We start from the raw sequence: 65,745 nt of genomic DNA, 5'->3' as shown, positions 1-65,745 counted from the left end.
GGGAGAATCCCGCTCTGGGGAGCCCCGGCAACGCCAGCAGCCCCACGTGCCCCCCCCCAGCAGTGCCAGCCAGGCCCTGCCTCCCCCGGCCCCAGCGGAGGTAGAAAATGTCACCCCAAATGTCACCCCGAACGTCACCCCTCGGGTGAACGCAGCCCCCGTGAGCTGAAGCGGTTCCGGTGGGGCCGGGGGGGCCGGGGGGGTGCAGCCATCCCCCGCTGCCCCCGCTGGAGCCGGGTCCCAGCTCGGTGCCGGGGGGAGCAGGGTCAGCGCCTGCGTGCGAGGGGTCCCCGGGGCAGGGTCTGCACCCCACAGGGCAGCGGGGACCCCCTCGGGTGGGGGCACGGCGTGACCCTGAGCCGGGGGCACCAAGGACGGAGATGAAGGGGCTCCCCCATGGCTGGCACCGCAGGGTGGGGGGGAGGCAGGAGACGTGGGGGGGCTGCCCGGACCCCGGCTGTCCCCTGCCGGGGTCCCTGGGGGTGACAAGACCCCCACGCACACCCCGGGGCAGCTGCCCTCCAGCCCCATGGTCCGGTATGGGGTAGCCCCAGCACCCACGTCCCCACTCGCTGCCCACCCAGGTCAGACCGTGCCCCACCGTGCCCCCAGCCCCCCGCAGCCGCCAGCCCCCAGCCCGGGGGTGCCCCCGGTCCCCGTCCTGCCCCACCGACCCGGGTGAGCGCTGCGGGGCCGCGGCACCCACCGCCTCGGGCTCAGGCACCGGTGAGGTGTTTTGGCAAGGACGAGCCCCAGGGGAAGCCGGGGTGGCTGCCGGGGGTGGGACGGGGGTCTCGGCTGCGGGAGGGCGGCGCGGGGAGGGGGGATAGCACCAAGAGACCTCCCCGGCCCCCATCTGTGGGGCGCTCGGCGTGGCGGGGCGGCAGCGCCGGCAAACCCAACCGAAAGGCAAACGGCTGCGGAGACGCAGGGCGGCCGGGATGGCACCGGGAGAGCCTCGCCGCGGCCCCCCGCCCGCCGCCCTACACGGTGGTCTCGTACTCCAGCACCTCCTGGGGGGCCCCAGGCGTGCGGTACTGCAGGCGCGGGGTGGTGGGCGACGCGTACTCCAGCGCCAGGATGGTTTTCCGCAGGCGCCGGTCGATGAAGTGGGCGTCCCAGGCCGGGTACTTCTTCCTGGGCAGGTCAATGCGGATGACGGGACCCTCTGTCCGCGGGGCGCGGGCGGCCGGCGCCGGCGGGGCGCGGGGTCTCACCTGGAAGACGGGCACGCAGCTGTCCCGCTCCCCCGGCGCCCCGTCCCGCTCCCCCCCTGTAGTCCGCGGCAGCGAGCGGGGGGGGCTGGTGACGGCGTCCGTGGGGGACCCCGGCACTGGGGCCGGCCGCTGTCGGAAAATGCAGCCCCCAGCGTGGGGGCCGAACATGGGGCCGTTGGGGTGCAAGAGGCAGTAGTAGATGAACATGAAGAAGATGCCGAGGGCGAAGCTGGAGCTGACCACGCAGACGAGGATTAAGGCGTCGAAGTCGGAGGTGGTCTTGCGGTCGTAGTAGAGGAACCAGAGGACGGTGAGGGCGGCGTTCTCCGACAGCGTGATGACGTAGTAGATGCACATGCGGTAGCGGCTCCGTCCCTCCTTGACGTTGAACCAGCAGAAGATGTAGATGATGCCCACCACCATGTTGTAGATGATCTCCTCCCACTTGGACATGCAGAAATCCGTCTCGCCCTGGATGATCCAGAAGGTCATGATGCACCAGTGGGTGACGATGAAGATGCCGAAGTACAGCTGGAACACGGAGGCGAAGAGGGCGAAGGCGATGGCACGGGCGGCGATGGTGAAGAGGTGCCACAGGATCTGCACCACGGCCCCCTTGTAGGACATGGGCATCTTGTCCTCCCGCGAGTCCCGCAGCACCTTCTGGTAGGAGGCGATCATCCACGCCAGGGAGACCAGCGAGGCCGAAGCCGAGAGCCCTGCGGGGCGCAAAGCGGGGCGCGGCGGTGAGAGCCCGCGGCAGCCCAGCGTGCCCCCCCCCCAGCCCTGCCCGACGCCCCGCTCACCCTGCAGCGGCTCGATGCTGCTCTGCTGCACCATGATGCTGAGCTGCAGCACCAGCTGCGGCGCGCTCTTCAGGAAGGTCTCCAGCAGCCGCAGCATGCTGATGTCCGCGCTCTCGAACATCATCCGCCAGTAGAAGTGGCGGCGGCGGTGCTCGGCCTGCCACCGGCTCTGCAGCCCCAGGTACAGCGTCCGCAGGTACCTGCAGGAGGGGGGGTGGGAGGGTGAGACCAGCCCCCCCCGCCCGGACCCCCAGCCCAGCTGTCCCCACCACGCCGGGCAAACCCCACGACCGCCGCCGACCCCCGCCAGTGAGCGCTTCCCCCCGATCTGTGGCCATGGGAAGCCCCCCCACGCCGGGGGTGAGGGGTCCGCAGGGCAGCGGAGGTGCTGAGCATGGCCCTGTCCCCCCCCCCGGGGCCCCGAGGTGCTGGGGAGGGGCAGCTTGTGCCAAGGCAGCTCAGCACCCTGCTGATCCGTCCCTGGGGTCCCCTGGCCATCAGCCCGCTGCCCACCTGGCCATCGTGGTGCCCACCTGGCCGTCACCCTGCTGCCCACCCAGCTGTCACCCTGCTGCCTGCCCAGCCATTGCGGTGCCCACCCAGACATCTTCCTGCTGCCCACCCAGCCGTCACCCCACTGCCCACTCGGCCATCACAGTGCCCACCCAGCCATCACCCCGCTGCCCACCCAGCTGTCACCCTGCTGTTCCCACCTGGCCATCACGGTGCCCACCCAGACATCACCCTGATGCCCACCCAGCCATCATGGTGCCCACCCAGACATCACCCTGATGCCCACCCAGCCATCACCCCGCTGCCCACCCAGCTGTCAACCCGATGCCCACCCAGCTGTCACCCTGCTGCCTGCCCAGCCATTGCGGTGCCCACCCAGCCATCTTCCTGATGCCCACCCAGCCGTCACCCCACTGCCCACCCAGCCATCACGGTGCCCACCCAGCCATCACCCCGCTGCCCACCCAGCCATCACCCCACTGCCCACCCAGCCGTCACCCCACTGCCCACCCAGCCATCACGGTGCCCACCCAGCCATCATCACAGTGCCCACCCAGCTGTCACCCCACTGCCCACCCAGCTGTCACCCCGCTGCCCACCCGGCCTTCACAGTGCCCACCCAGCCATCATCCCGCTGCCCACCCAGATATCACCCCACCGCCCACCCGGCCATCACGGTGCCCACCCAGCCATTGCCCCCCTCCTCCACGCCCCGGTGCTGCCCCTGCGCAGGGTCTGGCTCCCGCCCTGCCAGGGGTCCCACCCGCAGCCCCGCTCTCCGGCCACCCGTGGGTTTGGGGTGCCCTGGGGCCGAGCCCACCCCGGCTGCCCCTGCCCCGGCCAGGTCACGGGCACCGGCCGGTCGTGCCGTGGTGCCCGTGGGAGGCTCCGGGCGCTCGCACCGGCTCTTGGCAGGGCTGCGGGCGCGGGCACACGCCGGCCCCGGCCATCTGCTCGCAGCCGGGGTCAGCGGAGGTGTGCGTGGCACGGACGCAGGCACCGGCTGAGTCACCGCCAGCGGGGACCCTTCCCCATGGCACGGGGCCCGATCCCGTGGGGGAGGAGGGGAGCAGAAAGATGCAGTGGGAGGACGCGGGGCCGTAAAGCTCCCTCGCAGCCTGGTCAAACCGCAGAGCCACGGCCTCGCCAGCAGCTCCAGAGACCGCTGCCAGCCGGCTCCGTCAGCCCGGAGCGTGGGAGAAACCCCGATCTCAGCACTTCCAGCTCCTCCATCAGCTCCCACGGCAGGGACAACCGAGTGCTCCCACCCCAGGGCTGCACAACCCCGAGACCACGGTGGGGGCCATCAGCTGGGGCCATCGAGCCCCCCATGCCACCGCGCTGCTGTCCATGCCCACCCCGGGCAGCCCTGCCAGCTCCTTCGGCGTGCGGGAGGGCAGCACGGGCACGGTGGTCCCACGGGGCTCCCGGGGTCCCCCTGGCACCACCTGCCCCATCCCCTCCCGCCCTGCCAGCAGCCCCCACAAGCCCCCCCCGGAGCTGGCAGCCGGGCAAGACGCTGCCGTCAGCAAATAACGCAATTTCAGGAGTTCCGCCCCGGTTTTGGCGGGTGCCGGTGGCTGCGGGGACCCCCACGGCCCCACCGCCAGCCCGGATCCCGGCCCCCGCCGGCACCTTGGCGCGGGTGTCAAAGCGATGCCTCAGCGTCCGCCTCGGGGGGAGCGGCTGATCTCAGCCCCTGCTGCAGCCCGTCCCTCGCCGGGCACACGGCTGCCGCTCGCCCGCGGCCAAACACGGGGGACAACGACGCTGGGGGTCCCAGCCCCGTGCTGGGGCTCCCGGCACAGGTTTGGGCTGCGCCCCAGCCCCTCACCCTGCTGGGAGCTGCCCCCCAGCCCCTCTCCCCACAGAAGGGCCCGGGGAGGGACCCCCCTCACTGCAGGGTGCGAGCCAGGGGCCAGCCTGGGGACAGAGGGGACAGCGAGGGGACGGAGGGGACAGCGTGGGGGAAGCTATGGGAGCAGCAGCGCAGAGCCCGGGATGCCGCAGGGCATCGCTGCTGGTCCCAGGGCACCCACGCGCGAGCGAGACCCGGACCCCGGCGACCTCATCCTCTCCCTGTAAGCAGCCTCGCTAATTGGGCTCGTCAGCGCCGTGATCCCGCCGCCCGCAGCAGCCCCCCCCACGCACGGAGCCCGGAGCCGCGCCGGCCCCGGCCCCTCGGCCGCTCAACGAGTGACCCGGGGGCTCCCCAGCTCTCGGCGGGGGCACGATCCTCTCCCGTCTTCCCGTCAGCCCCACAGAGCTCATTAAAACGCGATTCCTTCCCCGCACGGAACGTTGGTTCTGATTTGTCGTGCATTTGATCACCCCGTGGCGTTTCAGCCCAGAGAAACGTCCCCATGCGCCGACAGCACCCGGCGAGCGTTTACCAACCCAGCGCCGCGGCAGCTGCGTGGGAAATACAGAACCAATCACTTGATAAAAAAAAAAAAATCATTTAATTTTCAAAAATTCCAGTTCTGGGCTCCCCAGTTCAAGAAAGATGAGGAGCTACTGGAGAGAGTCCAGCGGAGGGCTACGAGGATGAGGAGGGGACGGGAGCATCTCTGCTACGAGGAGAGGCTGAGGGAGCTGGGCTTGTTCAGCCTGGAGAAGAGAAGGCTGCGAGGGGACCTTAGAAATGCTTATAAATATCTGCAGGGTGGGGGTCAGGAGGACGGGGCCAGACTCTGTTCAGTGGTGCCCAGCGACAGGACAAGGGGCAACGGGCACAAACTGAAGCAGAGGAAGCTCCAGCTGAACCCGAGGAAGAACTTCTTCCCTCTGGGGGTGCCGGAGCCCTGGCCCAGGCTGCCCAGGGAGGCTGTGGAGTCTCCTTCTCTGGAGATATTCCAGACCCGCCTGGACAAGATCCTGTGCCCCCTGCTCTGGGTGACCCTGCTTCGGCAGGGGGGTTGGACCAGATGACCCACAGAGGTCCCTTCAAACCCCCACTATTCTGTGATTCTGTGATTCTGTGAAAAAACTGATGATGTGGCAGAAACCGACCGCGAGAGCGCTCCGGGCGAGTTGCTGCCTCCTTTGCGTCCCAAAGCGGAACCCCGCGGAACCCCGCAGCAGGAAGGTGGTGGGCTCGGGCGGGCGCCGGGTTGGCCGGAGCCCACCGTGGCCAGTTGGCCGCCAGCGTCACCCTTTGGCCCCCCAGCTCCCGGTTACCGACCCTGGTTTTGAAGCGTTGGAAAAAAAGCGAGGGGGGAAAAGCCCGATCCTGGTTCTGACCAAAGCCGATAACCGCCGCCCTCCAACGGAAAAGGACGAGGGGCTCCCTGGTCTGAGAGGGAGCGACGCGGAGTGCGGCTTCCCTAGAAGGTAATTTGGGATCTCATCCCTTAATCTTTCACTTAAACAAGGAGAAAATTGCTTCCCTCTTGCAGCCATTTTAATCCCTCGCCAAGTCAGGTCATCGGGGAGAACTGCACGTGTGACACCGCGCCGATGACAGCCCCCGCGCCCTGCTGTCCCCACGCCCCAGCGTGCCCCGTGTCCCCGGTCCCCGGGGCGGGCGGGAGCAGCCGAGGCCGCTTGTGCTCGGGGAAAGGCTCGATCCAGCCCTAAAAAGCCCCTTGTCCTGCCCACAGGAGCCGGGTGGGGACCCCCAGCAAGAGGCAGACCCCAGCGCTGGGTCCTGCAGCGGGACGAGCTGACGCCCCAAAGCTCCAGGGCTGAGAGGGGTCCTGAGCGGGGAGAGCAGAGCCCCGGGAAGCAGAGGGGCTGGGGGGGAGCAGAGGGGCTGGGGGGGGGAACCTGCGTGTCCCAGCTCTGCCCCTCGCCTTGTGAGCCCACCCAGGGCACTGCTGAGAGCGCCCGTGGTCCTGGGGCTGCCACCAGGCTGGAGTCAGCACCGAGGAGTGGCACCGGGACCCCAGGCCAGCAGAGGATGGGGGGACAGCGGCTGATGGGGGGCTTTCGGGGAGGAGAGGGCACCCCGGGTCTGGCTCCGGTGACCCCCAGGCAGCCAAACAAGGCGTGAGCCTGGGCGAAAGCAGAGCCGGGGGCACGGCGGGCGGGGGCAGGGCTGTCCCCAGCGCAGCGGGACCCGCCGGGACACACCAGTCCGCTCACGGAGGCGGCAGGGACCCCTGCCCCGCTGCCGGGCGGGGGGCACGCACAGCACCCCATCCCCGCGGGGTTTCCTCGGTGAAAAACCCGGGGACTTTTTGCCAGGAGGGTGGATAACGATATCCAAGCTGCAAAACCAGCCTAGAAGGAGCCCCGGAGCGCGGCGGCTGGGCCCACGCGCGCACGCGGTCACGCCACCGCCGCTGTCTCCGTGGTGGAGAACTTGCGTGTGCGTCACGAACGCGCCGAGGACAACGAACTTGGGCAGCTTCCATGTGGGGTAATCCCGGAGCGAGGGCTCGGAGCTGCCCTCACCGCCGCGACGCGGCTGTGTGCGACTCGGGGGTCCTCGTCGCAGCGGGGGCTCGGGGCTGCGCGGCGGTGGGCTTGGTAGGGGTGAGACCTGCTGAGGAGACCCCAAGGTGGGGAGAAGGTGGGTAAATCGGGGAAGGGGGAGATGTTTGGCAAGGGGCACGGTGCCCTGGCCAGGGGAAAGCCTTCCCTTCCCACGCAGCGTGTATCCCACACCTCGTTAGCCGCCACGTCCGCCTGCGCCGGCTCCGAGCCCGCTAACGGGTTTAGCAAACCGCGTTTAACCGGGCACCCGAGCTGATCCCCAATCCCCAGCTCAGAATCAGCCTCAGCGGCGGCTCCCGCCCGGCTTGGCCCGCGGGGTCAGAGCTGAGAGGAGCCGCTTTAATTGGCTTCTGAGCCTCCGCCGAGCAGCGGAGCAGGACACCGGGGCTGACACCAGCGGGAGCGAAGCCCCCAGCCGCTGCCCAGCCCCCGCTCAGGCCAGGGTCGGGCGATTGCCCAGGGCTGGCAGCGGGCAGGCTCAGCGGCCGCGGTGCCAGGGAGCTCCATCCTCTCCCTCCCCAGCTCCTCGGGCACACGAAGGCAGGGCTGGCACCCCTCCCGCAGCCAGCGGACCCCGAGAGCTGCCACGGGGACGCGGGGTGGGATCGGGGAGGGGCAGGGGGTGGCTGCAGAGGGGGTGGGAAGGGGCAGGAGCCCCTCCAGCACCGCGCACGCTGCACCGCGGAGCAAAGCTCAGCATCCTGGGAGCATCACTGGGAGAGCAGCGGAGGAAGGAGCGCAGGCAGAGAGCAACAGGGAGCGGAGCAGCCTCTGCGACGGGAACAGCATCGGCACCCGAGCCGGGAGCGCTGCTCGCTCGCTGCAGGGTCCGGGAATTCGCCATTGTCTCCACTCCCCCCCCCAGAACCAGCCCCCCACCCCGACAAGCAGCCTGGCGCCGGTGCCCTGGCCATTCCCCGCTCCCCGGGGACGGAGCTCAGCAGAGCTGGGGGCAGCGGTGCCGGCCCCACGGCACAGGGGAGGAAGGTGCCGACAGACCCTCGGCTCGGTTTCAGGGAGTCTGCAGAGGCGCAGGCGGGGGGCCCTGAGCCCGCCCAGCACAGCCTGCCTTCCCCAGTCCCAGGAAGGGGAGCCCGGCCAGGCTGGGGACAGATGGCACCTCCCCACCTGTGACCCCCCAGACTGCAGCGAGCTCCAAGTGGGAGCACAGGGGGACACCCCGGGACGATGTGAACCCGAGGTGGTCGGTGCCCAGGACCCCCGGCACCCTGCTGCTCCCCAGCAGGCCCAGTGCCACCCAGCCACAGGGACAGCAGGCCTGTGCCACCCCTCTGGGCTGCGGGACCCTCACACCAGCTCCTGCCCGCACCCCTCACACCCACAGCTGGGCTCTGCTGGGGGGGGGGGTCTCCCCCGCCACCCATCCTGCTGTGGCTGCAGAGGGATTGATCCCCGTGCCCCCCCGCTGCCGGGGCCCCTGCTGCACCTCACCACCCCCACCCACTTCCCCCCATGCCCTGCAGTCCCCACCCATGTCCTCCGTGCTGCACCCTGCTACCCCCACCCATGTCCCTGCTGCACCCTGCCACTGCCTCCAGCCCCAGCCCAGCATTGTGACCCCCGTACCTCCAGACCTGCCCCAGCTGCAGCAGGGGGTGAGGCCCCAAAATAGCCCCAGCCCGGTCCTCTGGCCCCACTGTACCCCTGTACCCCCGTGTCTCCAGAGAGTGGATGAGGCCCACAGCAGCCCCAACCTGGACCCCCAGAAACCCAAGGAACCCCAAGCCGGCCCCCCCCTCCCCCCTCATATGCTTTGTACCCCCCTGTAACCCCCTGTACCCCCCGTACCTCCAGACCTGCCCCAGCTGCAGCAGGTGGATCAGGTCCTGCACCAGCCCCATCCCAGACCTCCGTACCCCCCCTGTACCCCCCCGTACCTCCAGACCTGGCCCAGCTGCAGCAGGTGGATCAGGCCCTGCAGCAGCCCCATCCCGGACCCCCAATCCCCCCTGTACCCCCCCGTACCTCCAGACCTGGCCCAGCTGCAGCAGGTGGATCAGGCCCTGTAGCAGCCCCATTCCAGACCCCTTACCCACCCTGTACCCCCCAATCCCCCCGTACCCCCCCGTACCTCCAGACCTGGCCCAGCTGCAGCAGGTGGATCAGGCCCTGCAGCAGGCCCATTCCAGACCCCTTACCCACCCTGTACCCCCCAATCCCCCTGTACCCCCCCGTACCTCCAGACCTGCCCCAGCTGCAGCAGGTGGATCAGGCCCTGCAGCAGGCCCATTCCAGACCCCTTACCCACCCTGTACCCCCCAATCCCCCTGTACCCCCCTGTACCTCCAGACCTGCCCCAGCTGCAGCAGGTGGATCAGGCCCTGCAGCAGCCCCATCCCAGACCCCATACCCCCCTGTACCCCCCCGTACCTCCAGACCTGCCCCAGCTGCAGCAGGTGGATCAGGCCCTGCAGCAGCCCCATCCCGGACCCCCAATCCCCCCTGTATCCTCCATACCTCCAGACCTGGCCCAGCTGCAGCAGGTGGATCAGGTCCTGCACTAGCCCCATCCCAGACCTCCGTACCCCCCCTGTACCCCCCCATACCTCCAGACCTGGCCCAGCTGCAGCAGGTGGATCAGGCCCTGCAGCAGCACCATCCCAGACCCCCGTACCCCCCTGTACCCCCCCGTACCTCCAGACCTGGCCCAGCTGCAGCAGGTGGATCAGGCCCTGCAGCAGCCCCATTCCAGACCCCTTACCCACCCTGTACCCCCCAATCCCCCCCGTACCTCCAGACCTGGCCCAGCTGCAGCAGGTGGATCAGGCCCTGCAGCAGCCAGACGCAGAGGCGGCAGCAGCCGCGGGGGCCGCGGGCGCTGTCCCTGGTGCTGCCGGCGCTGTCCCTGGTGCCGCCGGCGCTGTCCTTGGTGCTGACGGCGCTGTCCTTGGTGCTGGCGGCGCCGAAGTCGTACACGAACCACCTGAAGCTGAGCAGCTGCACCACCAGCGAGGGCAGCAGCACGAAGAGCAGCGTCAGCCCAAACCACCACCGCTGCCCCCGCACGTAGTAGTGGGCCGCCAGCCACAGGTCCGAGGCCCCGTCCGCGAAGCAGACCAGCAGGGCGCAGAGCACCCAGCAGCCGTCCCGCAGCCGGTACCGCCGGGCCGGGGGGGCCGAGCCGCCCCCCCGCCTCCCGCCGATCCCCTCCGGGCTCTCCAACCGCACCGCCGGGCCCCCGCCGCCGCCGCCGCCGCCGTCCGACTTCGCGGCCATGTTGTCGGGGGAGAGGAGGAGAAAGGAGGGAGCGGGAGAGACTTCCGGAGGGAGGACGGAGCCGCCGAGCCCGCCCCGGCAGCGCCCGCCCCCGCCGGCCTCGCCCCGCGCCCGCCGCCCGGCCCGGCCCCGCCGAGACCCCCCCCCGCCGGCCCCGGGACCCCCCGTCCCGCCCCCGCCCCTCCGGAAAGGGCGGCCCCTTCCCCCCCCTCCCCAGCCGCCGCCGTGGGGTCCCGGGGGAGTGCGCGGTGCCGGTGGGCTCCTCCCCGAGCCGCTGCCGGGGAAGGCAACCGGCCCCCCCCCCCCCCCGCCACCCGGTCGGCCCCGGCCCCCCGGGCTCCCCGCCGGCAAGGGCCGCCCGGCCCCCCCCGAGCCCCCGCCCGGTGCCAGCGGGTGACTCCCCGCACCCGCCCCGGTGCCGGCGGACCCCCCCCCGGGGCAGCGGCCGTGCTGTCCGGCACCCCCCACTCAGCTCGCCAAGGACCGGAGCTCCCGGGGCAGCTGCTGGGGGGCCCTGGGCTCCCCCGGCCCCGAGGGTCAGCCCCCAGCCCGGGCGAGACCCCGCGCGGAGGTCCGGGGGGCCCTGGGGGGACGTGGATGCTGCGGGTGCCCGGGGACGGGGCAGCAACCCAGGCTGGGCCGGGGGAGTCCCGGCAGCGACCCGCCGGGCTGGGCCTGAGCCCCGCTTTGAGGGAGGGTCCCAGCCCTGGGGCAGTCCCCGAGGAGCCACGCAACCGGGCGACAGCTCAAGGTCTCCGGGTGGACCCAGGGCACTGGGGTTTGGTGGACGTGTGCCCAGACGCTGCCCCGCTCCCGGGCGCTGCCCCACCATCTCGCCGCCAGTCGGTGCCCATCAGCGTTCGGGTGCAGCGTGACTGGGCGAGGCGGGCTGCACCGGGCTGGCTGGGAGGGCGAGGGGCCCGTGCCGCCGCGGGACACGTCCTCGCACGAGGAGCAGCACTGTGTTGGCATCCCCAGCGCTGCTGGGAGGGCAAGGGCTCCTTCACGGCGTGTCTCCAGAATGGGTGGTCGCATGTAGGCAGGGTCGGACTCCAGCTCGCTCGCCGCAGCTCAGACCCCAAGGCTCAGCCCCGCGTGTCTTGGCCAGACTCTTTCCAGTGGTGCCCAGCGACAGGACAAGGGGCAACGGGCACAAACTGGAGCAGAGGAAGCTCCAACTGAACCCGAGGAAGAACTTCTTCCCTCTGAGGGTGCCGGAGCCCTGGCCCAGGCTGCCCAGAGGGGCTGTGGAGTCTCCTTCTCTGGAGATATTCCAGCCCCGCCTGGCCGCGGTGCTGTGCAGCCTGCTCTGGGTGACCCTGCTTGGGCAGGGGGTTGGGCTGGGTGACCCACAGAGGGCCCTTCCAGCCCCGACCACTCTGTGATTCTGTGTCTGCCCGCCGAGGAGCCACACGTGTGGCTGGATCCAGGCCCGCAGCGGTCACACCGCAGCACGCAGCGACGGGGAGCACGCCTTATCCCCAGAAACACGGCCAACTTCCCAACTCCACCTCGCCTCGCAAACCCGGGGTGAGTCCGGGCTCCCAGGATGCAAAACTGAGGGGAGCGAGCGGGGGAGGAAGGCGTTTGTCAGCGCGAGGGAGCAGGGTCGGGCCCTGGGCGAGGCTCTCCCAGCGCTGCATGTATTAGCATGGGTAATGAGACTTAATTACCTAACCTTGAGATGCTCCTGACAGATCCCCTCTGCAGATGCCTGCCAGGGGGAGGGGACACTCCCAGCAGCCCAGAGCCCGAGGAGAGGAGCCTTTCAGCTGCCCCTGAGGGCAGAGAAGGAGACTCCACAACCTCCCTGGGCAGCGCCCAGGTAGGTTGTGGAGTCTCCTTCTCTGGAGATATTCAGGACCCACCTGGACAAGGTGTTCTGTGATTCTGTGATTCAGCTGCCCCTGAGGGCAGGGTCCGCTGGCCAGAGGCCCCCCCTCTGACGCCTGGCCAGCCCTGCTTGGGCTCGGTCCCTGGGGACTCTCTGTCCTGGCTGGGCAATGGAGCAGAGCTGGCCACGGCACCAGGGAGAGGGGACCGAAACAGCAGTTAAACATCCACAGCAGGGACCGCGGTCTGCAGGCTGATTTATCTCAACAACAGGCCCAGCAGCCACTGGAGAAAATGAGAGAGAAAAAAACCCCATAAACATCCCCGAAGCCTTCCTGCGCAGCTGCCAGCAGGCAGGCGGGGAGGGTTTCTAGCTGCATACATAAAAGTGCTGCGAGGAAGAAAAAGGAACATGCTGAAACCAAATCCTGCTCTTTCCGCAACAAAACGCACAGCAAAGCCAAGCAGCTCAGCGGGCGGGCGGCCGGTCCCCCTGACCCCCCAGTTCCCAGCGGGGCACATTAACCTGTAACTGGTCCGAACGCGGCCTCCGGTCCCCGGGCCGACCCCAGCGTCCAAGCACACAGCCCGGCCCCGGTGCCGGCTCCAGGAGGAGAAATCCCTGACGATTTGTGGCTGGCTCAGGGCTCGGCTGGGGAGAGGCCACAGCACCAGCTGCCGCCCGCTGCCCTGCCCGTGGCTTCACAATCCCTCCGGCTGCAGCAGGCTCAGCTGCAGCTTCCCCCACGCCTGTGCCGAGCTGAGCCCCCCCTTCCCTGGGAGAGCGGCTCCTGCCCCTCCACGCAGCCCAATGTCGCTGGTGAAGCCCTGCCTCCGGTGCACTGTGTGTCACCGGCAACTCCGGACAGTCACCGCGCTTCCCTCTGCTGCTGCCGGGACACAGGCAGCCTGGCACCATCCCCGTGCTCATCCTGTCCCCATTCCCATCCCTGTCCTCATCCCATCCCCATCTCCATCCCCATCCCATCCCCATCTCCATCCCATCCCTGTCCCCACCACCATCCCCATCCCTGTCCCATCCCCTCCCTATCCTCATCCCATCCCATCCCCATCCCTGTCCCATTCCCCATCCTTGTCCTCATCCCCATCCTCGTCCCATCCAATCCTCATCCCATCCCCATCTCCACCCCTGTCCCCATCCCTGTCCCTGTCCCCATGCCTGTCCTCATCCCATCCCCATCTCCATCCCATCCCCATCCCTGTCATCCCATCCCCATCTCTGTCCCCATCCCTGTCCCTGTCCCCATGTCTGTCCTCATCCCATCCCCATCTCCATCCCATCCCCATCCCTGTCCCCGTCCCCACCCCTCCTGCACAGGCCTGGAAAGCTCTCCCCCTCCCGCCCCCACCTCGCTGGGCCACGTGAGGCTGCTGGGGGAGGCGGTGGGAGCAGGTTTCCCTGCCGAAGGTCCCCACCCAGCCCGGCCAGTGCTGCCAAGCACCACCTCCAGCTCCCAGCTCCGCAGCCGAACCCCAGTCTGGAGCGGCCGCGTCCGTGTGCGTGCGGCAGGACAAACAGACGGGGCTCTCACTGCCCACAGAGCTTTCTGTCACCTCTCTGGAAAATGTGACCCCCGGGAGGCAAACACAGCACCGTGGGGTCCCAGCACTCCTCTCCTGATCCCACCAAAGCAATGAGGACCAAACCCTGGCTCCGTGCCCGGCAGCAAGCAGAAGCCAATCTCCCCGCGGTGGATGCTGCGGGGTGAGGCTGCGGGGAACAGCGGACCCCCGCCCCGCACCCTGCGTCCCACCTCCCATCCCACGCCCTGCTCTCCCCACTCTGCAGCCGACCCCGCGCTCGCGTCCTGCCGGGACTCCGCAGGAGCCGACCCCGAGCCGGCGGACCCCATCGAGACGACCCCCCACCGAAAAAGCAGCATTTTGAGCGTTGGCAGCCCCGATCCTGCTGCCTCTTTTGGGTGATGTCAGGAAAAAATCCAGCCGGCGTGTGACCCCCCTGCCAGCCTGGCCAGGACGCTGTGCACAGCGCTGGCTGCCACCGCTCCGCTGGCTTCGCGCCAGCTGCCGCGGGTGGAGGAGCCGTCCCTGCCCATCGGTGACAAACGACCTCACGGGATTCGGGCCGGAAATCTGCCAGTCCGGGCAATCTCCCTTCAGGGATTATTTGCCCACGGAAGCGTGGTGACCACCGGCCAGCTGCCACCTCGCTCCCTCAGCCCCGTCCCTTGTGGTCCCCAGGCGGCCACCCCTGCCTCCAGCAGCCCCACGGTGCTGGGGGTCACCGCGTGCCCCTCGGGGAGCTCCTCCAAGGCTGAACGGCGAAGGGCAAGAGCCAATGGGCAGGGACCCCCCACCATGGGGGCTTCTCCTCCCGCAGCCCACGCTGGGAGCCTTGGGGACACCCCCGGGGCTCCCTCCCATAAGAGCCCTGATCCAAGCAAACCAGAGGTCCCCCCGCCACCAGCGGGGAACCAACGGGGTCACCGTCATCACGCAACATCGAGCGGCATCGCTGGCGGGCAACAGCAGCATGGCCGGCTCTGCTGCGGGCAGGGCCCCGGCAGCACCCGCCGGAGGCTGCGGCCAGGGAGCACCCACGGCTGGGTGGCCTTACCGTCCTTCCCAGTAAGCCACGGGAGCCCAGGCCAGCGCGCAGCCCACCATCACCAGTAAGCCTCAGGAGCGGGACCAGTGCTGCCGTGGTGCCTGGGCTGGAGGGGCCGCAGGGCCGGTGGCTCGGAGCCCATACGGGGCCGTTTCAGCGGGGACGGTCCCCAGAGCAGGGACACGGGACATGAATGCCCACATCCCTGTCACCCACCAGCGCCGGATGGGCTCCCGGGGCCGCTCGCTGGGCGCGGCCAGGCTCTGCCAGCCCCCGCCACCCACATCAGTGCTCCCGGTATCACCGACATCCCGCTTCTCTGACACCTGGCTTCTCCAGCACCCTGCTTCTCACAGAATCACACAGAATCCCAGAATGGTCGGGGTTGGCAGGGACCTCTGGGGTCCCCCAGCCCAACCCCCTGCCCAAGCAGGGTCACCCAGAGCAGGCTGCACAGCACCGCGGCCAGGCGGGGCTGGAATATCTCCAGAGAAGGAGACTCCACAGCCTCCCTGGGCAGCCTGGGCCAGGGCTCCGTCACCCTCAGAGGGAAGAAGTTCTTCCTCCTATTCAGCTGGAGCTTCCTCTGCTCCAGTTTGTGCCCGTTGCCCCTTGTCCTGTCGCTGGGCACCACTGCAAAGAGTCTGGCCCCGTCCTCCTAACCCCCACCCTGCAGATATTTATAAGCATTTATTAGGTCCCCTAATCGCCCCGCTTCTCCGTCTCCCCACTTCTCCGTTGCCCCTCATACACGGGCCGGGTGGGCTGGCGAGCGGGGCACAAACACCGCCCCGAGGTGCGACGCCTCCCGCTCCCCGTGGGCAGGGTCCCTGGGGGCCGGGACCCCACGCCGCGGGGGTGGACTTGCCGGGGCCCGGGGGCCGCTCGGCGAGTCCTGTGGGGCTGGGGCCGTCCCGTGGGCGCGGAGCCGGTCGCGGCGTCCCCGCTCACCGCCGGTCCGCCCCCCCCCCACCCCCCGGGCTCCGTCCCCGCGGCCCCGTGGCTCCCCAAAACGCGTGGGGCCGCGGACGGCCGCCAGGGGGCGCGGTCTCCCCGGCCCCTCCCGCCGCGGAACCCTTCTGCGAGGCCGCTGCTGCCGCCCGGCGCCGAGCGGGGCCGGACCCGACCCGCGGCGGACCCGGAGCGGAGCCGGACCCGGACCCGACGCGAGGACCCGGGAGCGGAGCGGAGCCGGCAGCGCCATGGCGCGGGACCCGGCCTTCGTGCTGCGCTACCTGGCCGAGGTGGAGGAGCTGGCCGAGGACGTGCTGGCGGCGCGGCAGCAGGTACGGCCCGGCCCCGGCCCCCGGCAGCCCCCGCCGGCCTCCCCCCCCGCCGGTACCGCCGAGCCCCGGCCGCAGCGGCCTCTCTCCCGCCGCAGATCGTGGACCTGGACGTGAAGCGGAACCGGAACCGCGAGGCGCTGCGGGCGCTGCAGAAGGACCCGGAGCCCGACGGTGAGGCCCGGGCGGCCATGGGCCCGCGGCCCGGGGAGCGAACCTGGGCTGGCAGAGCCTTGGCCTTGTCCCTGTCCCTGCCCTTGTCCTCATCCTTGTCCTTGTCCTCGTCCTTGTCCTTGTCCTCGTCCTCGTCCTTGTCCTCGTCCTCCTCCCCCCAGGCAAGGCCATGGTCTGCTTCGGGAACATGTTCATCGAGCTGCCGAAGGCGCAGACCAGGGAGATGCTGCGGAAGGGTAAGGCGGGCTGGGCCGGAGCACGGTTTCGGAGAAGTTAACGGGGTTCTGTCCAGCGCGGGGCTTCGAAGGGGCCAGAACCCCCCGCCGGCAGTCATAGGCGGGTTCTGGCTGTCGCCGTCGCTCGGCAGCGCGTTTGGGCGTGAAGCAACCCGGGGCTCAGCCCCGCGGGCAGCGCAGGGCAGGGTGGGACGGGACCCCGAGGCAGCCGGGGAAGGGCTTCTGCCCTCCTCACTCCTGTCGCGCCTGTCTCAGACCAGGAGAGTCTGGATGAGGAGATAAACAACCTCCGGAAGGAGCTGCGCGTGAAGGTCAACCGCCTCTTCGAAGCTCAAGGTAAACTCCTATTCCAGAACCTTCTCCTTTTCTGAGAGGGTCCAGAAACCCCTGAGCTCTGCGTGGTCTGGCAGCAGCTTTCCCACCAGCTTTGCAGTTCCTTCCCTGCACCAGCAGCACCGTCCGGCTCCTGGTGCGGAGCCGTCGCCCACCAGCACGCCAAACGGGGTGCACATCGCGCCGGGGTGACCCCACATCACGCTCCAGGGCTGCCCCCGCCCTCCCCGCAGCCCCGCTGGCGTTGAGCGTGGGCTGCTTCCCTCATTTCCTAGCAAAATCCTGATTTTTCTGTGTGTTCCGTCAGGTAAAGCGGAGCTGAAGGGATTTAACCTGAACCCCATGACCGCTGAGGAAATGAAGCTGATCAATCGCATCCTGGAGGGCTGAGGCGGCCATGCCATCGTCACCGCACGTCCTCGGGCTGTCACCCATGGAACTCGCACTGCAATAGCCGTAGCAGGACATCGACGAGCCCGCAGCCCGCCTCGGGTGAGCTCCCTGGCCGGCGCAGGGAAGCGCTCGGCTCCTCAGCTACGACGCTGCCGTTTCCTCAGCTCACAAACTCTCCCCTGCTCCTTGCCGCAGCCCGGGCGCTGGAGCTGCGGGGAGACATGGGCTGGGACACTGTGGTGCCTGTCGCTGGGGCGGGAGCGGGATTGTTAAAATCAGAGCAGCGGGGCATTCCTGACTCCCTGTGTGTGTGTGTTCCTTGTTGGGTTTTTGCGTGAGCGCTTCCGGAGTTTGGCTTCAGAGCTGGCTCATTGTGTCGGGAACAGGAGTGGGAGGAACTGGGAATCCACAGCAGAGGAGCTGTGCGCGCCTGTGGTGTTAAAACAAAGCGAAACTGCATCTGAGGCACGTCAGGCATCTCTAAAGATGCGTAGGGAGGGACAGGGGGAGGCAGCGTCCTTTTAGTCTCGCTGGGAAAGCATGTTCTGCTGCTAAGCTGGAAGGCAGAGACCACAGAAAGGAGGCTTTCAAAGCCAGATGCAGGGATGTAAAATGTACAGGTGTTTAAAAAAAGCAGCCTGAAGAGGGCTGAGCTGCCACTGAGCCTGTTGTGTAGTAACAGGACAACAGATCGAACCGGCAATGGTTTCTTCAAAGGTGTTTACACTTGCTGTCTGCTGCACTGCCCTCGGTCTGAGCCTGCTACCCCAGCACAACTTGGTTAAGACCATAAGACGATTTAAAAAAAATTAATCATAACTAGTAGCGGACTACAGGGAGTTGGATTTGATTCTGTATACAGGAAAGTGGGTCCTGCCAAGGCCTTTATTTTTTTAACTTCTTAAAGATGTCTCTGGACAGAATTTAGAAGCTTTCAACGCAGCGGCTGTCCTTCCTCCTCCGGCTCTGGAGGTAGCTCACTCGTCTGTCAAACCTCGCAGGCGTGACAGCGCTGGGCCTGATCCCCGGCGCTCTTCCCTCCCGCGCAGCCACGCAGGACCTCGGCCACAGCACCGCCCCTTCCCGGCTCCCTGACGGCCATCCAGCCCAGCAGGCCGGGGTGCCGCCTCCAGGCAGCCCGGCACTGCCTTGGCCGCTTCCACATGCGCTTCAAATCAGAGACAGTTCCAAAAATACCCTGTTTCAGCCATCTTAAAACTGAGCTGTGATTTCTTTAAATCTAAAAAGTCAACTACCATTGCTTGAGCTAAGTTTTAAAATTCGCCACGTACCCTAAACTGCCAGAAGCGAGGCTGTCCACGTGAGGCTTAGGGCTCAGATACACAGAGGATAAACAACTTCGACTTCTACCCGAGCTGTCCTGCCTGTAGCTTTTCCCGGAAGCTGCCTCCCTCCCGGAAGCGAGCGGCAGGACACGGCACCAAGTCCCTGCGCTAGAGCCACACTCTTACATAACCTGTGCGGCGCGGCTCCGTAACACGTGGTGGCGAGGTTATTTTTACGGTATCATGGCAACAGGTTTTTCTCCTCTGACATGTTTCCATAGTAGTAGCAGGAGGAGGATCAGGTGCCTGCCGCCCCTAAAAGCTTTGTTTTGCTGTGCAGGACGTGTTTAGCCCCTTGATTTTCTTCCACGGTCAGAACGAAGCCCTGCAAGCGCAGATGGACAGCCGAGAAGCCAGCATCCCTCGTGTCCCGTGTCAGCGTGATGAAATACTTCGAGCTCATTGCAGCTTCCAAGCTGGGAAACCTTCAGAAGCAAGGCGGCCAGCGTCTTGCGCAGAGCCAGCACTGTCCAGAGAAAAGTGGGAACAGCCACTGCGCGTTAGGGAGAAGAGAGAGTGAATGAGCTGCACCCGTGGCGATCCGTGGACAAGGGGCAACGGGCACAAACTGGAGCAGAGGAAGCTCCAGCTGAACCCGAGGAAGAACTTCTTCCCTCTGAGGGTGACGGAGCCCTGGCCCAGGCTGCCCAGGGAGGCTGTGGAGTCTCCTTCTCTGGAGATATTCCAGACCCACCTGGACGTGGTGCTGTGCAGCCTGCTCTGGGTGACCCTGCTTGGGCAGGGGGTTGGACTGGGTGACCACAGAGGTCCCCTCCAACCCCGACCAGTCTGTGATTCTGTGATTCTGATCTCTCCCGTCCCGAGCTCGGGACCAGCAGTACGCTTTCTGCTGTGCAGGAAGATTCCTGAAAAGCTGCTTCAGTCGTTTCTTCCTGTCACTGTAGCGGCCGGCAATGAAAACGTTAACGCAGGAGTTACACCTCACCTTACCCTTCCTTCCTGTAGAGGTGAGGCAGCGTCCCGCTTTCAGGGGAAGCTGTACTCATGTTTTGTAGGCAGAAACTACAGCCAGAGACGATTGTAGGCGCACTGGGTCAAGTATGTCAGCCTCTTGGAAGCCTGACTTCAGAATCCGAGTCCTGCTTCCCAATGGCAGAACACACACCTGGCTTCAGGAAAGCGCCCAGTAAACGGTCACCCCAGTGACTGCAGAGCGGTTTCTGCAGCAAAGCCAGGACATGGAGAACTCTGCTGTGACTCCACGCCATGAGAAGCAGGACTGTGCACAGAGCTGTTCCCACTATGTTTACATGCTTGTTTCCAACAGTGCTCGCGCCGCCTGGTCGCGTACCTCCACCTTTGGAAAGCATTTGCTCCGTTTGGTCTCTTAATCCCCTAAGGTCTCACGTGCCCCTTCTTGTTTTTATTCGCGGGTGAAAGGTGTGTGCTCTCCTCTTGCTGACGTGCAGATAGCTGAGGGACGCGAGCAGGGCACCCTGCCAGCGCTGGGTGAGTGCGCACCCAAACGTGTGTTTGCCAAGAGGTTCTCCTTCGCCGGAGCACCCACGTCTGCCCCGCTGCTGGCAGGCCCGTCGTTGCGTATCAGGGCAAAGCCACCAACACGCTTCTCCTTCCCCGTCAGCCTACAGCGCGAAATACACGTACTGAAGTACCTGAGCGATGACAATTATCTGCCTGCGCACAGGAATAAACTCCCAGACCATCAGAGACAAAGCTGGACAGCTGAAAGCAGTGGACATCTTTCTGCTATTAATATCTGAGGTTAGCACGGTGGTAAAGTCAATCCCCAAATGCTGCCAGAAAAGCTGCTGGGAACGGAGCGCTCCCGAAGCCTGAGTGTGGGAGGCACCATGCAGAAGGGCCTCTGCAGGAGAGCTCCTGTGCCAGTCCCAGCTCTGACACGGACTCCGTTCCCTCTGCAGCCCCGTGCTGCTTTGTTTTCCCGCTCTGAAGCGGCAGCATGCTTACTTACCTTGCTCTGTTTCTGGAAATTCATCATTTAATCGCTGTAGAGGCTAGAGTATTATGACCAGCTGCCAAGAAATAGAACCAGACCATCTATCCCAAACATTTTAATAAAAACCCTTAGGAAGTAATAAGCATCTCTGCCCACCTGCTCTCCCTGGCCACAATATGCAGTGTGTCTTTGAGTAGATGACACTGGAGTTCACAGTCTTCCTGGCTACTGGCAGTGGGGGAAGGTGATGCATTTACCGCCAGAGGCCAGCTGAGGATACACGACAACGGTAAGTCGGGGAGAAGCAGGCGGTTTTCCCAATGGTTCATGCGAGAGAAACGCCTGTCCACAAGATCATTACCCTGCTAGTGGGCAGGAGTAAGTGTGAAGCAATAGGAAATCCAACCCCAAATCTCTTTCCCAAGCGCTGAGCCAAGGAACATTCTGAGCTTATTGCAAAGTTTCTATTCCTGTTCTTGATGGTACTAAAGAAAAAAAACCCCTCTGGCTTCCAGAAAGACATGCAAGTGAAAACCAAAGTCTGGCCGAAGCAGTAAACGCTGAGAATTCACAGAATGAGCATTAACCCTTTCTGAGTGGCGGAATGCGGATGCCTCCTGGGAGCAGCTTCTTAGCACAACACAGCGTTCGAATGCCTCTCCTTCGAGAGCCCAGCAGTGATATCTGAGCGTGCTGACGACATCGAGGACTTTCATTCCAGTTCATTCGTTTCCTGACCAACTGAAGTTACTCCAGCGCTTCACGTGCAGCCTGCCTCGGCAGTAAGTCGGTTCGAGGCTACGGACTGAGCAGATTGTGCGAATCAGAGCAGTGCAGGACCACAGCTGAGCTGCAGTTCTTTGCTCGTTTGAAATAAAGCTGTCTCCAGTGGCACCACGTGAAATATCGGACTGATGCTGACAGGACACAGGGCTGTAACAAGTATACCAGCTACCATGTCTTGATAGAGGGGAGAGTTAAAAAAATGTATATAAACTGGAGAAGACATTTCATAGGAGAGCACCATCAACACAAATCCCATCTAAGGGAAATTTCTGTACCTATGGTGCTGGTTTCACTTTACATGATTAAGGCTGAAAGAATGATAATCCTATTTGCTTGTCATTTCTGAAGCACTATTTGCTGTTTCTGTTTTTCTCAGCTCCTGTAATGACAAGTCAGTCGCGCTCTCGGGTTCCTGCTGTTGCAATACTTGGGTTGCGTACGTAGCAGTTAAAGTTCTGAGAATTTCAGCTGAACATTAGTGATACGTATTCTTCACTTAGGCAGTGAGAAAAGCTGTATTTTAAAAAAAAAAAATCTGGAGTCAAATTATATTTTAAAGGGTTGGTTTTTGTTGTTGTTTCATTTTAAATGCCCTCAACTCCTGTGGAGTCCTTTTCTCCGCAGTGAGCAGGAGGGACCTCATTCAGACGGGTCCTGTTCAGCGCTGGCAGCCGAACGGCACCGGCTGGAGGTTTATCAGTGGGACGGGGCACTGCTGTAAGACGCCTAAGCAGAACGGATGACGGTAACCCTCCGTCTCTGGCAACTGCTGTGGTACTTGTGATACGCTGATACTAGGAGGGGAACATACTCCAGAAGTAGCCAAATTGGCAAGGTTCTGCAGCACACTGCTAGAGATCCTACAGACAAAGTTATGTGGTGCTGCACCCAGCTAATAAACCCTCATACTCTGAGCAAAACCAGCTGTTTCTTCCAGATGCCAGCTCCCTTCCCGTAAAACAGTTGAACGTTCTCTGTGCTTCACTTGTGGGTCCAGACTGGCTCGCTCTCCGCCAGCCTGCAAGCACCCACCTACGAGATGCAGCAGCACCGTGAGACACCCCTGTCCCAGGGGAAGCAGCTGGCCTGATGCGATAACCCCTCGTATCTTTATTAAGACCCTTATGGTTTCAGATCCTGCTGGATCAGGGTGCCATAGCCACAGAGCTCAAAGCAGGGTTTGTCCCTGCTAATGGCCTTCTGAACACTCCGGAGGCTCTCGATGAGAGCGTTGTCCACATCCACAAAGCAAACTCCCACTGACCCTGCCCCACGCTTGGCAGTCGAGCGCTGCCTGAGCTGCTGAACCACCCACTTGCAGCCCTGAGACATCCAAACTCAATTATACAAAGCCATTCCCAACAGATGACCACACATTTGGTCCACGTGATTTTTTTCAATCATCACCCTACAGTCTCCACAGCCCAGCAAGAATTCTTAGTGAACAGCCAGAGACCGGAAGGCAGGGGCCACCAACCCCACAACGCAGCTAAACTCTTCAGGCTTGACTACGGTACAGTTATAGGGAACAAAGGTCCCCAGGTCCCCATCAGAGGTTCCCTAACAGCAATCAACATCTTCTCTTCTGTCAGGGTACTGCAAAGACCCTCCTTTCCCTACAGAAGAGAGATTTATAGAAGGGAGCAGCCCATAAAATGGGAAGTTCAACACCACCCTCCATTACTCTCAAACACTGACCCTCATCTCGGATTCACGAGGAATCTGACATCCCATTTAAATTTTTTTCCCTCCCTCCCTGTCTCTCAGCTGCCACCTCTTGAGAGAGGAAGCCTAACAGCGACAGCTGTGTGCTGTCAACCTTGCTGTACCACGGCGGCCTTCGAAGCAAAGGGCTAAGCTGTATCTACAGCCCGGAAGAGCGCTAGCCAGATAGTCATTAAAAAAAAGTCACTTAAAGTCAAAAAGATCAGCCTTATAGATTGTGCAGACTGCTGCAAAGCACTGTTAACGCAGAATGCTTGTAAAGCTGCTACCAACGAAATCACGTTTATGGGTACGGGGAGACAAGGCAGCGCCTGAAGCGGCTGCGGCAGATTGCCCGCGGCGTGGCAGCTGGCAGGAGGAGGTCAGCCTGCCCGTGCCTGCCAGAGCAGCCCCCACGGCAGGCAGCGGGGAGCAGTCGGCCGGCAGCACACACGCCTCGCCTTCCCGGGATCGTCATCAGGTGCGGTCTTTCGCACTGCTGCATTTGTGAGATGAACATCTGGAATGAGGCAGAGATAAGGATCAAAGACAACAGACACTGAACAAGCAAACACGGAATTCTCACTCTAAACAGTCCTGGTCTGCCCCAGTGCCAATTAATTCTCTTCCCTGTCTCTAATCACAGGCTTCAGCCAGCTGAGCTTAAATCCGATACTGCAAGATCACATCTTACTAAAAATTGCAGGAAAAAGTTAAAAATTGGAAGTAATCAACAGCAGTATCTGGAAAATGAAAGAGTGACTGGCCTGAGCGAGTTCTGTGCCTCATGGCTGGCACGAAGCTCTTTATGTCAGCACGTCTCCAACCTCAGCGCACCTTGCTGTACCCCCCCTCTGGAAAGGCTTTTGATCATTCAGAGCAAGCATGAACGCTGCTGAACTTCCACAGAGAGAAGTGGTGGATTTTGCTGTCTGCCAAGCCATCAGACTGAGGTGGGATACCTTTCGGGAAGACATGCCAATCAAATGAAAGCTATCCAGCTCAGTACAGCAAGCGTGACACACGGGAAATCAGACCGCTCCCTCCATGAATCAGCCTGTCCGTACGTTCTGTGAAGCGCAGGGAGAAGAGAGGCTGCCAACATTCAACCACGAACAATAAAATCAGGACTGACATTTCAGCTTCGGTCCTGGCTGATTTGTCAAACTGACGTTTCCAGTGATCCGGTGACACCAGTTTCCCAATGAAAAAAGACAGGAGAGACACAGGGTGACAGTGGCAGCACAGGAGAGCCGAATCCTGTAGGTGTTTGCAGGAGTCCGAAGTGACAAGGCTCATCTGATGCATCTAATACCAAGCAGTAGAATTGTGCCTTCCTTTTCTTACCCTTCTTTGCGGCACACACAGACAGGTAGGATACAGCGATCACCTCTGCTATTCAGAGTAAATCGTGTATTCGAAACGTGAGCAAAGCCACCTCTGGATAACCAGGCCTTCAGTGGGATGTACTGGGAGAAGAGGAAAGGAGCAACTGGGCCTTAAGGCGAGGAAATCCATTTCTGACATAATAATGATGGTTTGCACTTACAGGTGTCACTAGAACATGAACTCTCAAGTCAGACTGTCAACCTGTGAAGCACAGAGAGAGGTGTAACATGGCTATCACCCAGCTGCTGGTACTGCTGCCTCGCGTTAGGCGTACCTCAGGTCGGAAGTCTGTATACAAATATGCACACAAAGTGTCAGAAGTTCCATCCCAGAGACAGTATCCAACCATTTGGGAAAAGTCACGATAAGAAACTTTATTGTTGCCCTGGGGCATGGTGAAGGAGCAGTGCATGAGACAGGCACTGGAGAACAGAACAAGTCACCCGCAGAAGGAGAGGATGAAATGAGAGCAAAAGAACAAAATGCCCTTTGGGTGTTCCCCGAGGAGGAGACAGAGTCGTTGGCACCTCTTCCAATCCAGGATACCCTTCAGTTTTTGGAACAGGAAAATTCCTTCATCCTGTCACCTGCCAACACACAGATGGAAGCTCAGTTACTGGCTGAACATCAGCATTTCCTGCAGTCGCCCAGAATTTCAGTGCAGAAGCCCTGCATAACCTGATTTGTTTGATCTGTTTGTAGTCAAGCACATTTATCTCAGGTTATGGGGGCAGGGGGATCCAACAACAGCCCTCCAGTGCAAAAAGCTCCGATCTGTAAGCACCCGGAGGATTCCTGGAGGAAAGGGCAGAGCGGGCAGCCAGCCCGTGGGGAAGTTCCGCAGCACCCAATAAACAAACTCTGTCACACGCTTGCAGAAATGCAAGTAACGCAACATATGTTGTCGGGAATTCTAAGTCACATTTTAAATTTGTGTATGTTGCAGAAGAACTTAATTAAACAGGAAAGTCAGGAAAGATGTCAGAGAACTACGGCAGGCAAGAGCAGAACAATCCTGCAGCCAGCCTAGGCTGTGCGATGTCGTGGAAGTGGGTGCCGAGGGCCCAGGTAAGCCGCTCCAGCAGCAAGGCTCCCCGGGCAGCATCCCAAGGAGGTCCAGGCTCCTGCGCCCCAGGACGCGGCTCTGTGCACGTCCTGACCTGCAACTGCATCTGCGCGTGGGAGCAGGCAACCCGGGACGTCGCAGCACGGGGCTGCTCGAGAGCGCAGACCGGCAGAAGGAGTAACATGGGGTTTATTTTTACTTGTCTGTGAGTTCTGAGGTCAGCCACAAACTGTTTCATTGAAGTTGTTGCTATAATCTCCGTAATCACAGGCTTTTCGTACATCCTTGTTTAATGCGTTCTGGTGATTTACCATGTTAATTGAGGCTGTGGGCAAAAAATCTGCTTAATATAAGGTTTTTTGTTGCCAATTAACACATTCCCATTTGCAGAGTTAGATAATCACTAGCTGCTATCCTCCTGGCTGTAATTCTTATGTTTGTTTGCATAATTACCTCCCAGTCACTTCTCACAAGCGTACCCTTAGCAACGGGCCTGACTCGCGGGGTAAGGCGAATCCTCCTGTCCCAGCCTCCTCGCCAGAGCTGCTGCGCCAAGCGACTGCTCGCTCGCAGGTCTCACAGCCGGCTGTATTTTTAGTTTTGCGCCACAGCACGGTACTCGTGGTGTTAAACGGCTCGAACCATCCGGCAGAAGCAAGGCGTTCCTCAGCGTCACGTTGCACTGCGTATTTCTAAAGGAAACACAGCTCTTCCTCGGTCCCAGGACGCTGGCTGAAGTGGAAGTTGCTGCATTCAGCACAGCTCCAGGTAGTCAGAGGTCTGGGGGCACAAACGTGATTCCGAGCACGAGGCTGCCCTTTGGGTCTCCAACCACACAGCAGAGAGAAGCTAACGCCAACCAAATCCAGCCCAGCTTGCGCTCCAGGCTGCTTATGGAGTCTCCCGTCATCTCTTCACGTTCTCAGGACGGACGTCCGCTCAGCAGGTTGGCTGGACCTACATGGGCTGACATCTAACATAGTGGGACTGCCTTAAAGCCAAGCAGATGCTTTCAGAGCTCCATCTTTAGGGGCTGCCCTGGAACACTGCTTAACCAGCAGCCCGGTTCCACAGCTGCCCTGCACGCACACACCCCCCCACCCCCCTCCTTGCACACCTGCAGCCCAACCAAAAGACTTCAGAGCATGAACTTGGCCGTAACCCCACAGCGAGAGCCCCTGGGAGCACAGTCTGTTCCTCCACACAAGAACTCTGCACTTTACACCTTCCCCACTGCATTAACTTTGGCTCTACAAATAAACCCAGCGGTCTTCCGACTGCTGAAACAAACCGTTACACAACAAGTGTTTTGGTAGTAGGTGTTGACCAGGAACCTGGGCAGGAGCACGGCTGCTCCCTGCCACCTTGCTCTGCCCAGTTCTTCCTGTGGGTTTCCTGCATATTTTCCTCTCCCTCCACAGGACGAAGGCATCCATTCATCGCTGTCTCACTTTCCTTGGGAGAGCACGCACTTACTGGTTTCACAATCCAAGCGATGCCAGGATTCTTGCAAAATTCTTCCACAAACAAATGGCACTCTGAAGGTCTTCGGAATAAAGGCACTTTTTGTTGCCTGAAGCTTTCCTTCTTCTCTTTCTAACTGCTTCCGAAACCTCTTCAGATTCTTCACTAAGCAGTTCTTCTGACTCATCTGGGTAGTAAGAGAAATATAAGGTTCAGTGCAACAAACGCTCCCACAGTCTCACTTTAATTGCCCTGGAGAAGTTTCTGAGGATCAACTGCACCACATGCTCCGAGGAGAAAAGAAAAATAAACACGGATACCATTGAGAGCTGCTTTTTCCTTGAGGAGGAGCAGGCTCGATTTCAATTCTCTGTATCTCTGCATGAACACAGGGAGCTAGAGCAGAGCAGGTCGCACAATCCACATTCCGCCCTTTCTGCTGCAGCCTCCCCGCAGCCAGCACCCTCCGCTGCAGGCGGGCAGCCCCATGCCACGGCCGCCGGCAGGCCTAGCCCCGGGCCGCAGCAGCCCAGCCCCACCGCTCCCAGACGGGCACGGAAATTAACGATTAGTTCGATTTTGCTACAGCTTTAGTTTAATTTTGTTATACAGCTATGCAGCTATGCTAAGGTAAGAGTTAAACACTGTTATTCAGTTTAGTTCTGCTCTTTGCAATCTTGCTAACAAGGACTGCTGTGGCTCAAATGGAGCTCACAAGGACTGCCTGCGAGACAGACGGAGAGCAACAAGGACTGATAACCAGAACTTTGTTGTCTGTAAGAAGCAATTCTCCAGCTGAAACTGCTTCTATGGTTTGGGACTCAGCCAACACAGACAGCTCAGGAATGTTTGAGCCAAAGGTGAAAGCACACAGCGAGAAAGACTACGAGCCTTCATCCAGAAGACCCCCGCAGACGACTCTGCGCAAGTGCTACAGGGGGGCGGAGTATGATAATGAATTCCTAGAAATAATTACAATAGTCCAACCTACTTAGATAAACTTTGTAATAAATAGGTGCATGCTTCGTGACTCGGTGTGCAAGTTAGGAGGAGCGATCCCCCTCGCACCCGGTGCCGCAGTAAACGTACCTGCTTGGTAACTCTCGGAGTTGTGAAGTTTGTTTCCACATGGCATGGCGGCACGGCCCGGCGTTACAAACCACGCTCAGCCTCCGTCCGCACCAAGGCTGGCGAGCGTGAAGGGGACGCATCCCGCTCCGCTGCCATGCCACGGCGGAACAACACCCCGGGGAGGACGGCGCAGGCCCCAGGCAGCGGGAGCGTGACCTGTTGCAACCAAACCTGCCCGCGGACACCGAGGAGGCTCCCCAAAACGCAGCCGCTTCGGAGGCCCCGGTGCAAGGCACCGGCCTCAGGCGGTCTGGGGCCGGGCAGCCAGGACACGGGGCATGGGGGGCCCTGCTGGGGCCTCTGTGCTGCCTCGGGGATGTGGGAGAGCCGGGGAGGCAGCAGCTTGGGCCCGCCGGGAGCTCCGCTCCGGGCCGTTACCCTGCGGGCGGGCGGCCGGCCTGGGCCTGGGCCCGGGGCCTGAGCCTGAGCCTGGGCCTGGGCCTGCGCTTGGGCCTGGGCCGGGCCTGCGCCTGCGCCCGCCAGGCCGCGCCCGTCCCCATGGCAACCGCGCCGCTGCGCACCAGGAGGCGCTCGCGGGGCCGGAACGCCGGGCCTGGCCCCCCCCCCCCCCCCGTGTGCCCCCCCCCCATGTGCCCACCCCCGGGCCTGGCCCCCCCCCGTGTGCCCCCCCCCGTGTGCCCCCCTCCGTGTGCCCCCCCTCCGTGTGCCCCCCGCCCATGTGCCCCCCCCGGGCCTGGCCCCCCCCCGTGTGCCCCGCTCCCAGGTGCCCCCCCCGGGCCTGGCCCCCCCGTGTGCCCCTCCCCGTGTGCCCCGCCCATGTGCCCCCCCCAGGCCTGGCCTCCCCGTGTGCTCCCTCCCCACGGGTGCCCCCTCCTGGGCGCCCCCCCGGGTGCACCCACCCCGTGTGTCCCACCCCCCCCGGGCCTGGTCCCACCGTGTCCTGCTCCTCTCAGCGCCCCCAGACCCTCGCTCCTGCCCTGCTGACTCCCACCTGCTGCACCCCGTGTTCCCCTCCCATGCCCCCCATGCCCCAGGTCCCCTGTCCACCCCGGCCCCCCACCCCACGCATCCCCCCGCGGGGTGCGGGGCGTCCCGCTGCCAGGCCGGGTCCCGCCGTTCCCGTGGTGGGCACGGCACAGGCAGGGGTGGGCAGGGGTGGGCAGGGTGGGGAGCAGCCATGGCATGGGCAGGGGTGACCATGGGGTGGGCAGGGGTAACCATGGGGTGGGCAGAGGTGAGCATGGGGTGGGCAGGGGCAGGAGCAGCCATGGCACGGGCAGGGGAAGGCATGGGGTGGGCAGGGGTGGGCATGGGGTTGGTAGGGGCAAGCATGGCAGGGGCAGGGGTGATCATGGGGTGGGCAGGGGTGAGCATGGGGTGGGTAGGGGCAGGAGCAGCCATGGCACAGGCAGGGGAAGGCATGGGGTGGGCAGGGGTGGGCATGGCACAGGCAGGGGTGGCCATAGTGCAGGCAGAGGTGGGCATGGCATGGACAAGGGGGACATAGGGTGGGCAGGGCTGGGCAGGGGTGACCGTGGGGTGGGTGGGGGTGAGCATGGCATGGGCAGGGGCAGCCATGGTGTGGGCAGGGGTGGGCATACAGTGGGCAGGGGCGGGCATGGCATGGGCAGGGGTGACCGTGGGGTGGACATGGCACGGGCAGGGGCAGGAGCCGCCATGGCGTGGGCAGGAGAAGGCATGGCCCGGGCAGGGGCAGCCGTGGCGCAGGCAGAGGCGGGCATGGCGCCGGGCGCTTCGCCCCGCGGCCGCACAGAACCTTCCTTGACGGAGCGGGACAAAGGTTTTGTTCTTCTCCCCCCAACACTGCAGCCTTGTGCGGCGGCGGCGGGCAGCGGCGACAGGCAGCAGCCGGCGCAGCCCCGCGCTCCCACGCCACGGCACAGGGCGGGAGCTTCTCCTCCTTTGTCTGCTCCCGGCGAGAGCGGGAGCCACCGAGGACGCCGGAACAGCCGCCACCGGCTCGGCCTCGCCGCCAACGAGCCCACCCGCCACGGGCAGCGACCCTGGGGCAGCCAAGGTCTCCATGACGGAAACCCAACCGGCGAGCGTCCGGGGAGAGCGGCAGCAGCGAGGCCAAGGCCACCCGCGCCCCGTCCGCCCGGCCGTGCCCGCTGCCGGCCATGGGAAACGGCATGAGCCAGGTACCGGGGAGCGGGGGGCGGGAGCAGCTGGCTCTGCCGTGCCGAGCGGCGTTTCACCGGCTCCGGCACAGGGCTCGGCTGCCGTGGAGCTTGTTCACCGGGCAGCGGAGCGAGGGCGGAGGAGAAGAGGGCTGGGACCCTGCTTCGGCAGGGGGGTTGGACTGGGTGACCCACAGAGGTCCCCGCCAACCCCGACCATGCTGGGATTCTGTGACGCTGTGGAGCGCAGGGCTGGCAGCGAGCCCCTCTGCGGGAGGGAGGGATGGGGGGGGGAAGCTTTCCCAGGGGCTTCACAACCACGGCACCGGCTCCGGAGCACACGCTGGGAGCCCCGTGCGGCCCCGAGCCCCCCGGTCCCACAGCCCCTGCTCGGCGGGGCCGGGCTGTGCCTGGGGCTCGGCACCCCCGGGCGCAGCGACGGGTGCTGGTTCACGGTCGCTTGCGCTTCCCCTCGTCGCGGGTGGGCAGAGACGCCGTCTTCCTGCCAGGACCTCCAGCTCCTGAGCTTTGAGCACCCTTTCCCAGATCCGGAGCCGCTTGCTATCTGGAGAGGTGCCCAGCGCCGCGGACCCGCGTTCTCCCCCGAGGGGTGGCTCAGGAGGGTGCTGGGGACGGGAAGGTGCGGTCGGTCGTGGCTCGGCGTCCTGCCCTTGGGAGCTGCCCTTGCTAACCGACGCTTTCCTACCAGCTCGTTCCCGTGCCGCAGCTGCAGGTTACAGGCGCCCTGTCGATAGAAAATTGCTCTAAAATCTAAGGAATCATAAAAAAAAAAATCCTCTTTAAGCTGTTTGATGGAGAGAAACGTTTCCAAATGTGGGCAGTGAGATGAGCGCGAGCCCAGCTGTGCTGGTGGAATCCCCTCTGCCTGCCCAGGTCCTGGGTGCCAGACGTGGCAGGGGGGAGAAGCCGGAGGGGAACCGGCTGCACACGGACGAGCAGCCCGGGGAGCCGCGCTGCCCGGGCTGGGAGAAAGGGAAAGAAGCAAATAGCTCCGGGTACGGAGGGGTGTGAGGTGTCCTGCTTCTGCGTCCGCAGCGCCATTAATAGAGGCATCGTCAAATAATTATCTTCTCATCATGAGAAGTGGAATTTCACAAGGAAAATGAGGTGCAGGCGCGGTGTGCAGAGCGATCTGTTCCTGGGCCGTTAGAAACGGGCTCCCTGCGGCGCAGCGTGAGGGGAGCGGAGTGTGGGGCTGGGGGGGGGGACCACGGCGTCCCCCCGAGCTTCTCGGTGCCTGGCGCTGCCCCGTCCCTCGGGCAGCAGGGCGTCCGCAGGCCACGGGTATGGTCCAAGGCGGTGCGGAGCTGCGTGTCTGCAGCTTGCTGAGCTCAGATGAAAGGCCCCGACAAAGGATTTGTTGATAATAAGTAAAGGAGCAATAAAAGAGCTGGGTCTGACTCGCAGCTCACCTGGGGGTGCAGCGCCGGGCGGCTGAGCGGGTTGGGGTGCCGGTGCCAGGGCTGCACCCAGCCCCGCGTGTTGGGTGCTGGAACAGTGGCAGCCCCAGGACCGCTCGGGCTCAGCGGCACCGGCACCGCTCCTGCCCCGGTGCTGGGGACGGTCAGAACTTTGGCCTTTCCGACCGAGGTTCCTGCAGCTACTGGAGAGAGTCCAGCGGAGGGCTGCGAGGATGAGGAGGGGACGGGAGCATCTCTCCTACGAGGAGAGGCTGAGGGAGCTGGGCTTGTTCAGCCTGGAGAAGAGAAGGCTGAGAGGGGACCTTAGAAATGCCCATAAATATCTGCAGGGTGGGTGTCAGGAGGACGGGGCCAGACTCTTTCCAGTGGTGCCCAGCGACAGGACAAGGGGCAACGGGCACAAACTGAAGCAGAGGAAGCTCCAGCTGAACCCGAGGAAGAACTTCTTCCCTCTGAGGGTGCCGGAGCCCTGGCCCAGGCTGCCCAGGGAGGCTGTGGAGTCTCCTTCTCTGGAGATATTCCAGCCCCGCCTGGCCGCGGTGCTGTGCAGCCTGCTCTGGGTGACCCTGCTTGGGCAGGGGGTTGGGCTGGGGGACCCCAGAGGTCCCTGCCAAACCCCTGCCATGCTGGGATCCTGTGATTCTGTGATTCCCATGGGGGGTCCTGGCGCGGTGGGTACCATGGCATGAGGTCACTGCTCACGCTGTCGCTTCTCCTTGTGTCCCACAGATCCTCCCCGGCCTCTACCTCGGGAACTTCATCGGTAAGCGGAGCCCCGCCGCCGCAGACGTCCTCCGGCCGGGGACCTGGGCTCGCCCCTGCCCGCAGTTCGGTGCCGCGAGGGAGCTCCCTGCCCCGCGCCCTTGCGATGCCTGCTGCCCGTGCTGCCCGCGGTGGGCTGTGGCAGGGGGTCAGCAACGGGCACTCGGCTTCTCCAGGGCTCATCCAGCCGCAGCAGGAGGGCCTGGGGGCTCTCCCAGCACGTGATGCCTCATCTTCTGCTGGATGAGAGCTGTTCTCCAGCCCGTCCTGCTCCTCGTCATCCCGGTTTGCTTGGTCCCAGCTGAGGCCGCCCCTCGGCTGGCAGAGCCCCTTCCCCTGCCTGTCCGTGGCTGCCCCTGGGGAGGGGGCAGCGTGGGGGGCTCAGGCCCAAGCTGGTGCGGGTGCTGAGCCTCCCAGCTGGGACAGAGACGGCAAAGAGCGGGGCTGACTCGGCCTGCATCCCCCTGTGCCGAGGCTTCCGTGGGTGCAGGCAGTGATTTTCCCGGGGTGACGCTGGGGCTGGGAAGCCCTCGCAGCCGTCTGGGTTCCCCTGCGTGAGGCAGTGAGCGGGGCAGGCTGGGAGGGGACATGGGGGGTGCGGGGGGCACCAGGGCAAGCCAGGCCTTGCTGCAGAGTCCTGTGGGAGCTCAGCCACCCGAGCTGGCACGGGACCCGTGCGGGGAGCAGAAGAGCTGGTGCTGCCGCACCTGCACGAGGGAGCAGGGTCGGGACTGCTCGGGGTGCTGCACCCCGGTTTCACAGCTGCAGCAGACGCAGGAGGGTGGTGCCCACCCTCAGGAGGGAGTTTCTCCCAGAGTCACCCCTTCTCCCACCAATTCAGTGTTTTAAGGGACAATTCATGAGAAAGCACTGCCACCTGCCATGAGAAAACAGCGTTTATTCCTGCTCCTGCCTCCCCGACGGCTCGTGTGGCAGCTTGGTTCCTGCTGAGAAGGCTTCAAACTGCCGGTGGGAATTGCGAAGAAAATGTCACCGGACCCAGGGCAGCAGCCCCGGCCAGGGCAGCCGCGTGCCCGCGGGAGCACCCCGGGGTGGGCTGCAGCTGGCTGGGCGCAGGGCACTCAGGGCACCCAGGCTCACCACGGGGGTTCCTGCCAGTAACCGCCGACCTGGGCATCTCGGCCTGATGCCACCCGCGCACCGCTCTGCCAGGCAACCCCGGGTGACGACAGAGATTTCAGGCCGGCTCCACTGAGCTCTGACAGCTCGTGGGGACATTTTCTCCAGCTGAAAGCCTTCCCAGCCGCTGGAAGCCTCGGTGCCGGTGTCACTAAACGCCATCGCTCTGCCTGCCCGAGGCGGGTGGGAAGGTGCTGGGTGCTGTGCGAGACCCCACGAGGGTCCCCACCTCCCTCCCCACACCCACGGCTCGGCTCACCCGAGCGTCTCTCTGGAGACTCACTCTTATTAAAATTCACATCGTGCCGTTAGCGCGTCGCGCTCTGGATTCCCCAGCCAAGGTTTTACACTGCGTGGAAGTTTAGAAACCCGAAGCGACGAGATGGGAAAATGCGAGTCCTCCTCTCGGGCGGCTCGCGCAGCCCGCGCTGGTCGCAGCGCCAAGGGGAGATGGCCACGGAGCTTCCCAGCCAGCGAGACGAGCGCGCTCCCCTCCCAGCAGAGCGGCTGCGCAGGGCCGTGAGCGGGGCGCAGCCGGGGATGCTGAGGCGTTGGCGAGAAGCAGGTCCTTGCCCCGCGCAGCGGAGGGCACCCGATTTCTGCGTGCGGCTGCGGAGGGGAGGCTCGCAGAGCGCTGCGCGTCGCCGCTCCGGTGTTTTCTGCAGATCCCTCCGGTGCTCGGGAGGAGCTCAGGTGGACTGCAACAAACTCTGGGGGGATGCAAACCGCTGCAGCTCCGCTTCCGTAGCTCACAAGATCAAGCAGATCCCCGGGCTGCAGCAAGTCCCATGGCCACACACGTGTTTGCGCAGGGGAGCTGCAGGCGGAGCGCGCGTCCCCTCCCCGAGCTGGGGACAAGCACAGGCGGGCGGGAAGCTGCCCGCTCGCAGAGGAGGGAGTTTTTCCACGCAGAAGTGAATTCTCAGCACAAGCAGCGAGGTCAAGTGCCTTTGGAGGGAGGAGCCCTGCGGTTTGGCATCATGGGGTTTGCGTTCCACATTTCCAGGGTGCGTTTGGGTGTTTGCCCACGCCCGTGCCGCTGCGCGCGGGGGCTGTGATGCTGCCGATCCTCTGGAGCACGGCTCTGGGTGCTGGCTGCCCGCGGGAGCGCGGCGGATGCGCTGGTGGGAAGAGCAGTGTGAAAACCAAATACGTGCTAATACCTCATTTTATCCTTTAGATGCCAAAGACCTGGAGCAGCTGAGCCGGAACAAGATCACCCACATCGTTTCGATCCATGAATCCCCCCAGCCCTTGCTGAAGGTAGGATCCCGTTCCTGATGCCAGCGTGCAGATTTCTGCAGCTCCTTCCATGCTGCAGCATCTTCCTCCCCCCTCCAAGCACCCCACGGCTCGAACAGCAGTCCCAGGGCAGCTGGGCGGCCCCCCCGGCGTAGGAAGCTGGCCTTCTTGTGACTAGAACCCAGCCTTGAACGCTAACGGGAAACAATTTCCAGCTCTCCGGCCTCATCTTGTTTCTCACCCCCTTCCACGAGCCGCCTGTCCCCCCCTCCAGCCAGCCCGGCTGCGAGCACCCGCGACGCCCCGACCGCAGTGCCCGAGTTTCTCCTGTGCCCTTTGTGTCTTCCAGGACATTACCTACCTCCGCATCCCGCTGCCCGACACCCCCGAGGCCAACATGTGAGTACGCCGGGGCCGGCTCGGGGCATGTGGGCGGCCAGGGGCTGCAGGGCGGCTGGGGGTGAGGGCTCGCGGCACCCCGAGCCTCCCGCAGAGAGCCAGTGACCCGTAGGCTGGAGGCACGGTGCCCCGGAGCTGGGGACCACCCATGCACCCCAACAGCCCCCCAGCTCAGCAGCGGCTGGGGAGCGGGTCCTGGCCCTGGGGCGAGGCGGGGGGCAGCCCCAATGCAGCGCGGATGGAGGAGCAGGGAGCGTCCCCCCGGGATGTGCCTGGGGGGGAGAGCGGGTGCAGGGTGTGGAGCTGGCCGAGGGTGCTGGCGTGGCCGGAGGAGCGAGCAGCCAAGCTCCCGCTGCCCCGGCACAGATCACGCCAGTCCCCGGGCAGCCCCGCGCGTCCCCAGCACGGCTGCACAGCAGCACCCGCTCCCGTCCCCTGCACCGCAGGGCCCAGTCCTGCACCTCCCCTTGGCAAACAGCTGCGCTGAGCTGCTCAGGTCTCAGCAGCTGCTGGCGGTGCAACGGGCAGTTTGCGTTGGTGCTTCGTCCTCAAACGCTCGGAGCTGCGCTGCCTGCAGCCGGAAAATCCTGTTCCACCTCTAAAGTCCCTAATCTGTCTGGTTTATTTTTCCTGCCAGCAAGAGGCACTTCAAGGAATGCATCAGTTTTATCCACCAGTGCCGCCTGCACGGAGGGAACTGCCTCGTCCACTGGTAACTCTTGGTCCCCATGCCCGATGCCGCGTGCCCCCAGCACAGCAGAGCAGAGCAGACCCAGACCCCAGCTTTGGCTGCAGACCCCCGAACCACAGCCAGCCTGTGCCAGAGGGCTCCACGCCCACGGATCCACATTCATTCCCTGATAACTGATCAAAATCTTCACTAACAAATACTGAAGTGGGAACCTTTTTCCCTCGGCTGCGGCTTGTGCCTCGAGCCCAGCGGGATCCAGGCAGCCCTGGAGACGGGGCGGCTTTCGCTGCGGCTGAGCGAGGGGGCAGAGCGGGGTTTGGGGCAGGCGGCCAGGCAGCAGCCGCTGCTCTCGACTCCCCGGGGAGGAGCGGGTATTTATAGGCACTGATGGAGAAGACCTTGGAAGGGCTCAGCCCTCCCAGAGAGAAAGTTCTCGGAGAAGACCCAAAATAGCTGAAGCCCATGGGTGGAGGAAGGGGCAAGCGGGGTCAGGGCGCGCCGCCGACAGCAGCCCTCCCGCCCTTCCCCTCGCCAGCCTCGCCGGCATCTCCCGCAGTACCACCGTGGTCGTCGCCTACGTCATGGCCGTCACGGAGCTGAGCTGCCAGGAGGTGCTGGAGGCTGTCCGGACCGTCCGGCCCGTCGCCAACCCCAACCCCGGCTTCAGGCAGCAGCTGGCTGAGTTCGGCGGCGGCGCAGCCCGCAAGGTGGGACCAGCCTCTGCCAGCCGCGCTCTGCTCGTGGGTCTCAGAGCTCCCGCGGGCACCAGGCTGCTTCCCCGCTCCCCTGGCTGGCAGGTTTGGAGCTGCCCTTGGAAACTGGCAGCTTGGTTCACCTCTCGCTCCTTCCCCAGGTCCGCAGGCACCTGAAGCAGAGGTATGGGCCATCCCCCTTCAATGACGAGGAAGAAATAAAAGCCCTGCTGCCGGCGGGGAGAGGAGGACCGTCCAGGACGGAGGGAGCTCTGCAAGGACTGGTCCCACGAGCCAGAGACATCAGGAGCACGACTCCCTTCCTGCTGCGGGTGAAGAGGACGTTCTCCTGCATCCCGGCTTGTCTGAAGTGACCCCAGCCAAGGGAGAGCTGCAAGAATCACCCAGCAGCCCGGGAGGGGTGAAGGAGCCGCAGCACGGCGGGCCGGGGCAGCACCCTGCAGGGCAGCCGCGCCAAGCCCGGCTCCTTCTTCTCTTCTGGGGTGCAAGCGTGGCGTCCCCCATCCCGGCTCTCAGCTGTCGGGGAGGGGTTCGTGCGTGCTGCCGGGCTGCCCAGCGCGCGGTGGGCTCGGCCTCTGCGTGCCCAGCGTAGCGGGGATGCCTGGTGAGCGGGCGCTGGTGGCCCTGCGGGCTCTTGCTCGGGGCAGAGGGACAGAGGGGGGGTCTCTCCTGCGGCGGGGCCAGCCCCCAGGGCATGCCGGCAGCAACTTTAGCGCTCGGGCACCCGCTGCACGGGCCTCGGGGTGCATGGGGTGCGGGAGAGCCAGCGCTGCCCTCGGGGCGGTTTTCCCACCAGCAGCTCCCGGAGCCGAGGTGGCTGCGGAGCAGCGGCAGACGGGTGCGGTAGCAGGTAACGCCGCTGCACCCGCTCCCAGCCGTGCGTCCGGCTCCAGCCCAGCCGAGCACAAGCCCCGAGCGAGCGCTGCAGCTTTGGGAGCCGATTGCACCCCATTCCCACCCATCCCAGGGCACAATCTTTACCAGGTGGGAGCTAAGCGTTGAACCTGGCCAGACCTCTCTAAAGCAGAGCCTTAAGCCATTTTGCTTGAAGACTTCCCAAGTGCCCCCAGCAATAAACGCCTGTTCTGCACGGCCCGAGTCCCCCGTGACGGCCGCATCAGGAGGGGACGCTGAGGAGGAAGGTCCCGGCGCGGGGCAGGTCTGGAGGCTGCTGGTGGCTGCTCTCTGCAGCCTGGGATGGGGAACCACGCTGCTGCCTGCGGGAGGGTCATGAGAGAAGCCAGAAACACGGGTGCCGCGGCAGGGCTCCCCGTGGGGACAGGCTCTGCTCCGGGGGGGCCGGGCAGCCCCTGTGGAGCCGGTTTCCCTGCAGCATCTCCGCTCACCGGGTCTGGGAGCACCATGTCCAGGAGCCTGCTGGCTCCGGCTGCTGGGAGCACTGGGAACATTGGGGGACCAACCCCACCCACGCATCGCAAGCCCCAGCTCCTCCCCAGCCCTGTCCTGTTTACACCTTTCCCTGGGGCAGAGTCCCAGGTGGGGAAAATGCCCCCGTGCCATGGGTGCTGCAAGGCTGCACGGGGCGGCAGGGGCAGGAGGGGCTGGTGGCTGGGATGGCATGGCACCCGCCGCCCTGGGCTGCTGTGCCACGCCAAGCCCCACCTTTTGGCACCCCAAGCCTCCCGTTTTGTTTGCTCGAGGGTAATTTAGGAGGGTGCTGCAGCAGCGGCCGCTCCTGGGAGCCCAGAGGTTCCTGTGTAAACAGCCCCTTGGCAGTACCCGCACGCCCGCTCCCGTTTCTCCTCCTCAGAGCTTTGGGGCCGTGGTTCCTCCCTGCCAGCAGCACCTGCCTGCCGGGCTGGGTGCTGCCCTGGGGGGACCCGGCCAGCTGGGGGATCAACGGAGTAACCAGGGGTGCATCACCCTCCGTTGCTCCTGCACCCTCCGCCCTGGGGTCCCTCTCTCCTCCCAGCTCCTGCCAGGCTGCTCCCCCGGCTTCCTCGCCCCCAGGCCGGGGCTCTCCAGCACCCTTTCCCCCCCCAGCACCCAGCAGGGTGGTGACCTCATGCCCCAGGACCACACACCTAGGGCATGAGCTGGGACACACTGGGCAGAGACGTTCACACCCTTCCTTGTTGACGTTGTGAATCACAGGATCCCAGCGTGGCAGGGTTTAGCAGGGACCTCTGGGGTCACCCAGCCCAGCCCCCTGCCCAAGCAGGGTCACCCAGAGCAGGGGGCACAGCACCGCGGCCAGGCGGGTCTGGAATATCTCCAGAGAAGGAGACTCCACAGCCTCCCTGGGCAGCCTGGGCCAGGGCTCCGTCACCCTCAGAGGGAAGAAGTTCTTCCTCGGGTTCAGCTGGAGCTTCCTCTGCTTCAGTTTGTGCCCGTTGCCCCTTGTCCTGTCACTGGGCACCACTGGAAAGAGTCTGGCCCCGTCCTCCTGACCCCCACCCTGCAGATATTTAGAGGCATTTCTAAGGTCCCCTCTCAGCCTTCTCTTCTCCAGGCTGAACAAGCCCAGCTCCCTCAGCCTCTCCTCGTGGGAGAGATGCTCCCGTCCCCTCCTCATCCTCGTAGCCCTCCGCTGGACTCTCTCCAGTAGCTCCTCATCTTTCTGGAACTGGGGAGCCCAGCACTGGACCCAGCAGTGCAGATGGGGCCTCCCCAGGGCAGAGCAGAGGGGGAGGAGAACCTCCCTCGCCCTGCTGCCCACACTCCTCCTCATGCACCCCAGGATCCCACTGGCCTTCTGGGCACCCAGGGCACGCTGCTGGCTCAGGGTCACCCTGTTGTCCCCCAGCACTCCCAGTCCCTCTCCGCAGAGCTGCTCTCCAGCAGGGCCGCCCCAGCCTGCACTGGTGCCTGGGGTTGTTCCTCCCCAGGCGCAGGACCCTGCCCTTGCCCTGGTTGAACCTCATCAGGTTCCTCTCTGCCCAGCTCTCCAGCCTGCCCAGGGCTCGCTGGATGGCACCACAGCCTGCTGGTGTACAGCAGTGTAAGCCCGCGGCGAGGCCGTGCGCAGGGCAGTGTCACCTCTAGCCCAGCTCTGCCGCGCAGCAGAACGTGGGGCTTTGGGCATATCTGGTTTTGCACAGCTGGAAAAACCCGGGCGAGGGCAGGGTTAGCTGCCAGTTAATGTTTGACTCCTGGTGAAGCCCATTGCACCACGAACAGTTGAAGGGTTAAGCAGCTTCGCCTTCTCTGCGCACGGAGCAGCGCGGCGGGGAAAAGAGCTCCCGAGCATCTCCGCTGATGCCGGCGTAATTAAATCCCACGGGTCCTGCTCATCACCGCACGCCTGTCACAGGAGATGAAATCCCCGGCTGATACGGGCTTATCCCGCCGGGCTGGGGCTGGCTAACGAGCAGCGGCGGCGATTACCTCCCGGCCTCGGATGTAACCTGTGCAAGCCGCCGAGCGCGGCCGTGCGATGGCCCCTTGCCCGCTCCCCAGGGCAGGACGGGGAGATGTGGATCCTCCGTCCGGCAGCCCCAGGCCCTTTTCGCAGAACGTGGTCCCAGCTTGCCCAGACCAGGGGTGAGGAGGGGGCCGGGGTGCTGCCCCGGCAGAGGCGCAGCCGGCTGGAAATCCCCCTCCTCGCTGGCGCGGTGCGGGGAGCAGCGTGGCTTTCTGCGCTGCCCCGAGAGAGCGGCCGGGTGCCAGCCCGGCTGCGGCAGCATCCAGCGGGATGGCCAGGGGCTGCCAGGGTGAGGGGCCAACGCTGGCTGGGTCAGGAGGGGTCCTACCTACCACCCCTTTCCCCCTCCCCAAATGGGGGCTTCCCCAGCTCCTGGCACACAGAGCTGCAGTGCTGGCACCGCTGCCTCCTCCTCCTCCTGGGCAGGGAGAGCCACGCTGCGGGCAGACCCCGGGTTAGACCCCTCTGCGACGAAGGGCCCACGGACAGGCTCCGTACGGAGAGCAAACCCCTGCCAGGGTGGCTGGCTCGTACGGCCCCGCGTGGCTCCACGTGCCCTCCGTGCCACGCGGACGTGGCCCCATCCCCGCGCCCTGCAGGAAGGCTCAGGGCCGGGCACGGTGCCACCGCTTATTCATTTTGGGGCTCCGCAGCCCGGAGCAGCGCGCCGGCTCTCGGGAGCCTCGTCTCTCGTCCCCACGAGGGGTGGCTTTCTCTGACTCAGAGCTGGAAAGGAAACCCGGCGGGCTGCGGGAGGAGAGAGCCGGTGGGCTGCAGGCCGGGCAGAGGAGCTGGATTCCCCCCCCCAGTGACACGTGGCTCTGCCGCGGTGACGGAGGAGCTGACACCGGCGTCACCCCAACGAGCCCGGAGGGCAAAGCCCACCCAGCTGCTGGGGAGGGTGGGGGTCGCCAGGGCAGCCGGGCAGCGCTTGGTACCAGCCAGCTCCATCCCTGCTGCCCGCGGGGTGAGAGCCCCCTTCCTCCTGGACAGACGGCTGGGCTGCTGGCTGGAAGGACAGAGGGACAGACGCTCCTGGGAGCCGCGGCGGTGAGGAAGGGTGGATGCTCAGGAGCCAGCCGGGAGCGAAGGGGCTGTCTGGGACCCCGCGCTGAGCCCAGCCCTCTCCCGGCGCCGATGCCCAGCTCACCCACGCGTGCACCCACCTCCCCGCAGCGCGAACGCGGGAAGCCGTTTCCCGAGGCGTGGGAAGGCCGGTGCCCAGAAGAGCCAAGACCACGGGTGCCGCGTCTCCTCCGCGGGGACGGCTTCTGCCAGGAACCCGGGGCCAGCGGGGAGCTGGCGTGGGCACGGGATGAGTCAGGCTCCCTCGCCGGCCCCCGGCAGCCCCTGGCACAGCTCATCTCGGCCCTTCCCACCCGGTTCCCGTTCGACTCAGCACCAGGAGCCCCGCGAGGCCGATGCGAGCGTTAAAGCGGAGGAGAAATTCGAGAGATGGGGACACGTCACTGCTCAAGCCAGCCTGGAAACCCCGCGCCTGTCCCCACAGCTCCCCACGGCCGTGGGCCCACGGCCCCCCGAGGCAGGGACGTGCCCTGGTCCCCGAAGCGGGGCTGGGGGAGCGGGGTCCCTTGTCCCCTGCGGGGAGCGTGCGGGGGTCCTGAAAGAGTGAAGGGAGGCACCCGGGGGGGTGCAGGGGAGTCCCCTGTGATTGCTGGTGCCCTGTCCCCTCCCCAGTGGGTGCCCCCATGCCCTCTCCTGTGGGCTGCCCCTTGTCCCCTCTCCCATGGGTGGCTCTGCCCCGTGGATGCCCCCATGCCCTCCTCTCTGGGCTGCTCTGTCCCCTCTCCCGTGGGCTGCCCCGTGTCCCTCCCCCGTGGGTGCCCCAAAGCCCTCCCCCGCGGGTGCCCCGTGTCCCTCCCCCCTGGGTAGCCCTGTCCCCTCTCCCGTGGGCTGCCCCGTGTCCCTCCCCCATGGGTAGCCCTGTCCCCTCTCCCGTGGGCTGCCCCGTGTCCCTCCCCCGCGGGTGCCCCAATGCCCTCCCCCGTGGGCTGCCCCATGTCCCCTCCCCCGTGGGTGTCCCCTCTCCCGTGGGTGCCCCGTGTGCCTCCTCCGTGGGTGCCCCCATGCCCTCCCCCGTGGGTAGCCCTGTCCCCCCTCCCGTGGGTGCCCCGTGTCCGTGTCCCTCCCCCTGGCCGGGCTGCCGGCTCCGGGCGGGAAAGGGAAAGTGAAAGCCGAAGCCCCGCGCTTTCGCTTTCGCCGCCCCGCACGTTCCTTCGGGGCTGCGGGGCCGGGGCTGCGGGGCCGGGGCCGGGCGCGGGGCCGCGATGGCGGAGCCGGGGGGCCCGATGCGGCTGAAGGAGTGGCTGATCACGCAGATCGACAGCGGCCGCTACCCGGGGCTGCGCTGGGAGGACCCGCACCGCACGCTCTTCCGCATCCCCTGGAAGCACGCGGCCAAGCAGGACTACCGGCAGCAGCAGGACGCCGCGCTCTTCAAGGTACCCCCGGGACCCCCGCCCCGCTCCCTGCGAACCCCGGGAGCACCCCCGGGACCCCCGCCCCGCTCCCTGCGAACCCCGGGAGCACCCCCGGGACCCCCGCCCCGCTCCCTGCGAACCCCGGGAGCACCCCCGGGACCCCCACCCAGCTCCCTGCGAACCCCGGCGCTCCCCGTGCCCGACGCCGGGAAATCTCCTGCAACCCCCTGCCCGGCTCTGTGAGCACCCCCGGAGCTCCCCACCTGGGACCCCCCACCCAGCTCCGTGCACACCCCAGAGCTCCCCATCACCCATCTCCATGCGCTCACCTGGGACCCCCCACCCAGCTCCACACACACCCCAGAGCTCCCCATCACCCAGCTCCGTGAGCTCATCCGGGACCCCCCTCCCGGCTCCACGCACCCAGGAGCTCCCCATCACCCAGCTCCACGCGCCCACCTGGGACCCCCCTCCTGGGTCCATGCACATCCCAGCGCTCCCCATCACCCAGCTCCGTGCCCCCTGCCCGGACCTCCCACCACCCAGCTCCCCGCAGCCCCCCAGGGCGCACAACCCCAGCTCCCCACTGCCCCCCGCCCAGCCTCAGTGGCCTCAGCGCCCTGTGGGTGGGGGGCCGGGGCGCGGGCAGCCCCCGCAGCCCAGGGGACCCTCTGCCCGGCAGGCCTGGGCTGTCTACAAGGGGAAGTACCACGAGGGGACGGACAAGGCCGACCCCTCCACCTGGAAGACCCGACTGCGCTGCGCCCTCAACAAGAGCACCGACTTCCAGGAGGTGCCGGAGCGGAGCCAGCTGGACATCTCCGAGCCCTACAAGGTGTACCAGATCGTGTCCGACGGCGCCCGGGACGCGGGTACGTCCCTGCCGACGCCTGTGCCGGGGCCGTACGAGCCCCGTGTCCTGCAGACATCACCCTTCCTCCCCACTCCTCTTCCTCTCTGCGTGTCCCGGGCAGCCAGCCACCTTCCCGGGGGGCTGCTGCTGCCGTCGGCCGGGGGGCTCAGCGGGTTTCCCTTGCTCTCCGCAGAGAAGGACGGTGACACGCGGTCCCCAGCCGGCGAGGATCGGCAGGTGAGCCAGCCCCCGGCCCCGCACTGCCCACCCAGCAGCTGCCTGCGGGCTGGGGAGGGTGGGTGGGAGCCCCCAGACCCCCTCATCCGCTGTCTGCCTGCGCCCGTCGCTGTGGGTCCCGCGTGCCGCGCGGCTGCCAGGCTCGGGCAGGGGGTCTGCTGGCGCGTGGGCCCCGTGGCAGAGCCAGGAGCCGGCTTGGGACCCCCAGCCGCCGGCTCAGCCCTCAGCGCAGCCGCTCTCCTCCCCAGGGCAGCGCCGCGGGGGGTCCGGAGGAGCAGAGCCAGAAGGGTGCGATGGAGACGTGCCACGTGGCTCCGCTGCCCCCGCTCTCTGCCCACCCGGCCGAGCGAGGTGAGGAGGGTCCCTGGCAGCGGGGGGGCAGCTGGGGGCAGGGAGCACGTGCTGCCTGGCAGGAGAGACCCCGCTCGCCGCAGCCCCGCGTCCCCCTCCTCGTGCAGGCGATGCCCGTGGGGATGGAGACCGGGGTTGGGGGGTCCCTCCCTGCCCCCGAGCGAAGCCATCTGATCATGCGCTTGTGGGCTTTAATGAGGCCCGGTAACGAGCAGCGGCGGTGGGAAGCGCCCTGTGCCCACCTGGCTGGGGTCAGGACAGCACGTGGGGGTCCTCGGGCGCGGGTCCCCATGTCCCTTTGCCACCTCGCCTCTGCCCTGGCCCAGGTTACCACGTCAGGGGAGTCTTCTACGGCTGGAGCCCGACCCACGGCCACCTCCTCCCCGGACCCCCGTCCTACCTCCCCGTGGAGGACGTCAACCACTCAGGTAGGAGCCACGTTGGCCGGGTAGTGGCCTGGGTGTCCCCCCCCGACGCGGGCTGCCGGCGAGCTGACCCCCAACCCCTCGCCCCAGACTGCTGGCTCCACGTCCGCCTCTACTACTGCGACGTGCTGGTGAAGGAGGTCACCACCCGCACGGCCGAGGGCTGCCGCATCGCGTCCCGCGCCGCGCCGGGCGACAGCGAGCGCCTCTACGGCCCCTCCTGCATGGAGCAGATCGAGTTCCCCCCGCCGCGGGCGCTCGGCGGCGGGGGCCGGGTGGCCGGCGTGACCGACGTGCTGGAGCGGCTCCTGCCCCACCTGGAGCGCGGCGTGCTGCTGTGGGTCGCGCCCGAGGGGGTCTTCATGAAGCGGCAGTGCCAGGGCAGGGTGTACTGGAACGGGCCGCTGGCCCCGCACAGGGACTGGCCCAACAAGCTGGAGAGGGAGAAGACCTACAAGGTGCTGGACACGCAGCAGTTCCTGCAGCGTAAGTGCCCCCCGCATCGCCGGCTGCTGCCCCCGGAGACCCCCATCCCGTCGGGAACGGGGGTCCTGTGGGGACCCCCTGACGTGGGCGGTGTGTCGCAGAGCTGCGGGGGTACCTGAGCCGGGGGCAGCCGACGCCGCAGTACCAGATCCACCTCTGCTTCGGGGAGGAGTACCCCACGTGCGCCGGGCACCCCTTCCAGAAGCTCATCATGGCCCACGTGAGTACGCAGCGGCGCTGGCACCGAGCCGGGCGCGGGGGGCACGCGGCCGCACGCCCGTCCTCCGCCGTCTCCGTCCTCCGCAGGTGGAGCCGGTGTTCGCGCGGGAGCTCTTCCATCACGCCCAGCGCGTGGGCCCGACGCTGCTCCGCGAGTCCCCGCAGCCCTGCGCGCCCGGCACCTCCAGCCACGTCCTCCGCGTCCTCCGGCAGCTCTGCCAGCCCTGAGCCCGCGGGCGGGCGGGAGGAGAGCGCAGCGAGCGGGACGCTGCGCCCTCGACGCCCGCGAGCGGGGTGCTCCGCTGTCCCGCGTCCCCGGAGCCGGCGTGCGCGGGGCGCTCAGCGCTGCGGGGCCGGGCGCGGGTGGGCGCAGATCGCTGTATTTATTCCCCGGGAGCCCGCCCGGGGGGGGATTTGCCCCCTGCTTGTTCGGCGGGCGGGGGCAGGGCCAGCTCCGGCCTCGCGCCGCCGGTACGCGCCGTGGGCGAACCTGAGGAATAAAGGTTGGGTTTCGGTACCGTGGGCTCCGGCGTGGGGGGCTGGCGCCGCTCCGAGGGGGGCACGGGGAGCCGGGGGAGCAGAGCCAGGGCAGAGCCCCACGCTGTGGGCAAAGCCAGCTCAGCCCCCGCCGTGGGGGACAGCGTCAGCCGACACCCTGCCCCTGCGCTGTCCCGGGTCCCATCCTGCCCCGGTCCCCAGCCCCTTGGCAAGGGGTGCAGGCAGCAGTGAGGTGCCTGTTGGCTGCTCTGCCGACCCGGCGGCGCGGGAGCCTGTCCCAAAGGCACTCGCTGCCTGTGCCTCAGTTTCCCCGGGTGAGGGGGGTGAGGGGGCTCCTGGGAGGTGGGGGCCCTGCTGCACCCCGCAGGCAGCACCCGGGCTGGGTGCAGGGTCCTGGCACAGAGCAGGGGTCTGGCACGGTGCACAGGATCCAGCACAAACCCCGGCTGGGGCGGGGGCACGGGGGTGGGCAGGGGGCCAGTGGGGAGCCCAGCAGCAGCCCCAGCTCCGTAGCATCCCCCCACTCAGCCCCGGCCGGGGCACCGTGGGCAGGGCAGGATGAGACCGCGGTCGTGGGAACCCCCCGTGGGAAGAGGGGCTGAGGGTCCGGGGGGCCATGGCCAGGGCTCAGCCGAGGCCAGCGCTGCCCCGGGGAGCCCACGGCCGTGCCAGCCTTGGCCATGCGTCCGTCCGTCCGTCCGTCCGCAGGGACCAGCGCTGGACGGCCGAGCCCCGCTCCGCCCTGGGCGGCCCCGGAGAGGAGGGGCCCACCGCCCCCTCGCCGGCCAGCGGGTTTTATCGGGCCGTGCCGGGGCCGTGCGGCAGAGCGGGCGGCCGGAGGGCTGCGTTCGGCCGGGACCATGCAGCCGGACGTCCCCGTCGGCGACGCGGCTCTGCGCAGCCCACCATCCCCCTCGCCAGCCGGCGGCCCCTTCCCCAGCCCCGAGCCCACCAAGCCGCCCTACAGCTACATCGCGCTCATCGCCATGGCCATCCAGAGCGCGCCCGAGAAGCGCATCACGCTCAGCGGCATCTACCGCTACATCACGGCCCGCTTCGCCTTCTACCGCGACAACAAGCAGGGCTGGCAGAACAGCATCCGCCACAACCTCTCCCTCAACGAGTGCTTCGTCAAGGTCCCCCGCGACGACAAGAAGCCCGGCAAGGGCAGCTACTGGACCCTGGACCCCGACTGCTACGACATGTTCGAGAACGGCAGCTTCTTGCGGCGGCGCCGGCGTTTCACCAGGAAGAGAGGGCACCGGGCGGAGGATGAGGGGCGCGGGAAGCCCCCCGGGCAGCGGGCGCGGGGGCTGCCCGCCGTCCCACCGCCCCAGGAGGGGAAGGCGGAGGGGGGCTACACCGTGGGGCGCCTGCCGAGCCCCGCCGCGCTGCCCGAGGGTGCTGGGGTGCTGGGGGGTGCTGAGCCCCGCGCCCGGCGGCAGCCGCCCAAGGCCAGGCAGCCCTGCCCGTACCCCCCGGGCACGCCGCAGCCCGAGGGGCCGTTCTTCGCCCCCCCAGAGAGCCGCCCACCCAAGGAGACTGTCTTCGGGGGGCTGCCGGCCGCGCTGCAGCTGCCCCGGCCAGGTCAGTACCCGCTGCCCAGCGAGCGCCCGCCGCCACACCCTGCCCTGCTGCCCACCCTGCTGCCCACCCAGCCCAGGGACCCCCCGCTGGACTCCCCGGCCCCCCCAGGGACCCCCCCGGGGCAGCTGGAGGGCGAGGAGCCGGCCGCCCCCGGGCTGGGGCCCTTCGGCCAAGTGCCCCCCGCGTTCCCCAGTGCCCTCCTGGGCACGGGCAAGCCCCCCCCGAGCTGCTTTCTGGAGGGGGAGGGCTACGCGCAGCCCCCCCTGCCCGTCTTCGGCTCCTTCGGCCGGCCGGGGCCCGAGGCGCTGGGTGCCAGCTACCAGTGCCGGGTGCAGGCGCTGAGCTTCTGCGTGAAGGAGCGGCCGCGTGGTTCGGCGCTGGAGCAGCTCTTGGCCGCGGCCCCCCCAGCCGCCCCCCGACAGCCGCCCTTTGGGGCTGCGGGGCCGCGGGCGGGCGAGCAGAAGGAGCCATGGGGACCAGGGGGTGCGATCCCACTCCAGGGGGGCAACGGGTACCCCCTGGGGCTGCCCCCCTGCCTCTACCGGACGCCCGGCATGTTCTTCTTCGAGTGAGGGGCTGGCCCCCCCCGCCCCGGGACGCCCCCCGCACCAAATAAATCTCATTCCCCAATGCTGCCTCTGTGGTCTCTGCGCCCCACTCGGGGTGGGCAGCGGGCAGGGGCGAGCTGGGGACCCCCTGCACCAGCCCGGGCGCTGGCAGGGGGACCTGTGTCCCCGAGGCCACCCGGCGCAGCCCTCACCCGCGCTGGCCCCCCCATCGGCGACCACCGGCTGGATGGAGAGGCTGCGGGGGGACGGGGCACGGCGCGGGTCGGGGCACTGCATCCTGTGTCCCCGGGAGATGCTGGGGACAAGGTCCTGTTGGAGTGAGAGGCCAAGACCCCCCCGAAGCCCCATCCCAGCGTAGCAGGGGGGAGCCCCGTCCATCAGGGGCAGGGGGACGCGATGCAGCGGGAGGGAGCCCCCGCAGACCCCCACCGCCTCCTCCCTGGGACTGGGACCACTCCAAGTGCCCGGCTTCGCCCCGGGTGCGGCGCATGGCACGACGGGCACCGGCCTCAGCCCCCGGCCGCCCGCACGCACCCGCACGGCCCCGCTGGGAAGGAGTGGGGGGGTGGCACGGTGGGGGGGCTCTGCGCAGGGGGGGTACAGGGCTCCCTCCCCTCTCCATCCCTGCTCGGGGCCGTGCTGGTGCCACCAGACCCCCCGAGGCTGGGGCCCCCCCAGAGCTGAGCGATGCCGGGCAGCTCCTGGTGAGGAGCCACCGGCCGAGTGGGCACGGGCACCTGCCCCGGACGGCCGGGTTGGGGGCCACCGGGGCGGGCGGGGGTCCCCACACCGCCCCATCCTGGGGCCCGGCCGCCAGCCCCTTCCCACGCACCGCCGGGACACCGGGGCCAGCATCTCCGCTTCGCCCCCCCGAAGCCCCCCCTCTGGCATCGCGGGGCCAGAGCGGGGGGCTGTGCCCGTGCCCCAGTCCTGCCCAGCCCAGGGACCCCACGAGCAGCAACGCCCGGAGCCTGCGGCACCGGCATGGCGGGGGGTCCCCACGCTGCTGCGGGTCTGTGGCAGAGCCCCCCCCAGCCCCCCCGAGGCCAGCGGGACCCCAGCTCGGCCATGCCGGGGGGTCTCTGCGGGGGCCACGTTGGCACGGGGGGACGGCGCTGGCGTCACTCGGGGACGGGGAGCACCGCGGCCGCGTCAGCCCCGTTATCGGCCCCCCGACAGCCGCTGCCGGGCCACGGCCGCGTCCCAGCCCAGCTCCTCATCATCGACAGAGCCGGGACGGCCACTCAGCCCCGGGCCTCTCTCTTCTCCCTCTTTTATTTTTTATTCTCCCCTCCCCAGTGAAAAACAATATTTGAGCGCCTACATCATGCTGGCGTCTCCGGAGCGGCCGGCGGCGAGCGCGGCTGACCTCAGCCCCCTCCTTCGCGCGGTCCCCGGGGGCCCGGGAGGAAGCGAGCGTCGCAGCCGTGCCCAGGGGCCGTCTGGTTCCCACGCAGCGCGCCCGGGCCCGTCGCCCACCCCGGCTCCCGCCGCTGCCTGGGAAAACGCAGCCCCAGCCCCACGCGGTGCCCCCGGCTGGGGTCCCTGCGCTGGCAGCAGCGTGGCATCGCCTGACGCATCCCAGTGCCTACCCAAGCTGGAGCCCCCGGGGATGGAGACCCCCATCCCCACACATTGCCCTGGGCTGGGGTCGCTGCACTGGGAGCAGCGTGGCATCGGCTGGCGCATCCCAGCACCCCTCAGAGTCACAGACCCCAAGGATGGAGACCCCCATCCCAGCATGGCATTGCCTGGTGCATCCCAGCGCCCACCTGAGCCACAGGCCCCGGGGATGGAGACCCCCGTCCCCACACATTGCCCTGGGCTGGGGTCCCTGCATTGGGAGCAGCGTGGCATTGCCTGGTACATCCCATCACCCTTCAGACTCACAGCCCCCGGGGATGGAGACCCCCATCCCCAAGTGGTGCCCCGGGCTGGGGTCCCTGCGCTGGCAGCAGCGTGGCATCGCCTGACGCATCCCAGTGCCCACCAAAGCTGGAGCCCCCGGGGATGGAGACCCCCATCCCAGCATGGCAACAGCTGGTGCATCCCATCGCCCACCCAAGCTGGAGCCCCCGGGGATGGAGACCCCCAGGGATGGAGACCCCCGTCCCCACGCATTGCCCTGGGCTGGGGTCCCTGTGCTGGGAGCAACGTGGCATCGGCTGGCGCATCCCAGCACCCCTCAGAGTCACAGACCCCAAGGATGGAGACCCCCATCCCAGCATGGCATTGCCTGGTGCATCCCAGCGCCCACCTGAGCCGCAGGCCCCGGGGATGGAGACCCCCATCCCCAAGTGGTGCCCCCGGCTGGGGTCCCTGTGCTGGGAGCAGCGTGGCATCGGCTGGCGCATCCCAGCACCCCTCAGAGTCACAGACCCCAAGGATGGAGACCCCCATCCCTGGCGCATCCCATCGCCCACCCAAGCCACAGCCCCCCGGGGATGAAGGCCCCCGGGGTTGAAGACCCCCATCCCCACATGGTGCCCTGGGCTGGGGTCCCTGTGCTGGGAGCAGAGTGGCATCGGCTGGCGCATCCCAGCACCCCTCAGAGTCACAGCCCCCAGGGATGGAGACCCCCATTCTAGCGTGGCATCACCTGGTGCATCCCAGCGCCCACCCGAGCTGCAGCCCCCAGGGATGGAGACCCCCGTCCCCCTTAGCCTGGCTGCCTGCACCGCCCTGCGTGTGCAGACCATGGCCGGCCGCCCACCCAGTGCCCCCCTTCCCCGCGCCCACCCCACCCGGCTGCGGGGCCGCTGCTGTCCCTGCCCGGCCCCCTCCCCGGCTCGCCGCCAGCCCGCAGTGGGTGGCCTGGCCCCCCGCCCGCTCGCCCGCTCCCAGCATGGGCCGTGCCGTGGCCGGGGTCCGGGCTGCACCGGCCACGGGGCGAACCTGCTGCGGCTGCCGGGTGCCGGTGCGGGGGGTCTGCCCGCTCCCCTCCCCCCCTGCGGGACCCTCGCCCACGCAGGGAGCGTGGGTGCCGTGGGGACGGGCTGCAGGCAGGTGTGGGGTGCTGCTGTGTGCCAGCGCCCAGGGGACGGATGCTCTGCCGTGGGGGTGACGAGGACCCCCCGATGTGGGGTGGCACTGGCTGCCATGGCCCACGCTGGACCAGAACCAGCCCCGTCACCGCAGCCATCAGCCCCGGCAGGGTGAGACCCCCTCCTCGGGGCGCCGAGCCCCATCCTGCCCCTCGGCCGGGAGCACGGGATGGGGCCGCGGCTGCTCGTCCCCAACAGAGGTGCGATGATGGGTGCCCCCGTGGGGTCCCATGGTGGGAGACGAGGGGGCTGGGGAAGCCAAACGGGGCTGTGGGGTGGGGGTCCCCCACCCTGCACTGAGCATCCCGATGCCGCAGCCACCTCTGGGAACCAATGGCCCGGTGGCTCGGGGAGCTGGGGGTGCCCGGGGGTGACGGCCATGCCAGGACCCCCACGGGTCACCCCACGGCGGGGCCCTGCAGCCCCCGGGGCCGAGGCCAGGGCCGGGGCGACGCGCGGCTCTGGGGCCAGGCAGGAAGGAGACGTCACCGCCGCGGAGCGTAACTCAAAGCAGATGGGGCCGCGCTGGCTTCCAGGCCGGCGGGGTGGTCACCGGCAGGAACCGGCCCAAGGAAGCGGCCGGGCTGGGACGGACGCCCGCGGCGGGAGCCCGCGTCCGCGCCCGGGCAGCCTTAACCGCTTCGGGGCCGGTGGCAGCCTCAGCGGGCAGGGGGGCACCAGCCCCCCGCCAACCCTCGCCTGGGCATCCCACCCAACCTGGGCAGATGCTGAAGCCGTGACCCCCCCCCGGCTGCCTGCCCACCCACGCATCCCCCCCGTCCCCCAGCACCCTGGGGTGCTCAGAGGTGTTCAGGGGTGCCGACACCAGACCCCCTCCCCAGTACCACGAGCTGGTGGTCCCCATCCCCAGCACAGCCGGGGCCCCTCTCCGTCCCCTCCACCCCAGGACACGACACCGCTTCCCGCAGCCCTCGGACCGCGGGCGGGAGCAGTGGGCGAGGGAGGGGGCCGGGAGCAGCCCCCCGAGCCCAGGGAAGCCGGGCAGGCGCGGGCGGCGGGCAGACCTGTACATTTATTTACAAGAAGGCGAGAGCCGGGCAGGGCTCTGGCGCTGGGCAGGGGCCTCCGAGCCGTGTCCCCTGCCCGGGGGGGAGCAGCCCGAAGCCCCTTCACCTGCGGCAGCCGGTGGGGCTGGGGGCCGCTGCCTCCCCCCTCTCTCCCCAGGGTTCTCCCAGCGGGTGCAGAGGGCACGGGCGGCCCCGGAGCAAACACACAGCCCTGGCTCAGGGGTGCTCAGCCATGGCGAAAGCCCAAGCGAAGAGCGGGGGGAGCCTGGGACCCCCCCGCCAGCCCCCCATCCACTCCTGCAGCAGGCAGGGCTGGAAGCGGCAAAGCCCGGGGACCCCGAGGGGCGCAGGCAGAGGGGCAGGGGGTCGGGGGGTGGCGGGGGCAGCACCCATCCCCCCCATCCCGGCCGGTCTCGGGGGGCCCCGCACGCGGCGGGGGGAGCTGGCGGCCGCAGCAGTTCCTGTGCGTTGGTGGTCGGGGCCGGGGCGATGCTCGCCGGGGCGGGGGGTCCAGCTGCTCCGCATTACGACGCCTCGCTCATCCCGGTCCGGCGGGGCCGGGTGAGGCAGAGGTTGTGTTTTCCCCCCGCTGGCAGAGCCGAAGGGCAGGGAGGGCAGGAGGAACACAAAGCCTCCTTCTTCCCTCGCTGGCTCCCAGCTGGGGATGCTGCTGGAAGCGTGCTCGCCGCTTCCGCCCTTCCTGTGCGAGCAGCAGCTCGGCGCCAGCTCCGCTCCCGCACGCCTGGCCAGCGCGGAGCAGCCACCGCGGCCCCCGGCTCCGGGGCCAAAACGCCATGGCGGGGGGTCCACCTGCCCTCCGGCATCCCCCCAGCTCGGCCGCAGTGCCTGGAAGGGCGATGGGGCAGCTCGGGGCCCGGCGTCGGCGAAGGAAGGGCAGCGCTGCGGCATTTACAGGCGGAGCGTGCGAGTCGTGGGTCCGAGGCAGCGGCAAGCAGGGGGTCCCGCCAGGCCGGCCGCTCTCCTCCACGCGAGCGGAGCGGAGGTGCTGCGGGTCGAGCGTCGCGCAGCCGGGCCAAGGAGGAGGCTGGAAACCAGCGGTCCGGAGCCCTCGCCGTCGAGGGAATCCAGATGGGAGCGTTGGCCGGATGGGAATGGCGAGGGCTGGAGCCCCGGGAGCCTCGGAGGGTGGTGCCGGCGTCCCCAGCAGCGGGTCCCCGGCACAGCCATGCCACCCGGGGTGGGACGAGCTCGGCAGAGCGGCTCCGCAGCGGTGGGTGCGGGCGAGGAGCCCGGCGGGGTCCCGGCCCCCGAGCAGTCCCGCAGCCGCTGGGTGCCAGGGCAGGGTGCAGCAGAGCAGCACCGGCGGTGGCGGTGGCACGGAGCAGGGGCGCGGGGTCCAGCGCAGCCATCCGGCAGCAGCACGGGCGGGGAGGGGGCTGCACGGCTCCAGCCCCCGGTCCCCGCGATGGGAAGCGGGCAGGGGCCGACCCCGGCGAGGTCCCACTGCCACCCAGAAGCAAGACTGGCGTGGGAGCCTCTGAAGCGGTTCCTCGCTGGCCTCGACCCTCGCGTGGCTCGGGCTCCCCGGGGAGCCCCCGCTCAGACGCCCAGCTCCGTCAGCGACCCCGAGCTGGTGATCTTCTTGAAGCGGTTGGCGGCACACACCCCGATGAAGTTTTTCTGTAAGGGGGGAAGAGGAGCGACGCTCACCCTACCGCGAGGGCTGCGGCTCCGGAGGCTGAGCCAGAGCCCGCTCCCGGCATGGGTGAGGAGCCGGGCTGGGGAGGGGGCACCCACCCGGGCACCCGTGCGGCCGGGCTGCGTGCGAGGGGAGCGCAGGGCAGGGGGACGCGGGAGGCTGATGTTGGGGATCACCCCCTACTCTCTGCCCCTAAAATGTGCTCTTGGGGTCGGCTCAGGGGAGACCACCATGAAGGCTTGAGGGGGGCCCCACCTTGGGGGCACCCATGCAAGGACCCTGGTGCTGGGGAACCTTCCTCCAGCCCTCGTGCCCCAGCAGCACAGTGAGACCAAGCCATCCTCTGCCCCAGTCACCATCCGCCAGCCCCCCCAGCTGCCCCAGCCGGCGCGGACCCCCCTCCCCGTGCCAGCCCCCCCGCACCTTCCAGCGCCGGCGCATGACGTATTTCTTGAGCAGCACCTGGGACTTGAGCCGGCGGTTGCAGCGCTTGGCCTTTTCTGCCAGATTATTGAGCCAGGGGTGCTGCAGGCACTGGCCGGCACTCATCCGGGCGCTGGGGGCGAGAGGAGCCCGGGTCACCCCCGCCGACCCCCGCTCCCCCAGCCACCCCCTTCTCCAGCCACCCAAGAGCCCCAGAACCCCCAAAACCTGGAGGGACCGGCCGCAGGGATGTGCCCAGGGCCCGGTGGGGCTGGGCAGGACCCCGAGCGGTCCAGCTTGGGGCCGGTGACCCTGGCCAGACCCGGCGCTCTGCCGGGGACAGCCGGTGGCATGGCGGGGCTCCACGGGGCTGACGTGGCAGAGGACATCAGGGGACGCTGCTGGTCCCGGTGCAGAGGGCAGCGCGTGGTGCCCCAGGGGCTGGGCACGCAGCTCTGGGGACGCCCACCCCGGGACCCCCACCGCCGCTGCCGGCCTCGCACCCCTTCTGCTTGATGATGAGGTTGGAGACGAAGTCCTTGGCCTCCTCGGAGACGCTCTCGAAGGTCTCCTCGTCGAAGTACCAGTTGGCAGCCAGGACGTTGTTGAGCGTCTCGGTGTCGTTGTCACCCAAGAAGGGGGAGAGGCCGCTGAGCCTGGGGGTGTGGGGGGGTCAGGAGCCGGGTGCCCTCGGGCTGCGGCACCTCCAGAACAGAGCCAGCGAGGCTGGGGCTGCCCCGGGGAGCGAGGCAGGGCAGCCCTGAGACGGGACACGGCGTGCGGCTGCGGGGACCGCGCCGCGCTCCTGCCCGCAGCCGGGCTGAGCCTTCCCCTGCCCGCAAGAGTGGGCACAGACACCCCCCAGACACCCCCAGCCCCACTCGCTGCCCCCCAGCCCCACCTGCCCACCGCCCCGTCCAGCACCCTCCACCAGCCCACCCAGCAGCTGGGTGCCTCGGGATGGTTCCGTGCCCGGGGGGGGGGGTCTGCCTGGCAGCCCCCCGCCCAGCCCCGACGTACAGCATGTAGGTGATGACGCCCATGCTCCACATGTCCGTGGAGTAGGAGACCTGCTCGTAGTTGACCACCTCGGGGGAGAGGAACTCAGGGGTGCCGAAGTTCACCTTCAGCTTCTCCTGGGGGTTGTACCTGCGGCCGGGGGAGGGGGTCAGCAGGGGGGGCACAGGCTGCTCCCCCATACCACTGCCCTTCTCCCCCCACGCCAGCCAGGGAGAGATGGGGCCAGAGCTGGGGCCAAAGCCACAGCCCAGAGCGGGTCCTGGGGCTCCCAGCACCCCGAGGGCACGTGGGGCCAAAGGGTGGGAGGGGAACGGGGAGGGGGGATGGAGCCGAGGGGGGGAGATGGCACCTTCGAGCCAGCCCAAAGTCGATGATCTTCACCATGTGCCCGGTGGCAGCGACGCAGAGGATGTTCTCAGGCTGTGGGGACAGGGAGACCCTTGCCCCACCACCGAGAGGGGACGTCCCCAGCGCGCGGGGCTGGCAGCCCATGGGTCTGTCCCGCAGCTGACCCACGCCAGAGCGACACTGACCCACAGCCATCCCTCCCACGGCTGGCCGGTGGCAGGGACACGCTGCCCTCGTGGGCACGGCATGGCTGGGGCCAGCACCCAGTGCTCCCCACTTCGGTGGCAGCAGACACCCGCTGCCCCCCGCGCCCCAGCCTCCTCCATCGCCACGAGCAGCAGCCAGGCACTGCCATCACCCCTGGCCCCTGCCCTCACACCGCAGCCCCTGCTGTCACCCCTGGCCCCTGCTGTCATCCCCCAGCCTCTGCCATCACCCCCAGCCTCTGCCATCACCCCCAGCCCCTGCCGTCACCCCCAAGCCCTGCCACCACCCTGCAGCCCCTGCCATCCATCACCCCTGGACTCTGCTGTCACGCCACAGCCCCTGCTGCCACCCCCGGCCCCTGCCGTCACCCCCCAGCCCCTGCCGTCACCCCCAGCCTCTGCCATCACCCCCAGCCCCTGCTGCCACCCCCCGGCCCCTGCCATCATCCCTGGACTCTACTGTCACTCCACAGCCCCTGCCATCATCCCCCAGCCCCTGCTGTCACCCCCAGCCCCTGCCATCACCCCTAGCCCCTGCTGTCACCCCCAGCCCTTGCCATCACCCCCCAGCCCCTGCCATCACCCCCCAGTCCCTGCCATCACCCCACAGCCTCTGCCATCACCCCCCAGTCCCTGCCATCACTCTCCACTCCCTACCATCACCCCCCACCCCCTGCCATCACCCCCCCAGCCCCTGCCATCACCCCCCCAGCCCCTGCTGCCACCCCCAGCCCCTGCTGTCACCCCCCCAGCCCCTGCCATCACCCGCCCAGCCCCTGCCATCACCCCCAGCCCCTGCTGCCACCCCCAGCCTCTGCCATCACCCCCCAGCCCCTGCCAGCACCCCCAGCCCCTGCCATCACCCCCAGCCCCTGCCATCACCCTACACCCCCTGCCATCACCCCCCCAGCCCCTGCTGCCACCCCCAGCCCCTGCCATCACCCCCACCCCCTGCCATCACCCCCACCCCCTGCCGTCACCCCCACCCCCTGCCATCAGCCCCCCACCCCCTGCCATCACCCCCAGCCCCTGCCATCACCCTCCACCCCCTGCCATCACCCCCCCACCCCCTGCTGCCACCCCCAGCCCCTGCCATCACCCCCAGCCCCTGCTGTCACCCCCAGCCCCTGCTGCCACCCCCAGCCCCTGCCATCACCCCCGGCCCCTGCCGTCACCCCCGGCCCCGCACCTTGAGGTCGAGGTGGAGGACGCGCATGTGGTGCATGAAGCGGATGCCCTCGCAGATCTGCCGGACGAACACCATGCAGTCCACCTCCGTCAGGTGGTAGTCGTCGTCGATGATCCGCTCGAAGAGCTCGCCGCCCTCCACGCTGCGCGGGGACGGACCGTGGGCTCACCCAGGGCTCTCCGCCCCGCGCCACCCTGCTGCAGAGCCCCCCCGACCACCCCAGGGACCCTGACCCTGGCCCAGTCCCACCATGGGGATGCTGGTGTGTGGGCTGCATGCACGCTGGGGTTCGATACACCCCCCCCAAGGCAGGGATGGGGGATTTTACCCCAGGACACCCCAGCTCTCCGGGGGTTCGCAGAGCAGAACAGCCCCAGGCTCTCTGGAGCAATTGGGCAGGGGGGAAGGGAAGTGTGGGAAGGAGTTGGGTCACCCCCACCCTCAACGCAGCCGCCATGGAAGGAGATGCTGCCCCGGCCAGGCAGAGCCTGAGGCTGCCTCTGAGCCCAACGTGAGATGAGGGGGTGCCTGAGAGGGAACGGGCGAGGTGAGGGACGTTCCACGGGGCCAAACCCCCCTGCTCGGTCAGGGACCAGCACCTCTGCTCCATCTCCAGAGCATCCCCCATGACGGTGCCCGTCACCCAGGCATCGGGCCCCACGGAGCACTGCCCCGGCACTCACAACTCCATGAAGAGGATGATCTCCCGCGGCGTCTCAATGGCGTCGTAGAGCTGGATGAGGTTGCGGTGGTTCAGCTGGTTCATCACGTCGATCTCCAGCAGCACCATCTCCTGCGGGAGGAGCCCCGCGGTGGTGCGGGGTGTCAGCCCTCGCCGAGCCGCCGGCACGGGGACAGGCTGTGTCACAGCACGGGGGACACGCCGGGCACGCCACTGCCGCCCACCACCCCGGCCATGCCACTCGCTGGTGGTGTCGTCACCTCCAGCCCCTGCCATCATCCCTGGACTCTACTGTCACTCCACAGCCCCTGCCATCATCCCCCAGCCCCTGCTGTCACCCCCAGCCCCTGCCATCACCCCCAGCCCCTGCCGTCACCCCCAGCCTCTGCCATCACCCCCAGCCCCTGCTGCCACCCCTGGCCCCTGCCATCACCCCTGGACTCTACTGTCACCCCCCAGCCTCTGCCATCACCCTCCAGCATCTGCCATCACCCCTAGCCCCTGCCATCACCCCTCAGCCTCTGCTGTCACCCCCAGCTGTGCTGCCACCCCCGGCCCCTGCCATCATCCCTGGACTCTACTGTCACTCCACAGCCCCTGCCATCATCCCCCAGCCCCTGCTGTCACCCCCAGCCCCTGCCATCACCCCCAGCCCCTGCCATCACCCCCAGCCCTTGCCATCACCCCCCAGCCCCTGCTGTCACGCCACAGCCTCTGCCGTCACCCCCAGCCCCTGCTGCCACCCCTGGCCCCTGCCATCACCCCTGGACTCTACTGTCACCCCCCAGCCTCTGCCATCACCCTCCAGCATCTGCCATCACCCCTAGCCCCTGGCTCCCTGGCTCCCACGGCCAGGAGGACCCCCGTGCCCCGGCACCGGTCAGACCTTGTCCTTGGCACCCTGCTTCCGGATCACTTTGGCCGCCAGCTTGAGCCCCGTCTGCTTCTCCGTGCACGTGTGGACCTCGCCGAACTTGCCCCTGGGGAGAGACCCCAACGCCGTCAGCTGCCCAGGCTGCTGGGGACCCCCAGACCGCTCCGAGGTGCTGCCCCACGCTCCCCTCCGCACCCACCCTGCGCGAGGCACCAACCCAGCGAGGCCGGGGAAGTTCCATGGAGCCAGGACCGCAGCTCGGGGCAGCGCCAGGGGAAAGCCGGGCGTCCCGCACCCTCCCCGGACCCCTCCTCACCCTCCCAGGATGTCCTTGGAGCTGAGGCTGAACTGGGAGCTGACGCTGGCAGAGCGCAGGGTGACGATGCGGTGCGCGAAGGGCGCCGGCGGCGGAGGGACATCGTCTGCCCGGAGAGCGGGGCTGGGGTCAGCAGGGGAGCTGCCCGGGCGGGGGACCCCGCTGCTGGGCACCCCGGGGTGCCCCAGGCTGGGACGAGCCCCGGTGCAGGGTGAAGGCTGGCACAGCCCAGCTGAGCCCGTGGGTGCTGGACGTGGCCGGGTGCCGAATGAGGGGGTCCTGGGTGCCCGCTGCACCTGGGGACGCAGCAACCCCCGACGGGTCCCCCGCCGCTGTGTGCAGCATCGTCCTGCCCAGGGCACCCAGTCCACGGCACGGCACCCACCCCACCCCACGGCACAGCTCCCACCCCCCCTGCATGGCACCCACTCCCTGCACGGCACCCACCCGCGGCAAGGGACCCAGTCCCTGCAAAGCACCCACCCGTGGCACAGCTCCCACCCCCCTGCATGGCACCCACTCCCTGCACGGCACCCACCCGTGGTGCGGGACCCAGTCCCTGCGAAGCACCCACCCGTGGCACGGCTCCCACCCCGCAGCATGGCTCCCACCCACGGCACCCACCCATGGCACCCACTCTGCTGCACAGCTCCCACCCCCCTGCACAGCACCCACCCGCAGCACGGCTCCCACCCGCGGCTCCCACCCGCGGCCCCCACCCCGCTCCCCCCATCCCGCGTGTCGCGCTCGCCCTCTCCAGGCCACGCAGCTGCGTGTCACCCTCCCCTGCTCACCTCCCCCCCGCCCCCCCGCAAGCCCCGCTCGCCCTCCCAGGACCCCCCCCACGCGTGACGCCCACCCAGTCCCGGCCCCCCCTACCCGGAGCTGGGCGCAGCCCCGGCCCCGACGGGATGCCCCCAGCCCCCCCGGGGCTGTCCCCTGCCCCCTCCCACCCGGGCGGCCCCCGGTGGGGGGGGGGTCGCGGCCCCTCCAGCTCGGCTTGCGGCCAAACGGGAGCCCGGAGCCCCCCGGGGTGCGGCCCCTCCGGGGGTCCCGGGGTGCGGGGACCGGGCAGGCACCCCAGCGCCTTACCCAGGATCTCGAAGGGGTCTTCCTTCCCAAAATCGGGGGTGAGGTAGGGGCTGGGGGGCGGCTCGGCCTCCGTCGAGGGGGGCTGCTCCGCGGGGCCCGGCAACGTCCTCTCCCGTGGGGTGCCAGGGGTCCCCGCGGGGCCGGGGGGCTGCGGGTCCCCGGGGGCTGGGGGGACGGGGCCAGGCTCTGCCGGACCCCCTCCGGGCTCGGCCGCCGCGCTCTCCTCCGGTATCGCCTCCATCGCCGCGGCCCAGGGCTGCTCATCCCTGCGAGCAGGACCAGGCGTGAGCAGACCCCAGGCAGCAGCCCCCCACCCCGAGCCCGGTGCCCAGCTCTGCCCGGTGGGACCCCGGGCTCCTCGGGGAGCGGCGAGGGGAGGGGACCCCGGCCCAGGGGTACCTTTGGCAGGCGGCCGGGCAGCTCAGGCTCTGCAGCAGAGCGGGGCGCGGGGGCTCGGGACCCCTCGCCTGCTGCTGCTCATCCTCTTCCTCCACCTTTGCCGCTTGTCCCCCTTCGCCCCGAGCCTTCGCGGGCTCCTTGCCCCCGTCCCCAGGCTCTGCCGCCGCCGCGGGGGCTGCCACCTTCGCGGCCTTCTGCCCCCCGTCCTGGGGCTTGGCAGCGGCCGGGGTCTTCTCCTTGGCAGGCTCCTCTCTGCCCCCATCCTCAGCCTTCGACGCGTCCGGGGGCTTTTCCCCCTTCGCCGCTTCCTTCCCGCCGTCCTGCGCCTTCGCGGCGGCCGGGGCCGTCTCCTTCGCACGCTGCTCTTTGCTTCCGTCTTGGGGCTTTTTTGTAGCCAGGGTTTTCTCTGCCTTTGCTGCTGCCTTCTCTCCACCCGGAGCCTTGGCAGCGGCCGGGGTCTTCTCCTTGGCAGGAGCTGTGGTTTTCTCCTTCGCAGGAGCTGCAGCTTTCCCCTTCTCAGAAGCTGTGGTTTTCTCCTTCTCAGGAGCTGTGGTTTTCTCCTTCGCAGGAGCTGCAGCTTTCCCCTTCTCAGGAGCTGTGGTTTTCTCCTTCGCAGGAGCTGCAGCTTTCCCCTTCTCAGGAGCTGTGGTTTTCTCCTTCACAGGAGCTGTGGTTTTCTCCTTCTCAGGAGCTGCGGCTTTCTCCTTCGCAGGCTCCTCTTTGCCCCTGTCTTGAGACTTCTTCGCAGCTGGGGCTTTCTCTGCCTTTGTCACTTTGTCCCCCCCATCCTGAGCCTTTGCAGCAGCCGGAGCCTTCTCCTTTGCCGGCTTTTTATCAGCCGGGGTTTTCTCTGCCTTTGCAGCTTTCTTCCCTCCATCCTGCGCTTCTGCAGCCCCTGGGGCCTTCTCCTTCGCAGCAGCCGCGGGTTTCTCCCTCGCAGGCTCTGCTTTGCCTCCGTCCCCAGCCCGTGCTGCAGCTGCAGCCGTCCCCTCCGCGGGCTTTGCCTTCCCTCCTTCAGCCCCTGCTGCAGCCGGAGCCTTCTCCTCCGTGGGCTCTGCTTTCCCACCCCCCCCAGCCTCTGACCCCCCATTCCCGGCCTCATCCTTCCCCCCGTCCCGAGCCGCTGCTGCAGCCGGGCCCTTCCCCTCGCCGGGCTCCCCCGCAGCCGGAGCCTTCTGCTCGCCGGGCCCGTCCTGCCCTTCTTTCCCCCCTCCAGCCCCAGCCCCGACGGCAGCCGGGCCCTTCCGCTCGCCGGGCTCTCCCTGCCCTGCGGCCCGGGGCTCCGGAGCGGCGGGGGTCGCCTCCCCCGGGGGTGCTGCCTGCCCTCCTCCGGCCCCCCCCGCAGCCGGGGCCTGCCCGGGCTCGCCCTCCCCTCGGCCCCGCGCCCCGACGGCAGCAGACCCCGGCCCCGGCCCCTCCGCGGGCGCTGGGTCCCCGGCTCCGGGCTGGGCAGCCCCGGGGGTCGCGGGCTCCGGCCGGGCCGCGCCGCCGTCTGCGGTGGGGGGGGTCTCGGGGGGGTCCCCGCCGCCCTGCTCCATGGGGACGCTCCGGGCGGGAGGGGCTGCGGTGCGGTGCGGTGCTCCCGGGTCGGCGCGGCTCCTGCAGGAGGGAAGGCGGGCGTTGAGGGCTCCCCAGACCCGACGCCCCGGGGAGGGGCTGGGGCGGCGGCTCCGTTCCCGCAGAAGCGGGGTGAGCTGCGGGCAAACCCCCCCCCCACCCCCGGTGGCACCGAGCCGGGGGCCCCCCCGGGGCCTCTCGCCATCCCGCCGCGGCCCGGTGACGGATCGGTGGCCCGGCGCCGGCGCCTGTCGCGCCGCGGGGTTTAAGGGGGGTGGGATGGGATGGACCCCCACCATGGCGGGGTGGGAGGCGGTGACCCCGGCCCCAGGCAGGTGATCGGGCGGGGTGAGCACCCCCCGGCTCGGCCCCGCTGCTGCCCGCGCAGAGCCCCCGCGGAGACCCCGGCGCTGCCCGTCCCGCCGAGGGGACCCGGGGGTGCCCGCTCGGGCTGCCACCACGAGCTGCCACCCGGTCCCCTCCAGCCCAGCGACCGACCCCCAAATCCCGGCTCTGCCCCCCACCCCCCGCAACTGTCCACAGGCCGGGATGTCCCCAGCCCCGGAATAAAGCCACCGGCGGCCGTCCCAGTAGCAGGAGAGCTGCTTACTGGTCTTACTGGGAGGGGCACTGGAGCAGAGCAGTCCCCAGCCGAGGGGTCCCACGCACGGCAGCTCGGCACCGGGACCCCGCCGTGATGGAGGCGTTTGTCCCGGGGCTGGGGGCTCCTCTCTCCCGGGCCCCCCCAACCGCCGTGCCCCGATGGGGCGGCCACGGGGACCCCCCCCGGCCCCTTTACCTGGGTCGCGGTGCGGCGGGCGGTCAGGAGGGTGGCATCGGCACTGCGGCAGCGCCCGGGGGGAGCAGCCTCTTCTACCCCGGGTGTAACGGAGCCGGATTAGTGCGGGCAGAGGAGGATCCCTTACAGCGGCGGGAGCCGTCCCGCTTCGCCTGTGCCAGCACCTGTCGCTGCTGGAGCCCGTTCCAAGGACACGCCACTCTGCCCTGTCCCCGGCGCTGGGGACGCGCAGGCCTGGTGCAGGGGACAGGGACGGAGACACCTGCCCCGGCACCGGGCGCAGCGCGGAATCCCAGGATCCCAGCATGGAAGGGGCTGGAGGGGACCTCTGGGGTCACCCAGCCCAGCCCCCTGCCCAAGCAGGGTCACCCAGAGCAGGGGGCACAGCACCGCGGCCAGGCGGGGCTGGAATATCTCCAGAGAAGGAGACTCCACAGCCTCCCTGGGCAGCCTGGGCCAGGGCTCCGGCACCCTCAGAGGGAAGAAGTTCTTCCTCGGGTTCAGCTGGAGCTTCCTCTGCTCCAGTTTGTGCCCGTTGCCCCTTGTCCTGTCGCTGGGCACCACTGGAAAGAGTCTGGCCCCATCCTCCTGACACCCACCCTGCAGATATTTATGGGCATTTCTAAGGTCCCCTCGCAGCCTTCTCTTCTCCAGGCTGAACAAGCCCAGCTCCCTCAGCCTCTCCTCGCAGCAGAGATGTTCCAGTCCCCTCCTCATCCTCGCAGCCCTCCGCTGGACTCTCTCCAGTAGCTCCTCATCTTTCTTGACCTGGGGAGCCCAGCACTGGACCCAGCACTGCAGATGGGGCCTCCCCAGGGCAGAGCAGAGGGGGAGGAGAACCTCCCTCGCCCTGCTGCCCACACTCCTCCTGATGCTCCCCAGGATGCCATTGGCCTTCTGGGCACCCAGGGCACGCTGCTGGCTCATGATCAACAGCAGCACCCCAGAAATGTCCCCCCGGGGGTGGCCTGGCCAGGCTGGACACAGCCTAAGTGGCCCAGTGCTTCCAAGGTGCCCATGGGTGACACGAGGCGGCCACCAGCCACCCCACAGGGACGTTGGCCAGCAGCAGGCGGTGACACTGCCAGCCCCCCCGTGCCACTGAGCTGTGACTGACTCTGCCCACCAGTGCCAGCCCTTGGGGAGCAGCTCCCAAGGCCCCCGTCCTCCGCGACCACGCCGTGGCACGGCCGGCCCCAGGCACCGCTGCCGGTCCCTGGAGCAGAATTGGGAAGCGGCACCGGCCGGCGGCTGCAGCCTCCTCCAGGAAGCGGCTGAAAGTCTCTCTTTTCTTGCGAAATGAAGCGTTTTGAGGATCGGGGAAAGAAACAAAGGGGCTGGGGGCTGCTGGAGGGGTCAGGCTGTGCACGGGAGCTGCAACGGGCATCACCAGCCCCGGCTGAAGGTGCAGCGGGTGCTGCTGGGGGGCTGCACCCCCGGGCACGGCCTCAGGGACTGCACAGGGCTGAACCCGGGCATGGAAAACCCCTGGGCGGAGGGCACGGGGGGCTGCAGAGCCCACAAACGGAGCTTGGCGAGGGCACGGCCACGCGAGGGCTGCGGCTGAGGGGCTGAAGGCGATGGGTTCACGAGGGCTTTGTGCTTCATTCCCCCAGCCTTTGAAAGTTTGAAGGTCAAGGTGAGGAAAGCCTTGCTCACCAAGGGCGGGTGGCTGCTGGGGGGGGTTGCAGGAGGAACCCCCAGTAACCAGACCCAGCCCCGGCCCACGCTGCCAGGCAAAACTACTCCAATAACATCGACTATTAAAAACCCAGAACACCCATTTATCATCTCAGGGCAGCAGGGCCGGCAGCGCGGGGCGGAGGAGGAAGGGCTTGGTCCCTCGCCCGCAGCCGGTGCGGCTCTGGGGGGGACAGGGGCGGCTGCAGCTCCGTGACAGGAGATCGAGCAGCGAGAGCAGCTCGTGGGCAGGGCAAGCGCGATGGCAGAGGCTGCCGGGGGTCGGGGCAGGACGGGGCAGGGGCCAGTGCTGGTGCTTGCTGGAGGAGCTGGGCTCTGCCTGGGTCTGGGTGCCACGGGCTCCTCCAGCCTTGGCCACGCCGAGGCCACCAACGCAGGCAGCAGCAGCATCCCAGGAGGACACAGTGGCATCCAGGCTGGGGAAGGGACCGTTCCGCTCCACGTTGCCAAATCCCAGCTCCCAGCGAGCCGCCAGCCGCTCTGCACCACGGGCTGGGGCCAGGCTTTGCCAGAGGAGCTGGGGTTCACACGCGGCGTTGAGAGGGAGATGAGCCGGGGTGGGGACAGGGCTGTGCCCTCTCCCAGCGGTGCTGCTGTCCTGCCTGCAAGGGGAAAAACAAACGGTGCTCCCCTGGCGTGGGCAGCAGCCCAAGACTGGCACAGACACTGCCCGGGCCTCGGGCAGGGGCTGGGGAGGGAGCTGGTGCTGCCATGGCTCGCCCCGATCGCCGCCCCGGCCTGGGACCCTTCCCCTGAGTCCTTCGCAGGCAGCCCGCAGGCGAGGTGTAAGCTAAGCAGAAAGCAAAACCCAGGGCTGGAGCTGCCTCCTCCAGAGCCCAGTTCATCCCAGCAGCTCTGTGCTGGAGAGCCTCCCTCGTCCCGAGATCAGAGGCAGGACGTGGAACGGGATGAGAACCAATAGGGATTGCGCAGGAGCGGGCACACGGCTCCAACGGGCAGCGTCGATGCAGTTGTCAAGAGGAGTGTGGGCAGCAGGGCGAGGGAGGGTCTCCTGCCCCTCTGCTCTGCCCTGGGGAGGCCCCATCTGCAGTGCTGGGTCCAGTGCTGGGCTCCCCAGTTCAAGAAAGAGGAGGAGCTACTGGAGAGAGTCCAGCGGAGGGCCGCGAGGATGAGGAGGGGACGGGAGCATCTCTCCTCCGAGGAGAGGCTGAGGGAGCTGGGCTTGTTCAGCCTGGAGAAGAGAAGGCTGAGAGGGCACCTTCGAAATGCCTCTAAATATCTGCAGGGTGGGGGTCAGGAGGACGGGGCCAGACTCTTTCCAGTGGTGCCCAGCGACAGGACAAGGGGCAACGGGCACAAACTGGAGCAGAGGAAGCTCCAGCTGAACCCGAGGAAGAACTTCTTCCCTCTGAGGGTGCCGGAGCCCTGGCCCAGGCTGCCCAGGGAGGCTGTGGAGTCTCCTTCTCTGGAGATATTCCAGCCCCGCCTGGCCGCGGTGCTGTGCCCCCTGCTCTGGGTGACCCTGCTTGGGCAGGGGATTGGGCTGGGTGACCCCCAGAGGTCCCTGCCAACCCCTGCCATGCTGGGATTCTGAGATTCTGTGCAGAGGTTGGAGAACCACCGGCATCCACGGCTCTCGGGGACGGTGCCACCCGTGCCACCCGTTCCCAGCACAGCCACCGCTCCCGTGGCGAGCGGGAATGCCCCCAGCTCAGCCTCCGCAGGGCACGCTGGCAGGAGGCACTGGCCAGACGTCGTGCCTCGGGCAGCGGGGCCTCTGCCCACCGACTGTCATCGCCAACGTACAGTTTGGAATTGCCTCTCCCCTCCTCGGGCCGAGGGCTGCCAGGCACCTGGAGGCCACCGATGTCACTCGAGGCACGTGCTGCCGCCGCTCCGACAGCCTGCGGCTCCGCACCCTCCCGGCAAGCCCCGGGGGAAGGCGCCCGTCCTCCCACCAGGCAGGGGAGCAGGAGCCCACGCGCCGCAGCCGTGGTCCCTTCGGAGCGGTGGGTGCCGTGGAA

The 65,745-nt window shown here is 67.5% G+C and overlaps 6 protein-coding genes across 6 annotated transcripts; 3 read left to right on the top strand and 3 right to left on the bottom strand.

Moving 5' to 3' along the window:
- Positions 1-669: 669 nt before the first annotated feature.
- On the bottom strand, positions 670-10,213 carry XKR7 (XK related 7). The gene is made up of 3 exons (XM_075438404.1): positions 9,729-10,213; positions 2,024-2,223; positions 670-1,936 (listed from the first exon to the last, which is right to left on the bottom strand). Exons 1-3 carry the CDS (start codon positions 10,211-10,213, stop codon positions 984-986), a joined length of 1,638 nt encoding a protein of 545 aa, XP_075294519.1. The 3' UTR covers positions 670-983.
- A 5,521-nt stretch (positions 10,214-15,734) lies between these two features.
- On the top strand, positions 15,735-17,354 carry PDRG1 (p53 and DNA damage regulated 1). The gene is made up of 5 exons (XM_075438402.1): positions 15,735-15,922; positions 16,018-16,093; positions 16,255-16,329; positions 16,585-16,665; positions 16,970-17,354. Exons 1-5 carry the CDS (start codon positions 15,839-15,841, stop codon positions 17,050-17,052), a joined length of 399 nt encoding a protein of 132 aa, XP_075294517.1. The 5' UTR covers positions 15,735-15,838; the 3' UTR covers positions 17,053-17,354.
- Positions 17,355-19,668: 2,314 nt separating this feature from the next.
- On the bottom strand, positions 19,669-28,337 carry TTLL9 (tubulin tyrosine ligase like 9). Its single transcript, XM_075438483.1, is given in 11 exon segments — positions 19,669-20,005; positions 20,497-20,610; positions 22,247-22,449; positions 23,292-23,350; positions 24,212-24,328; positions 24,380-24,387; positions 24,494-24,604; positions 24,663-24,806; positions 26,754-26,825; positions 26,827-26,936; positions 27,839-28,337. Coding segments are annotated over 10 exon segments (1,158 nt in total). The 5' UTR covers positions 27,839-28,337; the 3' UTR covers positions 19,669-19,785.
- A 1,254-nt stretch (positions 28,338-29,591) lies between these two features.
- DUSP15 (dual specificity phosphatase 15) lies at positions 29,592-45,075 on the top strand. The gene is made up of 21 exons (XM_075438482.1): positions 29,592-30,003; positions 32,154-32,187; positions 34,507-34,589; positions 34,918-34,967; positions 35,605-35,679; positions 36,194-36,365; positions 36,512-36,713; positions 37,168-37,221; positions 37,265-37,530; positions 38,143-38,246; positions 39,908-40,045; positions 40,233-41,064; positions 41,156-41,299; positions 41,952-42,218; positions 42,880-43,069; positions 43,244-43,287; positions 43,536-43,638; positions 43,965-44,066; positions 44,154-44,549; positions 44,651-44,769; positions 44,856-45,075. The coding sequence occupies exons 1-21, from the start codon at positions 29,983-29,985 to the stop codon at positions 44,994-44,996; spliced, it is 3,537 nt and encodes a 1,178-aa protein (XP_075294597.1). The 5' UTR covers positions 29,592-29,982; the 3' UTR covers positions 44,997-45,075.
- Positions 45,076-46,106: 1,031 nt separating this feature from the next.
- Positions 46,107-47,452, top strand: FOXS1 (forkhead box S1). The gene has a single exon (XM_075438366.1). The coding sequence runs from the start codon at positions 46,127-46,129 to the stop codon at positions 47,423-47,425; it is 1,299 nt and encodes a 432-aa protein (XP_075294481.1). The 5' UTR covers positions 46,107-46,126; the 3' UTR covers positions 47,426-47,452.
- Positions 47,453-51,480: 4,028 nt separating this feature from the next.
- MYLK2 (myosin light chain kinase 2) lies at positions 51,481-62,195 on the bottom strand. The gene is made up of 12 exons (XM_075438338.1): positions 62,060-62,195; positions 59,704-61,302; positions 59,305-59,570; positions 58,213-58,318; positions 57,909-58,002; positions 57,024-57,133; positions 56,341-56,482; positions 54,947-55,017; positions 54,598-54,726; positions 54,081-54,233; positions 53,578-53,710; positions 51,481-53,135 (listed from the first exon to the last, which is right to left on the bottom strand). The coding sequence occupies exons 2-12, from the start codon at positions 61,239-61,241 to the stop codon at positions 53,055-53,057; spliced, it is 2,823 nt and encodes a 940-aa protein (XP_075294453.1). The 5' UTR covers positions 61,242-61,302; positions 62,060-62,195; the 3' UTR covers positions 51,481-53,054.
- Positions 62,196-65,745: the final 3,550 nt, after the last annotated feature.

Source organism: Opisthocomus hoazin, chromosome 18, assembly GCF_030867145.1.
Source record: "Opisthocomus hoazin isolate bOpiHoa1 chromosome 18, bOpiHoa1.hap1, whole genome shotgun sequence".
Taxonomy (NCBI): domain Eukaryota; kingdom Metazoa; phylum Chordata; class Aves; order Opisthocomiformes; family Opisthocomidae; genus Opisthocomus; species Opisthocomus hoazin.
Note: the sequence above shows the minus strand (reverse complement) of the source record. Positions and strands in the feature narration are given on the sequence as shown.

Excerpts from the sequence above, each read along its gene's own strand:
- FOXS1 (XM_075438366.1), top strand. The coding sequence starts at position 46,127 with ATGCAGCCGGACGTCCCCGTCGGCGACGCGGCTCTGCGCAGCCCACCA.
- PDRG1 (XM_075438402.1), top strand. The coding sequence starts at position 15,839 with ATGGCGCGGGACCCGGCCTTCGTGCTGCGCTACCTGGCCGAGGTGGAG. Across the intron at positions 16,094-16,254 it reads GAAGGACCCGGAGCCCGACG|GCAAGGCCATGGTCTGCTTC; the intron begins GTGAGGCCCGGG and ends TCCTCCCCCCAG. Across the intron at positions 16,330-16,584 it reads CAGGGAGATGCTGCGGAAGG|ACCAGGAGAGTCTGGATGAG; the intron begins GTAAGGCGGGCT and ends CGCCTGTCTCAG.
- XKR7 (XM_075438404.1), bottom strand. The coding sequence starts at position 10,213 with ATGGCCGCGAAGTCGGACGGCGGCGGCGGCGGCGGCGGGGGCCCGGCG. Across the intron at positions 2,224-9,728 it reads CAGCTGGGCCAGGTCTGGAG|GTACCTGCGGACGCTGTACC; the intron begins GTACGGGGGGGA and ends CCCCTCCTGCAG. Across the intron at positions 1,937-2,023 it reads CAGCATCGAGCCGCTGCAGG|GGCTCTCGGCTTCGGCCTCG; the intron begins GTGAGCGGGGCG and ends TGCGCCCCGCAG.
- MYLK2 (XM_075438338.1), bottom strand. The coding sequence starts at position 61,241 with ATGGAGCAGGGCGGCGGGGACCCCCCCGAGACCCCCCCCACCGCAGAC. Across the intron at positions 57,134-57,908 it reads AGCAGGGTGCCAAGGACAAG|GAGATGGTGCTGCTGGAGAT; the intron begins GTCTGACCGGTG and ends CTCCTCCCGCAG. Across the intron at positions 53,136-53,577 it reads TCATGCGCCGGCGCTGGAAG|AAAAACTTCATCGGGGTGTG; the intron begins GTGCGGGGGGGC and ends CCCCCCTTACAG.
- DUSP15 (XM_075438482.1), top strand. The coding sequence starts at position 29,983 with ATGGGAAACGGCATGAGCCAG. Across the intron at positions 38,247-39,907 it reads GATCAACGGAGTAACCAGGG|AGGCGCAGCCGGCTGGAAAT; the intron begins GTGCATCACCCT and ends CTGCCCCGGCAG. Across the intron at positions 44,550-44,650 it reads CACGCAGCAGTTCCTGCAGC|AGCTGCGGGGGTACCTGAGC; the intron begins GTAAGTGCCCCC and ends GGTGTGTCGCAG.